This window comes from Pyrus communis, chromosome 2, assembly GCF_041283825.1.
Source record: "Pyrus communis isolate YQ-2024b chromosome 2, ASM4128382v1, whole genome shotgun sequence".
Taxonomy (NCBI): Eukaryota; Viridiplantae; Streptophyta; class Magnoliopsida; order Rosales; family Rosaceae; genus Pyrus; species Pyrus communis.
In genome coordinates, this window is record NC_142566.1 from 14,155,600 (window position 1) to 14,227,688 (window position 72,089).

General features: G+C 37.3%; 1 long non-coding RNA gene and 1 pseudogene across 4 annotated transcripts; both read right to left on the minus strand.

Annotated features, from left to right (window-relative positions):
- Positions 1-32,418: 32,418 nt before the first annotated feature.
- LOC148698609 (uncharacterized) lies at positions 32,419-38,974 on the minus strand. 3 transcript variants are annotated; one of them, XR_015955718.1, is made up of 4 exons: positions 37,917-38,963; positions 33,182-33,993; positions 32,872-33,085; positions 32,419-32,743 (listed from the first exon to the last, which is right to left on the minus strand). It is a non-coding gene; the product is annotated as an uncharacterized LOC148698609 (long non-coding RNA). The 3 variants fall into 3 exon arrangements; XR_015955714.1 differs by having other exon boundaries at positions 32,872-33,095; XR_015955717.1 differs by lacking the exons at positions 32,419-32,743; positions 32,872-33,085; positions 33,182-33,993 and adding exons at positions 36,377-37,481; positions 37,579-37,796 and having other exon boundaries at positions 37,917-38,974.
- An 8,938-nt stretch (positions 38,975-47,912) lies between these two features.
- LOC148698610 (uncharacterized) lies at positions 47,913-48,886 on the minus strand (annotated as a pseudogene). The gene has a single exon (XR_015952594.1). The product of XR_015952594.1 is annotated as an uncharacterized LOC148698610 (transcript).
- Positions 48,887-72,089: the final 23,203 nt, after the last annotated feature.

Below are 72,089 nucleotides of genomic sequence, written 5' to 3' on the forward strand. Positions count from 1 at the left end.
CTGAAACAGATATACAAGATCAGGACCAGGTTCCAATTAAATTGTTGAAAAGAAAATCGTCACCAACCAGCTCAAAAATAGACCTACCCCCGTACAAAAAAAAAAAAAAAACAAAACAAAAAAAAACAAAAAAACTACGTAACTGTGGTTTATTATTGGTTGTTCCATGCAATGAATCTATTCATCTCAAAAATTTATTATAGGTGTATTAACATTTTCTTTCATTTTTAGCTTCCTTTTTTCCTGTTGATCAAAACTGTTTTTTCTGCGGTGACTGCTACAAGCAAAAAACTTTTGCTCATGTGTTAAAGGATGTTGGCATGTGTTATCCAAAACAAACAAGTATTGATTCACAGTTTTTTGTGTGTAAATAGTTGATCCTAACATGAATTCCTCATTCTTTTTGTGTATACAAACAATGTGCTCTTTTGCAATATTTTTTGTTCAAGTAGTCATGCCAATGAAGGACTAGGATGACTGTGAAGGGGGAATACTAGGTTAACCATTTTTGTATACTGATGATAAGGCATTTGATAATGTTTTCTTTTCCTGTAAATTATATAAACTTAGATAGCTTTGTAAATATATTTGCTCTGTTTTATGTTTAGTATTTATAACACTCTTTCAATATTTACATGTTAAAAATATAATCGCAACAACGTGTGGCTAAAATTTACTAATCCATTTCTAATCCCATTCCGCAAACCCCACCCAACCGAAGGCCACCTCTCCAGTCTCCACAGATCAAATCAAATAGTCTAATTCCAATTTCGAATAGTTTCAATCATATTCTGGATATTTTTGCTCCAGTTGACAATAAATATATCATGACACATTTTTTAATGTAAAATCTCGCCATGGACATATTTAGACTTTGGAGAATATAATTTATCCTTTAATATTTTTAATCCCAGAAATTATATGTTTTATCTTAAATATCATTAATATAAACAACTGCAACTACAAATTTTAATTTTTAATTTAATAAAATATAGTAATCTACATAAAAATACATTATTACATTAATGTTAGAAATTTTGATCAATAATTGAAAACAACAAAATTTCAATTAATAAATATTGATAACTAAGGACTGCATTTAAACTATTCCAATATGAAATGATCAAATAATTGTTAAGAGGAATGTTTCGAAATTCAGCCACTCGTATTCGTTTGCATAGTGATTTCTGACTGTTGATGTAATGTGAGGGTTATGCATCATCAGCCAGAAATCGAGGACTGACAAGAGCACGTCTCATTGTTAGGATCGTGGCTCAAATTGTGCTAGGGTCAATGCGTGGGCCTGAAGTTAGAATTTTATTTTATTTTTTGTTCAATTGGGTGATTGGTATCGCCTGCATCCTTTTCATATCTGTGGTTCACAGCGAGCAAAATACGGTAACATTTTGGTTTATTAGATTTTGTACTCGTGTGTCGACCCCTACCTCTACGGCTCTACCATGGCGACAACATCCAAGAGAATCATTGAAGCACTCTAGAATTTTTTTTTTTCGGTTGATTGGTATCACTTGCATCCTTTTCATATCTGTGGTTCACAGCGAGCAAAATACGGTAACATTTTGGTTTATTAGATTTTGTACTCGTGTGTCGACCCCTACCTCTACAGCTCTACCATGGCAAAAACATCCAAGAGAAACATTGAAGCACTCGTGATTAGATCTGTTCTTTGCTAATTTGTTCTCTCTCTCTCTCTCTCTCTCTCTCTCTCTCTCTCTCTCTCTCTCTCTCTCTCAAATTTGAAACAATTCTCAAGTGTAATATTGACAAGTTGGCATTGAATATCAATGATGAAATAGACCGGAGAGAAAAAAAAATGAGTGATGAAATTGATAATACTAATATGATCAAATGATGTGGTCGTTAACATACATAATACATATTAACCAGCATATCATGGTTGGACTTATGTATCTAAATATAAACCGTAGTAGTAAAGTGTGAGGTATATATGCAATAATAGAAATTTACAATAAAGGTAAGATTACCCAATAATCGTTCAAATTTACATTTCAAAGTTACATAATAATCATAATGTTGATATTACTATAACAAATGGTCCTTACATTGTTGACGTCATATTACACTATAAAGGTAGGATATTATACTTGAATGTGATTGCACTACACCAACAACATTCAAATTAAATGGTACTGATACCCTTTTACCCTCACTACTACATTTAACAGTTTTCACGACGAAGGACATTTGGTCGTGCAAAGAGAAATTTCGTCGCATATACGTTTAAGCGATGAATTATTCGTCATGCACAAATCGTCGTGCAAAGATCGTGAAAAAAACCATTGCATGACGAAATTTTGAACTTCATCGTGCAAAAAAGGATCGCACAACGAAATTATGCTTCGTCGCACTAAATTTATTCGACCGAAATCCTTCGTAGCGAGAATAAAGGTACAAACCGTTTTCATCGCGATGTACAAATTGGGACGAGACGTTAGCGTTTGTAAAAACATAGCTCGATGAAAATATTTAGTCCAGTAAACATTAATGTAATACAATGAATTAATTTTTAACATATTAAATTGTTAAAACATTGCCTTAAATATGTTCGCATGACAAAAGCCTTCGTTGCATGTAATTTAGTGCGACAAAATCTTTTGTCGCGCAGAGTATTTTATTATTATTATTTTTTTGGTTCTGGTTACATATTTTATTTAAAATAATAGTTTAATTTATTTAATTAAATTGTAACTATAATCAATACAGAAAAAATAGTTTATTTATAATATTGAAGGACAATGTGCACAAGTCAAAAATTTTAAAAGTAAGCGTGAAAAAGAAAATCTACGAAAAAATATACTGAAATTCTATTTAGTCATAAATGGCGGGATGCTGGCTAGGTTGTTGGTCAGGCTACTAGAAGGGTTGTTAGACGGGCTTAGAGGTTGATAGGTCAGGGTGCTGGGTATACAACGGGTGAAGGGGCTTAGAGGTGGATGGGGCAACAACGCCTGGTGGGAAACAGATGCCGAACTAGTTAAGGGCCTTAACGATAAGGGCGAGCTTACTCCTCAAGTCGGCTACTTCATGCGTCAATGATGTGTTAGGCCTTGTGGCTGAATGGATGAAGAAGCCCTAATGTCGCGCTGACGAGCATGCCCCGTCCTCAGTCAGTACTTCCTCAGCCTTCAACCAAGGATCTGATCTAAGGTCTCTGTTCGGATATGAAACCTCGCATCCTCGGGTGAATCTACGTACTCGATCAAAGTGTCTAGGGAAGCTTGGATCTGGACTCCTAAAGAACGGACTGGCTCCTCTCCACCATCATCGCCTATGACAATAAGACAAGAAATTTTAATAATAATTAATATTAAAATAATTTTTATAATGCTTGAAAGCATAAGAGACTAATTAAGAATTCAGTTATACTTACATGCAGTTGCTTTGTGAACTCATCCCCGAGCTGAACATAAATGTCCCTAAAGACGTCGATCTTAGGGAATTTTGAATCCCCTGAAACAGAAAAAGATAAGAACAATGTTAGCACGCAAAAATTAAATTAATATTTGGCGCATTTTAAAATTGGAATATTAAACACTTTATTACCTGTTGTCGCACCTCCATCCCATACGAGAAGGTCCTCGAACTCAAATGGTCAAGAAGAGTCTTCTTGTCCCGATTGATCTTGTTTGCCTTTGCCTTCATTTGTTATACATAAAGTGAATGTATTAGTTGTAATATTTAAAGAAAATATATATAAAAAAAAATTAATAAACATTAGTACGAATTTAAAAAAATTTATAAATAACTAAGTCATATGTATTAACATATGGACTAGATAAGAGTCCTCCTGAAAATGGTCGCAAAGCCATGCCCAGTCCTCTGGGTTTTCCTCTAACTCCTGCAGGCAATCCTCCTAGAGAACAACCTCCGGATCATCAAACAACACAAAACGTTCTTGCTTTTTCATTGCTTGTACCGGTCAACGAACAACCTATTTAGGTAGCTTTCCATTGACACATTGATGTTGTCGAAATTGTAGTTTCTCTACAATTTTACAAATATTATATTAAAATAATATTAAATATCACATAAATTTTATTAATATAAATATATATACTTTACATACAAAAACGAATACTTACCAATAGATAACTGCGCATCTTCTCCTAATCTTTGCCGGCATCATTCACCAAGATTTCCATAGCATAGGGCACTGAGTCTGAACGATGTGTCCAACGTCGTGGACCAATGCTCTATGTTGCTAGTGTAGGTGCAGCCCAATGCCGCTCGTCCTATCCAATCGTGGCCACCCAAATGACCTTCGTCATCTTCAACAGTCGACAAGGACTCCGAGTGTTCTTAGCTGCCAAAAAAATTAAGAATGTCAGTTAACATATACTAAAAGTTCTACCCAAATTTCGGTAGAACCCCCATTACAATTATAACATTTCCCAAACCCTGGAAATAATATTAAACAATATTTTATATCCAACCAACAGTTGCAACAGTTGAATAACACAATTTGGCACCAAAATTGGAGCATGCCACAAATTTTATTGAATTTAAATTATTATTTCAATTAACAAAATAAGGAAATGAACGGAGTTATATTTTTTTACCTGGTTGCCAGTGCTCGGCCTATGATGTGGATGCCGATGTCGTATCATGGGTGCGGGGCACTGGTGAGTACGCTGTGCGCTATGAGGAAGTGCCATTGAAGACTTCGGTGCCGCCGGTGCCTGCACCAGGGCTATGGAGTAGTTGCAGCAATAATAGCAGGTGGGGGAGGCGGCGGAGGTGCAATCGTCAGAGCCCTACGATTAGAAATAAGACGAGACATCTACACAAATGCACAAAATAAAAAATTAATCATTAAATTACAAAAACTAATCCTAATATTCGAAAAATTACTAATTTCAACTATAATTTGGATTTCAACTAAAAATTATAACTGAAATTAATAAATTATCCTAAAGTTACTAAGTTGAACTGAAAATTATAACTTGAATCCTAAAACTACTAATCTCAACAAAAATTATAATTCCAAATATAAATTATAACTAAAAACATAAAATTACTAATTTCAACTAAAAATATAAAATTTGTTGCAATCATATTAGATTAGGACTGTGATTGTGTAAATCCTAACATATATAGGATATCCTTGTGGGATTCTACCATCTCTTAGACTAGATATTATCCTATTAGACATGGAATCCTATTAGGGTAAGGATTTAACCTTCCCTACTACTATAAATAAAAGCACAATGGGGTGATACAACACATACCTCACAATTACACATCTTTCTCTTCTCTCTATATGCTGCACTCCCTCTCTCTAGCCTCCATAATTGTTCAGTAAATTATGCCTATAACACATTATCAGCACGCACTTGACGCTACGCTAAAGGGAGTTTGATCTTCAATAAGGGGAATATTACGTTTTAATCATTCTTTTTATGATTAATTTATTATTTTATTAAATTGATCTACATACTATTGATTCAATTTAATTTTTCTTTGTTGAACATGATAAAATGCATTGGAGATGCAATTTCGGCTTTCCGAGAAGGATCTTCTACAAAATTCAAAGGTTTTTACTATTTTCTGCCAACTAATTACGCTTAAAATGAATGAAGATATTTGAAATGACCATGAAGCATGAAAACATTCGCGATGATGCATGAACCCCCTACATTTATATTTACCTTTTGATATATATATATATATATATATATATATTGTATATTTTCATATATTTGTCAATACACACACACACACACACACACACATGTTTCATGCATTATGCAATTTTTGCTATGTGGAATTTGTCAAACCCAAGAGTTAAAAAAAATAAAAAAAGAAAAAATTTGGGAATTTACGCCAAAGCTATGAGCCAATTTGCGCCTAGCTATTAGAAGCTAAGCCAAGCCGCGCAACAAACTGAACCATAAATAGCAGCCTTCTTTTGGGCTTTGCTATGTACAGAACCTAAAGCCCACACGTTGGGCATCTGTCATCTGACAAGCCAATAGTTGAATAAGCTCGGCCTGCGTTCCAACTGCAAGGTTTCGGCTTGCTGCTCTCGTATTAGACCAGGTCTGATTGTCTGAGTCTTTGGTGTTGGGCTTCACGCCCGCGTTTCATTCCAGAAGCCAGCGTGTCGCTAGGCTTCTCGTGCACCAACCCAATGCCAACAAGCCTAACACTGCTGGGTTCTGCCCATTCCCTTGGCTCACTGACCTATAATCAAGTTGGGTTGCTTTGCAACCATGTTCCAAAGGCCCAACAACTACATGGCCTTGACCCGTGACTTTGCAGCAAGCCCAAGTGTGCTTGGCTGCATCCTTTTATGTTTTTTTTGACCCAATGCCAATTTTTGGCACTTCTACTTCATAACCATACCCATTTAATTTATGGGATGTTTTAGTTAATGCTAATTAATCTATAATTTAATTATCACTTGGCCTATTGCCAACCGAAACTAATATGACTCGTCTATCATTATTTTTTATTCCACGATCGACCTCGTATAGTCCTGATCTATTGATTTAATTAAAAGTGACTAGCAGTCCCTTAGTCTGATAATTAATCCAAAATTATTGGCCTGAAGCTCACTTTTGGACATTAATGATTCAATAATTTATTTTTCATTTTTGAACCGTTGATATCTTTTCGTAGTCCCAAAGCGTTTACACTTGAGTTCTCGAAGCAACTCAAATCCACTACACTTCAATCAGCATATTGCATTCTGTGTTCTTATCGGAACCTCTCTTTTATGAACAAACCGTTCATAAACTAAATTGAACCTGTAGTTTCGAATTTAGTGCCTTTGAAACTTGAAGTTTTCATAAAACAATACACCCATGAAAACCCGAATTTTTCATGTATACCATGTCGTAGAACCCAAATGTTCTAACTTTGATGCTTATGGATGGTTCATTCCAAAAGCACCAATAACAATTTTGTTCCCTTTAATTCAGTGGACTGTTGAACCGTCACAAGTTCAATTTCCCTTATTTGGACGTTTTTAACAGAAACCACATTATGTGGGTACAAGACATGAATATCCACTTGACTATCAAGAAGTTGAGAAACCATTGAAGCCAATAATGGCATAGAAGAGTTGAATAAGCCTCTACAATGATCTCCATTCAAAGACCTATGCTCGAAGCATTACAAATGGAAGCACCTTCCCAACGACGATTCCATGGCTCTTTGGCTCACTCCTATGGACCATCTAATCATGCAAGACATTGCCTGAAGCACACCATGATTACGTCCATGAATGAGTATGATTCAGAAGTTATAAATCTGATAAAATTTCAACTCGAGAATACTTTTTCTCGTCCTTCCATGTTTCTAACTCATTATTGAAGTAGCAATGTAAAGAGCAGAAGTTTACCAAATTCTTGAATTTGATTACTACCATACTTGCGAGACAAAGGTACCCGAGCAATTTGACTGGGAGATACTGAAAGGTATAGACCCAGTTCTGCTAGAGTTTATCGAATAGCTCAACCAGTTCAGTCAAAGCCTACCGAATATGATGCTCTATTTCGGCAATGATGCACCGAAGAGCATGCTTTGCTTCGGTAGAGATACACCAAATGATATTGCTCTGCTTCAGCAGAGGCCCACCGAACAAACCCCTCCAGCTTCAGCTAGAGCCTACTGAACCCAAGTCTGGATTTGTCTCTCTCACAATCCAATTTCGAGTTTGTTTTTACAACCTATGGTAGAATCATGGCATGCCAAGGTCTGGCATCATGCCCGAAGTGTGATTTTTGGCACCTAATACCTAAAACTTCAAGAATAAGGATATTCCCAAACCTTAACCCTGAAGAATCTACTTCTGTCTTGATGGAATATATCATTAGTTATGCATCTGTTCGTTCCTTACCAATGTCGTTGAGGAGTACCATTCTAGTAGTCAATATGTGAAAGTAATTTTGCTCCACCAAACACCGTTGGAAAAGCAGAATTTTGACATGGATGACCTTGTTGGCCGAATTCCCTTAGTAATTTTGGTTTACTTTGTGAACATTTTTTTATGTTCCTAGATTCACATTTGGTGTTTGTTTTAGTTATGGATAATCTTATCGATCTTATCCTAAAAAATGAGTTAATTGAATCATGTTTCTTGTATACATATGACCGAATTCAATTAAACACATGATTAGGTACAAATGTGGGACAATTAGTTGTCTGGATGAATGCGATACTACACACACTAACTTTACACCTAAATGACAACTCTAGCAATGACTTCAGGTCTATCCAACCTGATTAAGAGCATTGGCATACTCCTATTTGTATGAATGGTACTACATTACCATTTCAAAGACCTTATATTCTCCCCGTTCTGGAAGAAAGTCGTTGAGTCTTAAGGATATTCAAGAGAACAATGATCATAAATGAAACCACTAAAGAAAATAGAGTTGAATATTTTGCACCACCTCCAAAAGTGAGCCTGAAGCTTTGCTTTGGGGCCAATGAGCTATCTCCCAACTGGGAACACACCACATGTGGCTGGCCTGAAGCCGGGTGATTCAAGCAGTTTACTTGCTTTAGCATGACCGTTTGGAACACTTAGGTTGAACAATGATGCCATGATGCATGTCCTTACCCAAAGTAAAGATCTTGTACTTTCAAGCACACTTTGCCAAGCCTGGTCATTTAGGAAATTGATTTTTTAAATCATCCCTAGCAAAGATACGAAACAACCCTCTTATCACTGTGGATTCAAAAGAATATATGTGGACTAATCCAACGAAAATGCGGACCATATAAATACTTATGGTTTTGGTTGATGAATTGACAAATTGGTCACATGTTTGCCCACACACATTGTTGCTAAACCTCCTGGCCGATTTTAAAGATTCACCACCCTACTTATCTCGAAAGTTTGGGAGACTGGATAATGTCGGAGAGTTTATATCAACAGTTTTCGATAAAGTATTGCATGTCTTTTTGGGTTTATAATTGGACATTAAATTCCCATGTTTACCCCATAATAGCCTCGCATGGTGATCATAAAGCGAAATTTAATTAATCGCTTGGACCTTGGTGAACGCACCAAATTTTCAGTTTCTGCCGAGCGCTATTGAATCTTGCACATAGCTATGTTGGTCTTCCTTGAGGTCCATTGCCACACAACCATTTGGACGTTATAGTTGGTTATTGGGTACGAGCTTGACGTTTTTTGTATTTACGCGTTTGAGTGTGCATTCCATGTGCGAAGTTGTGCTGCTACAACATACCAATATGGGTCTTCAAAGAAGAATGTGAATCTTCGTCGATTATGAAATTCCTTCAAGCTTTCTTAGAGCCCTTGTAATTGATCTCTTTATCGCTTATTTGCGGATTGTCACTTCAATGAGCTAGTCTTCCCATCATTATGGGGAGAACGTCAAAGTTCCAGTAGAATAACACGAATTTGCGTAGCCGTTGCCCACTATGTCTTATCTCGATCCTCGTACCGCACAAGTGTGATAAGCAAGTGCGATGTATTTTAGCTTTCATAATGTTGTCCCAAACACATTCCTTTGATCTAGCTAAAGTGACGAGATCATATACCAGTTACAAACATGCTTTCAAGGATAGACGTACGCAACGAATGTCGAGTCAACATCCCTGAAGGGTGTGCCACCACTGTTGGATGGTTTGGCCACCCCTATTGGACAGTCTGGTACATCGACGGATAGCCAATCAATCTGTCTTCGGCTGGAGCATGACAGATCACTCGGTTCATAGGATTCACTTCCCTAGAAAAGGAAGGTCTCAACACAAAATGAATCTATACTCGATTGTTGTCTCAAATCATTTCCATCTCATGAGATTAATTCGGATTACTCCCGAGACTTGAAGTTCTTGGTTCAGTATACTAGTTTGGACGAGTTAATGGAATTGAAATGAGATTACCATCGATGATATTTTCATTTATATGGTAACTACTGACATAAGTGAAAAATGACGATATCAAACCATGTTCCGTTGATTATTGGGTTTGGACTTATCGTTCCTATACTGCCCAAGGTAACCCTGTTGTGTTACAAGTAAGAAATGAAGCATAATGAGATGAATGAAATAGTGCGATATGTCTCTCAAACACCTTGTGATTGACTGTAGCATTATGAAATGTGGTTAGTATTTCTTCATGGGGATATAGATATGGAGATTTATAAGTATGTTCCTGAAGAATTACATGGACTAGTTCAAATAGTTCAAAACCACGGAACACCCTCTCAACTTGTTTGAGGCATTCACTTATGGATTAAAGCAATCTGGTGGATGTTGTATACCCGTCTAAGTGAATATTTGATCAGTTAAGGATATGAATTATGCCCTTGCATGTTAAACTATGAAGTCTTATTCCGAATTGCTAGAGTTACAGTGTATGTAATTGACATGAATGGAAGAGCTTGAGAAAACTGCCTCACACATGAAGACAGAATTTGAGATGAAAGATATTGGGAAAACTCGTTTATACCTTGACCTGAAATTCAAGTGTTGTTCTAAAGGTACTTTGGTCTACCAGTCGAACTACACCTTAAAGGTGTTACCTTTGAGTATACCTGTAATCTTCCATAAGCTATATGCTAACAAGACCCTTGAAGAGGATATGATCTTCCATAAGTTATATGCTAACAAGACCCTTGAAGAGGATATGGGATCTGAAGTTCTATATCTGAGTTCAACTTTGCGCTTGTTGTACATAGCTCATTGCAATTAGAAAGGATATCTTCTTCGATGTTGATCTATTGGTAAAAATGCAGCATCGTGCCTACATGCAACCACTGAATTGGTATTAAAAATGTTTTTCCACTACCCTGACAGTATTACGGATTTGGGCAAATCCCAATGCATCTCAAGCAGATCCAACCCCCTGATTCTCAGAATGATGCTTGCCTTGTTTGTTATGCTAATGTTGGTTACTTATTAAACCCGCACAAGGAAAATCCTTGAATAGTTATGTCTTTACCGTTAGCGATATCGCAATATCTTGGAGGTCCACGATATGAACTTAGTTACGAAATCTTCAAATTGTTCCAAGACTCACCTTACTTCCCTACGCCACATATGAGACATGGTTGATAGCTCTTGTTGAGCATATTCAAAATACTTGCTGGTTTCATCCATCGTTGAGTCTTGACGACGATCCATGAAGACTCTGCCACATGTATCCACCCGACCAAGACATGATACATCAATGAAGTCAACACGAAGACATATTGCGCCTACATCACATTAGCAAAACATCAGGAAATTGAAGTCATGTGATAGAAGCATATTTATGCGACTTAATTAGCTTGTTTCCTTGCATTTACTTAATTGGTTTTTAGTTATTTTAGTAGTTTAAGCTATTTTCGTGTTTTTGTAGGTCCATAGGCCTCATGTAGCAATAAGGTGCATTTTGGAGCGTTTTGAGAGCAAAATTGGGCTTGGAATGGATAACATATGCTTGAAGCAAAAGGAATGGAAGAAATTGAAGACTTGAAGATGTTAGGAGTCCTAATCAAAGAAGGATTCTTACTCAAATGAGGATTCTTACTTGAAGTATGAAAGCTAAGCCAAGGTTTCCTATTTTGGTTTGACCTTTCCTAATCCTAAATGTCCCTAAGTTCCAGCAACATTGAAGGTTTTCTATGCATTCTAGGACAAAAACCAAAGGTTCCTTGCACCATTCTAGCCTTGCTGCACCACCTTTCCCTTTCCCTTTCCATTCTCCTTCCTTGCCGCACAAGGGAGACCTTCCCTTTCTTATTTTCTGCACCAAATCACATTCCCTTTTTAACTCACCACCTTCCTCTTTCCCTTTGCTTTTGCCACACCCTATATTCCATTTCCTTTTAATTTCTGATTTTGACTTAGTCTTTTCCCTAGTAGTTTTAGAATAACAATCCTTTGACATTAATAAAACTTTATTTCCTTTTCTCATTGGATTTCTGCTGCACCTTTACCTTATTTCCCTAGGGTTTTAGATACTTGGCTATATTAATAAACCTTTGCCGCACCCTTTGGAGATTATTCATCACGCCATACACCATCTCTACACACCCCTAATTCATCCCATTACTCTGCCGTATCCTCCATTCATTCTCCACCATTCCCATACATTCATACCTTCAACCACACATCCATACACCATCCTTCTACTTTGCCGCACCCCCTTACCAACCTAAATCCATTCCTAACCCAGAAACACAACCTAAATCATCCCTTAACCTCTGTGCCGCAGCAAGGAGAAGAGGAGACAGGAGCTCGAACGTGCAGGGCATCCAAGTTGATTCGTTGGGCGTTAGGTGTAATCAATCTTTGGTTTTCAATGTTTAAATTCAATTTTGTTTCTTTTGCTATGAAAATGAGAGGCTAAACTTGTTTTAGCTAGGGGAGACTTTGAAGCCATAATTTTATATGCAATATGAATTGATTAAATCCAGTTATGAATTTGTGAATCGTTAATGCAATTTGCTTAATTGTTTTATTCAGAACTTATTCTTGTATGTTGATTAAGGGTGCACACTTAGTTTGCATGCATGAATTTGATGCTAGAATATAAGGGAATTTCACATAATCGTTAGGAACTTATATTTACAAGTAGTGAAGGTTGCTAGTCACAATCGCGTTAAGTTAAATTCCTGGCATGAGAATCATGATGTCATAGTTACGAATGCTTTGTCAATGCTTATGATTTTCATAGAATGTAATGATCTTTGATTGTATCTCTATTATGATGTCATGTAGGGAACTTTTGAAGAATGCTTTGGGTTGTCGAATGATGTCATCCAATTTTGAAGATTAATTAGTGATTGACACGGTTAATCTAGGGCATTATCGTTCATAATTCAACAAAAGAGTAACTGGAAATCGATTCATGTTCATATAAGTTATGTATGGATAAGGAACCTCTAGCTAAGCCCATAAACCATCCAGAAATCCAAATTCGCACTAAACTTTGTCTAGTTTAGTTTCTGTCTTGTTTTAGTTCAAATTCATCAAAACCAAAACCGCCCTTTGTTTTAAGTGTCAATTAGGTTAGAATTTGAGTTATTTTGTGTTTTTGAGTGTCTTGAGTCATAATCAAATCAATTTTCGTTCAAAGTCATTCCTAGTGTCTAATTTGAGTCAATTTGATTGTTTGAAGCTGTTTTGAGTCTTTTAAGGTTGTTTGAGTCATATAACCTTAGTTAGAGTCTTAGAGTCTAGTTTTTATGTTTTTAGGTCAGTTTAGTTTAGATTAGCAATCCTTCATAATCCCTGGTTTAGAACAATCCCTACTTATACACACACTACAATTGTCAAAAGAGGGTTTTAATTTGTGTGCTTGTTTTACATTGCATCATCTTGCAAGCCGATCCCAGACAACCTTGCCGACCTCTACACGATGTCACCACCGAAGTCAACCTTCCAGAAGCTTGTCTGAGGAATAGGTATGCCAAACAATTCATATGCAATGCTTATAGTTCTTATTTAGAAGTTTTGTCAAACTCAGGGAGAGTATCCAGAAGTATACTCACTTAATCTTAAAGTACGCTTTTTCCCTACGATTAGGAACATTTTTCCCACTGGGTTTTTGCTACCTAACTAGGTTTTGATGACGCACCCGTCTTGGGTTGGTCATACCCATGTGAGCTCTTCTACTTGCGTTCAGAAGACGTATAATTTTGACTTAATGCAACTTCTCACTTTTCTCCTTAGTCTATGGGGTTTCTCACACCTTGGTTTTTACCATAGTGAGGTTTTGTGAGTTTTACCTTTTATGCATTCTTCCATTAATTTAAGACTCGTATTCGCACATTGTACCGACGACTTCACCAAACTGAACTTACTTCATCGCTGAAGACATGATGTGCCATTTGTTTAAGTATTTACACACTCAAGGGGGAGTGTTGCAATCCTATTAGATTAGGAATGTGATTATGTAAATCCTAACATATCTAGGATATCCTTATGGGATTCTAACATCTTAGACTAGATATTATCCTATTAGAGTTCTAATCCTATTAGGGTAAGGATTTAACCTTCCCTACTACTATAAATAAAGGCACAATAGGGTGATACAACACACATCTCACAATTACACATCTCTCTCTTCTCTCTCTATGTGATGCACCCCCTCTCTCTGGCCTCCATAATTGTTCAGTAAATTATGCCTACAACAAAATTAATAATTTCAACAACAATTATAATTACAACTAAAATTCTAACATTACTAAATTCAACTCAAAAAATAATTTGAACTCCCTTGCCCCGTGTCCCTCTCCACGTGTCCATCTTCCACCCACAACCCACTTGCACTACCTTGCCCCATGTCCCTCTCCTCCCAACACTCTTAGACTCTCTTGAACTCTCTCCTCCTGTCTGTAAAGTGGAGGTTCAAAACACTACCACTCACCACTTCCTCCGACGATCCTTACCAAGCTACCACCCAACCACCACTACTCTACCCTCATCCCCGAAACACATAATCGAGGGGGGGGGGGAACCCCAGGTCCCTTCAACTCTCTTTCTCTCTGCTTGTGACAACTCGTCCCTAATTTTAAGTTTTATAAATTTTAAAGTAGTAATTTTACGAAAATGCCCTTAGATTTATGTTTGACTTTCGTTGACCGTTCGAAGTCACAATTAATGTCTCTGAATAGATCTCGAAGCAGCGAAATCATAGTCGAAATCCATTTGTGAGTCCGAGTTTTAACGATAAAGTTACAGACATTTGAAGTCGTTTTACTTAGCTATGAATTTTAGATTGATTAAAACTCCCACCATGTGGGAATTGTAACCAATTAAGGTTGAGGACTGGCCCAATCATATTAGTTTTTTAGGACCAATCAGAGATTAAGGGGGGGGAACTGAGGGACCAATCAATAAGGGTGAGAAAGAACCACCCTTTCTCGTCGACCCGTCCATGCTCCGCAACCCGGTTTCGAACTGGTGTGAATTCTGGCCAATCTCATCCATTTTTTAGGTGAAACTCAACCATCCATCACCTGCAATCTCTTCTACAACCTCCCCTCTACCATCTCCACCCACATTCAAAGGGTTTTAGGTCCAAAACCGTATAGAACCTCACCGGAGCACCGGAGGTGCTCGACAGTGATTCCTTCAATCCGGCGAGTTCTACCACCCACAATTACCCTTAATCAACTTCCATTGGACCTAGGAACAGGACCCAACTAGTGGTAGAGACGTTGGAACACCGAGGAAGGAGAATCGAAGTTCACCAATTTTAGGGTTCCGGTGGGTTTGAGTGAAATTGGAGCCTTTCCCGGCCAAATTCGACTTGGTCATAGGTATAAAACTTGCTTTAATTCTTGAGATCCTCATTTCTATAAAATTTGAGAATTTTTGGAGATAGTTGATTTTTCAGGCGAATCAGGGCGGCCGACCGCCGTGTGCGGCAACATGTGAGCCGAGTCACCCCCTGACCTTCCTAGGCTAAGTTTGACACCCCAATTTCATAGGTGAAGTCCAATTGATGAAATCTCATCGTTTGAACATAGTTTTGATAAAGACCGCTACTTGAACATTATGTGAAATTGACGATCCGACCGTTGGATCGTCATCAAACCTTAATACATTATAGTACGTAATATTTGAGGATATTAGAAACTTACGGATTGGGAATCTGACATACGGATCTTCCCAAATTGGATTTGTAAGTTCGTAAAATAAAACGTTGACCGCGACTTGAATTTTGCAATTGGCAGAGATCCAATCGTTGGATTGTAATAAAACTTTAGTATAATGTGGATCTTTAGAAGTTATGGATCAGAAATTCGAGATGTGGATTTCCGGATTGAGTTACGTAGCGTTGTGAACCCTACCGTTGATCTTTAACTGACAATTGATTTTTGGTCAATGGGTCTCAAATCATTCTAGAACGTCCTTAGGGATGTGTTTTATGTAAGTTACATGTTTTGTCGATAATAATTCTGAGACGTGACTAAATATTTGTTCTAGGCAACGATCGTTCGTGAAGCCTCGATATTCGTGCTAGGGAGTTGTTGTGCGAACCTCAGGTGAGTGGACCTTTTTATTTTTATTGTATATATATGATTGATAGTTCCACAAATGCTTTTAAATTGATTTATGCATTTTATGCCATGTCATATATATATATATATATATACATATAATGACATATAAATTATAAAGTAATAGAACATACTGAAAACATGGGGAATAAGCATATAATGAGTGTTCATCCAAGTACTCAACAAGTCTACCACAATTTAGTGAAAAAAATAAAATGCAAGACGTCTAAATGAAAGTAGTGATATAGGCGGGTGCCTAAGCGGACCTTGGTGCGTGCCTAAGTGGACCTAGGCAGGTGCCTAACCGAATCTAGGAAGGCTTTTAAGCAAGCCTAGGCCTATTTCTTAATTTTCAAATGCCTAGGGATTAATCAAGGCAATGACCAGCCACCTAGCGCCTAGGCAGGGCGTAGGCAGTGCTAGGCGGGAATTCTTCGAACAATGATGAAGCCCTTGTTGCGCAAAAATAAGCTGCGTCGCTCAAGTTTTTTAATTTTCGTGAAAAATCAAATTACCCCACCATTTTTTTAGGCCGCCAAAAATTCACGCATTTGCACGATGATACGCAAAATAACGTCGCGTAAGTGTGTGAAAAAAAAAAAAAAAAAAAAAGGAATAGTTTAGTTGCGGTCCCTGATCCCTTATTGTTATAGATTCAAACCTTATGCATTTTAGATTTTTGATTGAAGTCCCTCTCCTGCTACATAAATGGCATAATAATAAAAGAGATGCAATAATACCAATAAAGACTCAACCGTGTTTTTTTTCTCTTTTGTTTTTGCTTTCATTTAGACTACCAATCTAATTATTCAAAATTGCTTATGGATGCATTCTAGATTATAAAAAAAGGGGATTTTTATTTTATTTTTATAAAATGAGTACATTTATATAATACAATTTGGCTACATTTTATATATAAAAAATCAGTACATTTACATAAAAACGTGGGTACATTTTATATAGAAAACAATGGATACATTTTATGTCACATCCCAGTCTCGACTCCGCCGTAGCAGAATATTGTCCGCTTTGGGCCACGCCCTCACTGTTTTGTTTCTAGGTACTCACACGAGAACTTTCCAGTGGATCACCCATCCTAGGAATGCTCTCGCCCAAACTCGCTTAATTTCGGAGTTCCAATGGAATCCGAAGCCAATAAGTCCCCAAAAGGCCTCGTGCTATATGGAGGTGGGCATGTACATATAAGGCACATCACCCTCTCTCCGTTGGTCGATGTGGAATGTTACATTTTATATTAAAAAAAAAAAAAAAAAACAATGGTACATCTTAGATTAAAAAAATAAATAGATTTTACATTAAAAAATGGGTACATTTTACATAAAAAATGGTACTTGCAAAACAAATAGGGATACAATTTACATATAACAAAGTGGTACATTTGTAAAAAAAAAAAAAAAAAGGGTACATTATAAATAAATTATGGGTACAAATAAAAGGGAAAAAAAATTATGAGTACAAATAAAATTTTAAAAAATAAGGGACAAAAAGAAATTAATATATGGGCATAAATTAAAATTTAAAAGAAAATTGGTACAATTTAAAAGAGGGTTGCAAATTAAAAATGGGTACAAACTAGAAATAGAAATATATGATAAAAAGTTTAGCCATAAATATAATATACCAACTGTAACATTTCTAACACTAAATGAATATATTTAAAAATAAAACTTCATTATCTTGACATGTAAATATTTTGTTTTTTGAATAATTAAAGGCATTTATTAAAACCGAAAGACCTTGATCAAAATTTGAAAAGGAATAAAGTTTTAATTAATGGAGTAGAAAAAAATAAGGATGGGAATCTAATTTCTGAAAAAAAAACTACGAGAAATTAAAATACTTGCGCGACGAATTTAGGCTATTTGTCGGGCAAATATTTAAAAAATAATAATTAATTTTTTATGTTAAAATTATTTTATAACAAACTTAATCATAAATAAACAAAAAAAATTATTTTATAACAAACTTAATAAATAAAATCTATTTTAAGTATAAGATAATGAAATTACAATAAATATAAATTAAAAAATAAATTACATTAATCCTCATCCAATCTATAATAACTTTCATTATCATCACTATCATCACTTTTAGTGTCTTATTCCTCCTTGTTGATAGATATGTCACTGTCGTCGTTCACACCAATGGTGCATCGTATCACGGAAGATCACCGAGGTCAATTGTAATTGACTCCATCGGTATTTCGATTTCAGCAACTCTTGGTATCTGAAATAGTTCTTGGACAAGATTAGTATCCTAAAGTGTAGCTGCACCAATTTTCATCGAAGATTCTAGATGTTGGTGAGTGACATTGTCTTCGTCGTCGTCACTAGGATCTTGGTCCGGTATAACATACACGTTCCTATGCTCAATCTTCTGAACAATTTTCCAACCTTTCCCAGCCTTATGGCCATCTACATACAAAATTTGTTTTGCCATACTTGCCAAAATGTAAGGGTCGTCATCGTACCAAGTTCAGTTAGTGTACACAGATAGTAAGCCATGGTCTCTCTTAACACTTTCCTGCCTATGTGGGTTTGTATCAAATCATTGACACATAAATAGGATCACTTGGCAATGGTCTTTATAAAGTAATTGTACGACACTTTTTAGTTTGCCATAAAACTCCTTGTCTGTACTTTCTCCCCACCCAGGACATAGACATCGCTGTTTTTCATACACAACTTGTCATCGCGCTCAGCCCCTAAGAACTTGACATCGTGAAGATGGCAACCCGAGAACAATTCAGCACAAATAGGTCTGAACACCAAGTTAAGTAACTCTTCAATGTAAACAAGCGAATTGGATGCTTTCAATTAATTCACCTAACATCATACAAAAACATAACTCGTTAGTTTGAGAAAATTGGAAGATACTGATGAAATTAGTACAATAACTTAAATACAAACACATTAAAACTTCCATATACGAGAAACCACCGAGGTAACATTTCATGGTGCTTCTTGGTATATAAATTTGATGGACATTCCTGCTTCATCATCTCTTCATGCTTATCTAGGTATGTCATTATCTCATCACAATTATTCAGTACGAACCAATGCGCAACCTACATGTCCTTGTTGGAAAATGACTTGCCTCGTACATGATCGCCAAAGAGTCATGCGATTTGGGAAAAAACATGTCATTGTCTCATCACAATTGTTCAGTACGAACCAATGCGCAACCTACATGTCCTTGTTGGAAAACGACTCGCCTCGTACATGATCGCCAAAGAGTCATGCGATTTGGGGAAAAAAATAAAGTTTCTCCTTTTTCACACCCAGTCTTTATTACACTATGGACGATTGAAAACCATCTCAACATCTTTTAGATACATTCCCCAAAACGTAAGGGACTCATATGCAACCCAAGTCTCTATAATTGATCATTCGGGCTACGCCATGTTACGTACAATTTTTTTAGCTCTCTGAAAATCTTTAAAAAACATTATCATATAAATGAGTTAAAATTGTTAAAATCGTCCATTGATGGCGAATAAAAAATTTATGGACAAGTCTGGATCTTTCTATTGGATACATCCATTGATAGTTAAGTGGTCCATCAAACAATGCCTCATCTGGCAAGTGAACAATCACGTGGATCATACTTGTGAAGAAAACTGGAGGAAATATTTGTTCGAACATGCATAAAACTTGGACAATGTTGTGACGCAACTGATTAATGTCCGACAACAACACGATTGGCTTGACCACATCATCGAGCAACATGTATCGAATACCAACCAGAAGTAAGCATTGTAGAATCACATGGCATTCATGACTGTTTAGTCCAGAAAATTTACCACTGTCAACATTCACGCAACACACAATATTTGAAACATACCCATCTGGAAACTTGACAAAAAGAAAATTTAAAAACTCTTTTTTCTCTTCCAAGTTAAGTGAAAAAAATGCAAGGAACCTTCTGACTTTTTAACCGTCCTTATTCATCCATAAATTAGGCCTTATGCCCATTCGTTCCAGATCGAGATGAGCTTTGGTCGTGTCCTTCATCTTTCCCTTGACATCTAGAATTGTGCCCATCAATGTGTCGAACACATTGAGGCTATGTCTAAGTTTTAATTTCGACATGCTTAACATCGAGGCTATGTCTAAGTTTTAATTTCGACCAATACAAGAGCTCAAAAAATAGACTGGTACGTGGTGCGAGATTTACTTGACACTCAAATTAAACCCTCGTTTGACAATTGTAGTAGAATGGATAAGTGAGGGATCGTTCTAGACCGGGGATTAGGAGGGCTTGCTAAAACCTTCTAAATTGACTTAAAAACATAAAAACTAAATTAAAATACTCTTAACAAGACTACTATGACTCAGAAAGGCTTTGAAAAACTCAAATTGTCTAAAACAATCAAATTGACTCAAAAAGAAGCTAGAACTTGATTTAGACGAATTTGCAATTGTTTATGACTCCACAAGCTTAAAGATACAAAAATAAAACAAATACGAATGATTAAGACTTAACAAAATAGGGGGGGGGAATTGTGGTTGGACGATATTAAATTAAAAAGACAGAATATAATTAAAGGCAAAAATGTAAATATGAATGTGATAAAAAATATGGATGATGGAATAGCCAAGGGGTTCTTCTCCACACATGTTACACTTGCAAACAAAATTGATTCTCAATTGGTCTTTCGATAAGTTGTGAAACTCAATGCTCCAAGTTAATTAGATCCGCTTAGATTAACTTTCAGATTTCCCTAAATTCGTTGGATTGAATGGGATACGCATTACAACCAAATTATTCTTAATCAAAGTCCCTAACTATGGAATACGCATGATAGAGACATTTAACCAAGATCATTAAGTTCAACGGAAATCATAAACATCGACGAGGCATTCGTTACTATGGAATACACATGAAACTTATGCCAAGAATTCGTTTAACGCGATTGTTTATAAGCAACCTCTACTACTTGTGAATATAAGTTCATAACGATTAGGTGAAATTCACTTATATTCTAGCGTCATATTTATGCATGAAAATTAAGCTTGCAATCTCAATGAACATACATAAATAAGTTATCAATCAAACAGTTAAACGAATTGAATCCACAACTTATGAAATTCCAACCAAACGTAATCAATTCAAAATGCAAATATAAACATAGTTTCGAATCACCCCCTAGCTAAAGGGGTTTTAGTTCCTCATAACTTTGAAATTAAAGAAACACCTAAACATTCCAACAACTCAAACGTGAATTGTATGAACGTTTAGGCACTCTTCTCTTCCCTTCTCATACGTACAAAACAAAGAGAATTAAATTTAAACTTTGAAATCAAAGAAACACCTAAACATTCCAACAACTCAAACTTGAATTGTATGAACGTTTAAGCACTCTTTTCTTCCTCGTTGTTGTAGCACAAGGTCTAAGGTGAGCTTTGGGGATTATGTGAAGTGTTTTGGAGGGATGGGAAGTGGTTGGATAGTGGCTGCAATGAAGGAGAAAAACTGCACAGAAAATGGAAGGGGAATTGCGGCAATGGATGTGTATTTGTGTTGTGTGAAGTGTTGTGAATGGAAATATGAGATATGAATTGAATGAATGAATGCAAGGGTATTTATAGGAGTAGTGGAGGGAACATATGGTTGTTTGTTTAAGATGCAAGTGGCTAATTAATGATGGAAAAGTATGTGATTTAAAGGATGCAAAGTGAATGAATCATGAATCATTGTGGATGAAAGGTGGAAGTGCATGTGTTGATGACTAGGTTAGTGGGTGGAAATCTGAAAATGGCATATAGGAATGGGAGCTCATGGTTTGAATGTGTAAAGTGTGTGTGAATGCATGTGAAGATGCAATAAATAATGCATGTAGGGTTAGGAAATAATGAAGAAATGCATGTGAGATGTTTGGAAAGGAAATGGGAACCCATGGCAATGAAGTTGTTTTGTGTTGTGAATTATGATGAATGCATGTGAGTTAAAGAGGGAGAATGTGGTGAAATGATGAAGTAGGAAGGTGGAAATGCATGTGAGATGTTTGGAAAGGAATAAAGAATGAATGGTGGAAATGTGAGTGAATGATGTGCATGTGTGAGAATGCATGTGGAATTAAGAGGAGTATGGAAGTGAAATAAATGAATGATATGTTAAGTGATAAGTGAATGATATGTGGTGAGTGATAAGTGAATGGTTTGATAAGTGATAAATGAATTAGTTTAAAGGGCTAGGGTTTAAGTACATAGAATGGGCCTAAAATAGGTTGGTTTGTATGGCATAATGTGTTTGATTGGGCTAGATCCATTGTTTTGTGTCTTCAAGTGCATACAAGGCCTTCAAATTCGTCCATCCTCTTGGCTCCATGGATAAGCTATCCAATCCATGCCCAAAAATGCTCCAAATGGCCTCAAAATGCACTTTCTTGCTCCCTAGGCCCTTAGAACCTGAAAACACACAAAAGAAGCATAAAGGACTAAAATAACGAGAGAAACATAACGTAAATGCACGAGAACAAGCCATTTAAGTCGCATGAATATGCTCCTATCAGTACGTCCAGTTCAAATGTGTTTATGGTCAGGTCTTAGTTTTGCCATCGAACTCTTTATCCTTCTGAAGCCATTCGTGGTCCCATGGCAAGCATCTCCGATGACCAAGATAACAAACTTTTCCAGTGTGCCAAAAAGATGTTATGTTCTCCTTGCAAATTGGGCATGCCATGTAACCCTTAGTGCTCCACATGGAAACCATTACATATGCGGGAAAATTGTTTTTAGTCCACATCATTATTGCTCGCAAGGTGAACATCTTGCCAGTAGACTTATTGTACATGTAGACACCATTTTCCCATAAATGCTTTAGCTCATTAACCAATGGCCGCAAATAAACACCAGTGGAGCTACCTAGTCCCTCAATTATCAATAAAGTCATCATTATATGTTCTTTCTTCATGCATTTTCAAGGTGGCAAATTATAAGGGAACACGAAGTTGGCCAAGTGTTGTGGTATTGGTTTAGAACCTAGAATGGATTGAATCCGTCAATGGAAAGTGCCAATCTAACATTCTAAGGCTCAACTGCAAACTTAGGATACATCCAACTCTTTGCATGCATCTCCCTTTGGAGGATGCCTCATCACATCATCATCTACCCTTCCTTCCTTATGCCATATCATGTCGCTTGCAGTATGCATTGACATATACAATCGCTACAACATCAACTTTAATGGCCGATAACGCATAACTTTATGTGAAACCTATGTCGTTCTATTCTAAGATGTCATTTGAACCTCGACTCATTACATACAGGGCATCTATCCAACGCTTTATTCTCCTTGTAGAACTATACACAATTATTTTGCAAGTGTGAAATTTTTCATAACCTAATCGGCAAACTATTGTCCTTTGGAGGCATTCTCTTAAGAACCCCCCTTCCCCACAAAAGTAATCAAATTAAACACTTGTTAGATATACGATACTTTGTTTTGCCATGCTTCAACTCCACAATGGCTGTAAGCACCAAAAATTCTTTGCATCCCAAGTATAATTCTTGGTTGGCATTTTTTAATAGTTTATCATATTGTTTGTGTTAGCAAGATTCAATGAATCAATTGTAATTACTCCACAACACTCTAGATTATGTTAAGTTTGGTAAATTGTATTGGGAAATGAATCAATTGTAATTAATGAATTCATCAAATGTATTATATATCTCATGTAACTCTGAAATGAATTAATACAAGGAAATATTCATTCACATGGTGTCATCTTAGGTCCAAGTAATCTCTCCTATAAACCTTAGCCGATCCTCCTCTTCACAACAAATCTCATGAGTACCTTTCCTTCTTCCTCCTCTTCCTCTGCTCTTGTCATCTATTCTGGTCCCAACACCTCTAGCTTTCTCAGGTTAGACGAAACAAACTGTCTACCATGGCTCCGTTAAATGAAGTCGTTCCTCATTGGGCAAGGTCTTTACAAATTTATTTATGGCTCCTAACCGGCTCCACCTTCCACCATCCTCGTTGTCCCAATGGCTAACCCAACGGCTGACCCCGAAACTGTTGCACCCTACTGCCATTTCTTCTCCTAATCCGGAGTTAGCCACTTGGATTCAACAGGATCAACTTGTGGTGAGTTATATCACTACCACCCTCACCAAGAATATCGTCTCTATTACTATGGTTGTGATACTGCCAAAGAAGTTTGGGAATGTTTTCAACGTCTTCCCAAACCTTAGTTACTAGCTCTGCCTGTCTTCAGTTTCAACTGATGGACATGAGAAAAGGCTCCAAATCTGTAGATGAATATCTCCTTCATGCTAAGCAAATTTCAAACGCTCTTGCTGCCATCAACAAACCAGTCGATCCAGAATACTTGGTCACAGCCATCCTACGTGGACTTGGCCCTGAATATCATATGCTTCGCACTGCAATTATTCAGACCCCACCTCTCCCTACCTTCAATGATCTTTACGCTCACATTCTTGCTTTTGAAGCTCAGGACCCTCATCTCACTAATTCCTCTCCTTCTCATACGGCTCGTTTTACCAATCACCTACCACCACCCCTGTCCCATCAATCCTCCAATCCATCTGGTGGAAAACGTCATAATCGGTTTAACAACAATCGAAACAATTTTCACCGTGGCAGCAACCATCGCAACAACAACTAATTTTGAGGCAATAACAAGTGTCGTCAATATTCCTTCTAATTGGTTGCAGCAGCTGCCGGTTCCTTCTAATTGGCAGCAGTAGTGGCGTGCTCTTGCACATTCATCTCTTCGGCCTGCTGCCTGCTTCTGCGCCTGGGCTTTTAGGCTTGTCCCCTTTCTTGTGCCCTACTTTCAGCACTATGTCCACATCGTTACTCTGGCCCATCCATTTATCAGCCATTTGCTGGCGCACATATGGTCCAGCCCGCTGCAGCTGTTGATCTCGTTTGGTATCCAGACACAAGATTCACCCACCATATGACTGGTCCGACTGTGCCGCTGCAAAATCCATCACCTTATAATGGTAATCAAAATGTGTTTATGGGTAATGGTGATTCACTTCCTATTACTCACACCAGTAATTTTCCTCTAACTTTGGGTTCATCCTAATTTACCCTCCGTAATGTCTTTTGTATCCCTCTCCTTCGTAAAAACCTCCTCTCTCTTTCCCGCTTTACTCTGTGTTTTCTTTCTATTTGCCCCTGACTATTATCAAATTTATGATTTAATTGCCCGTGTGTTGTTCTTTCAAGGCCCATGCGAAGATGGTCTTTACCCTCTTCCGTTGTCGACTCTTCCCCACCTCCGCTGCCCCTCGCGCCCCTTGCCGATCTTCATTCCTCGACCTGGCATCGCTGTCTTGGTCACCTTTCCCCCTCCGTCCTCTCTCATCTCGGACCTTTGTTAGGAAAACAATTTACTTTCAATAATTTTTTTTTATAAGGATTGTGCTATAGGCAAATCCATTCAATTACCTTTTTCTAATAATACAAGTTATGCTTCGTCCCCTATTGACATAATTCATTCGGATTATTGGATGTCTCCTATCGACTCTATAAGTGGCTTTCATTACTGTGTTCTATTCACGCATGAATTTTCACGTTATTCTTGAATTTATCCCATGTATCTTAAGTTAGAAGTTTCTACTCATTTGTAAACCTTCGTCACCATGATCCGCAACCTTTTTCACTCCACGATCAAAATCATTCATCTGTACTGCTCACGGCATTCACCAACGATTCTCGTGCCCTCACACTCCTCAACAAAATGTGCTTGCCGAACATAAGCATTGGCATATTGCTGATATGACTCGAACACTACTCCACATTGCCCATGTTCCTTTCGAATATCAGGCTGAAGCCACTCTTATTACAGTTCATATTATTAAACTTCTCCCTACCCCCGTTCTCAAATGGAATTCACCCTACTCCAAACTTTTTGATTATCCGTCTTCTTACTCCCATCTTCTTGTCTTTGGGTGTTCATGTTTTCCGCACTTAGGCCCATCTACATCCCACAAACTTTCTCCCTGATCCCTAGAGTGTGTCTTGTTAGGTTATAGTCAAAATCACAAAGGTTATCATTGTCTCGACCCATTATCTGACCGTGCCTATATCTCCTGTCATATCATTTTCGGGAATATTATTTTCCTTTTATTAACTTGCAGGTGCATCATGATTCTCGCACTGTTCAGATGGAAATCGTACCTATTTTCTCATCTCCGCAGCCCCTACTGCCGAGCCCAAACTCTCTTTCTCTTCCACATGCATCTTCTCCCTTCGGCCTGTAGAGCCCACCACCCTTTTTGCGGGCCCAACCCTCCTCCTCACTTATCCTTAGACCCGGCAGTTTCTAACACGATACGAAAATAACAGGTTTCGGGTCAACACGATAACTAATCGGATCATTATCGGATGACCCGTTAATAACAGGTATACACGCAAGTAACACATGGGTAACCCGTTAACTTGTGATTCATCATTATTCCTCCGCGAGTAGATAATGGTTATACTTACATTATCGTTTAGATTTTTAAAATCCTCCAAACCCTCATGAATAATGTTTTTTCATTTGAGGGCAAAATTAATGAAATTAATAATAATTATTGTAGAAGTGTTAAAAAATGTAATATATATATATATATATATACACACACACACACAATCACTCATAGTGACACTTTACAACTTTCATGAAGAGGTCAGCTTCAAAATCCAACTCTATAATCCATAAACCTTAAATTTATATTTAACCATCGATTGTCATTTATGCTTTATTCTTCTTACTGAATTTCATTTTTTAAATTTTCTTTTTTGAAAACATGATCATCTGGCGGATGTAAGAAGATGAACGGTTCAAATCTTTGATATCACGTTTCGATATTTGCGGTTAACTGAAATATGAGTCGATGTCATATAGTTTGTAGAAACTTTATAAACATCAAGCAATATTTTCACTAACCATAAAACTCTGAATATAATATCAACGATCCAAACCATTCATCTTCTTGCATCTTCTAATAGATCATGTTTTCAAAAAAGAAAATCTGAAAAAACAAAATTTGATGAGAAAAATGAAGTGTATTTGTAAACAACAATCAACGGTTAAATTTTGATCTATGATTTATATGATTATAGTGGCGAATTTCGAAGTTAAGCTCTTCACGAAAGTTGTAAAGCTTGTCGTTACGAGTGTTCATATATTTTTTTTTCTATATTTTGTACACTTCTACATTAATTAAAAAACTAATAAAGACCTTACTTAGATAACAGCCGTAAGATAAATGAGAGTAAATATGCACCGTTGGATTCTATTTCACTTCTATTATTAGAACTTTTTTGGACGAAAAAATCCCTTCTCTATTCCATTATTTTCCAATTTTACCATTTGATCAAAACAAAAGCCCTAATCCCTTTCTCTCTCCCCACTCCCATAACCCTCTCTCTCGATCCCGCCTTTTGTTTTTCCTAGCCCTTTTCTCCCGTTGTATGCTTGGTTCTTTTGGTAGCCTTTCTCAGTCTCTCGTTTCTCCTCCTTTATGCAGTGTACAGAATCATCCTTGTCATCTCTGGTCGTCTCTACATCTCTGCATCTCTGCATCTTCATTCTCCATATTCCACTCTAGGTTCGATTTTGTCTCTACATATCTGCATCTCCTTTCTCCATCTTTTTAAGTTCTTCATTTTTCCCATTTGTTATTAATTCTATGTTTACTATCCGTGTGTTCTTTGTTCAAAGGTTGGTTGGTTGCCTTCTTTTTAATCTTTTAAATTTGTTGTTATCATTCTGTCTGGCCTTTTTGAATCTCTGATTGTGTATCACCTTGGGGTTGATTTTCATACTTTCTCATTACTTTTTGGGAATATTAAGTTACTATCAATTTCTGTCAACATTTATTCATATTAATTGTCCCGTGGCAACTGGCAAGCATTTGTAGTTGGATTGAAGAAACTTGGAACCGTGGAAGTTCAAAACCTTCCCTTCTTCGACACTGTGAAGGTTAAGGTTGTTGACACACATGCAATTTCGGATGCTGCTAACAAGCTTGGATTAAATTTGAGAGTAGTAGACTCGAGCATTGTAAGTTTTTTATTTTTATTTTTGTGAGTCTCTTGCATTAGTTATTTCACTAAATGTATCCTGAGGACGGAGGATGGAGTGCTTTTACTTCATGAGGTTACTGAATGTTAAAACTCCTCTCATATTACTGTTTCGTTTGACGAAACAACTACCTTAGAAGACATTGACAAGCTTTTCAAAGCTTTTGCTTTGAGCAAGCCTGTAAGTGTTTTATATATTTACCATAAAGTTGATATTTACAATTTATTATAATGTTAAGCTTGTTGCTATAGAAGAGTTAATTTCTGGTAGGCAGATGATTATAGTGTTGTTCCATGCATAAAGTCATAGTAATAATATTATGAGATTTTGTGTCTGCATAAATCCAGTAGTGGTTTTGATAATCAGAAAGTAATCTCTCAACTTTTTTGTGATTATAATTGCTTTGATACTGTCATAGGGACTTTTATCATACGTTCAAATTGATTTTCATACATCCATTTTCTATTAGTATTTATAACACTCTTTGCATATTTACATGTTAAAAACATAATCTATAGTTATATTTTCACTCCTGCAACAATGTTTGATTTATCTATGTTTAGTTTATGCAGAAGAGAGAGCTAATGTGGAAAGCCACACTGAAAAGATCATCAATATAACTCTTGAAGACAATATATCAAGCCAAAGTTCCAATACTATTTCCCATGGTGATTGAGGAAAAATGAAGGGTTTGATTGGAAGAAAATGTGGAATCCAATGTTCTAATGTTCCAATGTCCTTAATTTTGCAAATCTTTTGAACATTTGATATTTTGTAATGTTCTAATGTTTTTTTTTATTATGCTCTTATTTTGAGTATGTAAATATATACTTAAAAAGAAAATTGTGTTTTTATGTTTTGGATGTGACTATGGTATGTATATACTTATTTAGTATTATGTTTTTCATTTGATTATGTATTGGTTTAAAAATATATTTTCCTTAACGGGTAACGGGTCGGATCATATTACCTGTTAATATTATCAGGTCGATTTTGGGTCGAGTCATTTTACCCGTTTATTTTTAACGGGTGTTACACGACACGACCCATTAAGATATCGGGTATGACACCAAAACAACACGAACACGGAAAACACGACAAGAATGCCAGGTCTATCCTACCTAAGGCTTCTTCCTTAACATCCCTACTTGCCACGACATCATCTCTAGCCCCGTATGACCTACCATCACTGTCTTCCACAACATCACATAACCTGCCATCACCTTCTACTACAACATCACTCGTGCCAGCGCCATCTCCATCCACACTAACATTGAATTTTATGCTCCCTAGCCTTGCCGCTATTGCTCCCGCAAGATTGCACCTCATGATCACTAAAGCACATGTTGGCATCACCAAACCAATGCAACCCATTAATGGTACAATTCGTTATCCTATCCCAAAGGCTCGCTTCACCACCATCTCGGACCTAGAGCCTACTTACTTCTCTTAAGCCTCCAAACACCCCAAGTGGTGCTCCGCTATGCCTGAAGAGATTAATGCTCTTCTAAAAAATAATACTTGGTCTTTGGTCCCTCCACCTCCTCATTATAATATTGGTCGCTGCAAATGGGTCTTCTGTATTAAACGTATGTTCGACGATTCCATTGAGCGTTACTAAGCTCGCCTAATAGCCAAAGGTTTTCATCAACAACTTGAGATTGACTACGATGAGACCTTAAGTCCAATTGTCAAGCCTACCACCATCCGCACCGTTCTAAGTCTTGCAATATCCCATGGTTGGTCTGTACGGCAACTTAACGTCAAAAATGCCTTTCTTCATGGTTTCTTTCAATAAGATTCTACATGACCCAACCCACATGTTTCATTGATCCTGATTGTCCTTAGCATGTGTGCATGCTCCAGAAGGCGTTATAGGGCCTAAAACAGGCACCTAGAGCATGGTTCCACCATATTAGTTATCTTCTCCTTGTTGCCGATTTTAAACAAAGCCTTGCAGATTCCTCAGTCTTTATTTTTCGTCAAGGCTCTAAGATCATTTTTCTCCTACTATATGTTGATGATATTGTTGTCACTAGCAGTGACTCTCGCTTAATTCAAAGTTTCATTGATGCCTTAGGTCGTGGATTTGATAATAAAGATCTTGGCCCCTTGCACTATTTCTTGGGCTTACAAGTTATCTCTCATGGCGGTTCTTTGCATATAAATAAGTTGAAATATGTTAATGATCTGTTACAAAGGCACAATTTCCTTCACTGCTAACTAGCTTCCACCCCCTTGGCTGCCAAAGTTGTTCTTCACAGTCAACAGGTTCCTTACTTTCCTCTTTTACCGAATCTCGCAAGATTGTTGGGCGTCTACAATATCTCACTTTAACTTGTCCGGACATTGCCTATGTTGTAAGTATTGTTGCCCAATTTATGAGTTCACCTCGGGTTCCTCATCTTGTTGCAACCAAGCGCATTCTTAAGTATGCCAAAGGCACTCTTGATCTCGACCTTATCTTCTGTCCTCAAACTTGTTCTACCCGTCTTTGTGCTTATTCCACTGCGGATTGGGCTGGATGTCTAGGTACTCGCCGTTCTACTAGTGGTTATCTTATATACATAGGTTCAAATCTCATTTCTTGGGGTTCCAAAAAGAAACCAACTATTGCACGGTATAGTGCCGAATACGAATATCGCTCTTTAGCTCACTCATGTGTCGAGACTACATGGTTGTCTTATCTGTTATGTAAGCTTGGAGTCTCACTCCACTTTCTGGTGTTTCTGTACTATGATAATCTCAATGCTATGTACATGGCCACCAATCTAGTCCTTCATGGTCCTACTTACCATATTGAGCTTGATTATTACTGTGTCCGTGAAAAAGTAGCATTGGGTAGTCACCGTGCCCTTTTCTCTCCTTCTATTGACCAGCCAGCTGCAATGAATGAATACAAGGAAATATTCATTCACAGTTCGAAAGCTTCACTGTCCATAGGTGGAGGCACCCCTTCCTAGTTGGTGTTCATTGAGATAAATAGAAAAACATCATTTAGGATATCCATAACCTGTTCATTACGATCCACATTAGGTTCAACATTGTCCACTCTTTTCACATTTGAAGACGAAGCATGTCTAATTGTTCCCCATGATGAATCCAAGCAGTATAGGTCTTTATCTCTTATTTTTTACTAAACGAAATCGAACGTTCTCAAAAGTCTCCCTTAACGTGTTGTTACACCTCTTACATAGGCATTGAATTCTAATTGCTTCCGGGTTGTGTCTAGATCCAAACTCAATAAGCTAATTTATTCCATCCAAGTATTCGTGTGCACATCTGTTTGGATTCTGTATCCATTGTCTGTCCATAAGTTCTACACAATAAAGTACAATGATTACAACAACTTCAACAAGATATTGTCACCTTATACCTCTGGTAAGGACCCTATCCCATTCAGGAATGCACATTTATGTGACGCCCTATACGGCTTCATCGGATTAGATTTCGATGTGGGACAATTCCGACACCATCTCTCTACAGTTCTTCAAGTGCATGCTGTAAAAATTAGTTAACCCATATCATCTTAACTTGGTTCTAATTTCTCTATTTTTTTTTTAAGAATAACGAGTCGGGCTCTTCCCCTACATGTATCGTATAGAACATGCTAGCCAAATCTTTGTCATGTAAAAAGAGTGGGACAACTCAAGAATCAAGAGGACCGCAGTTATGCTTTTGCATCCATGCGTGAAATCCAATTAATTCTTAAACGGGAAACTAAATTTATTTTGAAAAACAACGTACACGAATTTAATTACTATTAACTTCGTACTACAACACAAAACGATTTTGGACATGACCTACACAATTGTTTACATACAAATAAATGAAATGACATCATAATATAAACCTTATTTAAATTATTAAAACAAAAAAAAAAGAAAATACCTCCACAATCTCTTTTCTCTGATCAATAATCATATAGAACAAACCTATACAAAACAAATTTGATGCCGTTAGTATGAATTCAAAATAAAAATATTAAATATAAAACAAATCACTTACCGAATAGAGTGGGATTGATCGATGTAAGGAGAGGCAAAATGAAGATTGAGATGGAGGGAAGATTAGAGGATGAAATTGAGAGAAAATAAAAGAGAGACGCCGAATTGAAAGAGCAGATGGGGGAGGAAGGTGCAAAGGCAGAAGATGAAAAATTCTACACTTTCTGCCTCTGCAGCTGGGCAATCTAGTTATAAGTACAAGGACCATTGCAACGAACAATTTGGCATGCAAATTTTTTACCAGCGATTTTTTGCACGATGAACAAGACATTTATCGCACAACGTTTGTCTTTAAAAAAAAATTTGCGACACTACTTCGTCTCGCAATCTGTTATTTATTTTTTAAATTTAATTTGTGTTCCTTTAAAATTTATCCAAATAAAATTATATTAACCAACTAAATAATTCAACTTAAAATTAGACAAATATTTAAAAATACCGTCCACAAAATACTTAAAATAAAACTATTATTTGTCCATAAAAAAAAAATAATAATAATAACACTTCTACTCCGTTGGCCCTTCAAGATTTCTCTGTTCTACATCTCACTCGACGTCATACTCCCACTGGCGAAAGTTCCCCTTGAAGATGTTATCGATGAATATCAACATCTTTTGATTGGTTTCATCAATATTCCAACCAACCTGTTATGCAAAAAATAATAAATTAGTAATCACTCTGGCACTTTTTGATTTGTTTCATCAACTTTTTATCGGTTTCATCAATATACTATTTAACAAAAACTATTATTAATTCACTAATTCGAACTTACAGATGACTCATGCACCATATACTTCTTCACCTCATCAGACACCTTTTCCCAAGACACACACTCTGTACAACAATTGTTTCGCACTAGTGCTCCAATATTGTGCCGAAGCATGGCATGCAACTCCACCTCCTCAAATCCCCTTATTGCACCATAGTTGATTCGCTTACGGTAGCCTTAAACCGACCCTAATCGAACAACCACCTCAACTTTCTTGCTTTGTTTGCCTAAGAAAACAATTTATAAGTAAATCCAAAAGTTTTATTCAACACAAAAAATAAAACAATTAATTCCACATAAAATTTAGTATTACCCTTCCAAGAGCCTTCTCTCTTGCATCCTTTACTTGGAAGAGGTGTGGAATCGACAATCGTCTCAAAAATTAAAACAAGACCTCGGGATATGAGGGGATTCGGGGAAGAAGAAAATGGTATGACATTTAGGTTTGTGGGAAAACCAATGTGATAAAAAGCTATGCTTTAAAGAACTAGTGGGACTTCGCATGACGAACATTTGGTCGCATAATTTGGTCTCAAAACCTTGTGCGATGAACCCTTCATCGCGTAAAGTACATAGTAAATACAATGACTTCAATCCCTACCAACCATTTCAGAGTCCATTTGCACGACGAAGTATTTGTCGTGCAATCTTCACGCGAGAAATTCTTTGTCGTATGTTCCCTTGGTGCCAAAAAAGCTCCTTACCCGCATTTACTTGAAGGCCTTTATGTGATGAAAGGTTTGGTTTGTCGAGCAAAAACACCTTGGAAGACAAATCGTTCGTCGCCTAATGTCTTCAACATTTGCGCAACGGATTCCTAATTTCAATGCACAAACGTACTTTAAGCAACGAAATTGTCATCATCATGCAAGCTTTTTTTCTACTAATGCCTTTCCCACTTAAGGGACATTGTAAACTAACCCTTCTATTTTTTATTGGATACTACTTGCATCCTTGTAAAGGAGGCACATATCTCATGCAATGTAAATAACCTATCTTCATCATATAAATTTTAGATATTATTCAGAACTGTTCAATTTCTTAACATTCATTTCATAACCATCTTTACATTGTCCATCCAAGTGGGTACCAAATAACATATTCAACCTAAAAACACAAAATTTCCTGCAACGAATGAAACAAGAACATAAGTACAAAGTAATAAATTTTGCATTACATGAATGTCTAGGGTTACAATCTTTGAACTTGATCCTCTAATTTGATCTTCGAAGATGTGTGTGTGTGGTTGATCCATGAGAAATTTTATGTGATGGGTGGTCTTTGGCTTTGATGTGCATGAATCGGCACGTGCATTTGTTATGCTTGTCAACTCTTTATGAGCTTAATGAAGAACACAAGTGTTTGGGTGTTTGACCGTCTCAGGATGCTTGGATGTGTGAGGTCCCCTTCTTTGTCTTGGAGTCTCGTATTTATACGCCTCTCCATGTCTTGATTAAGGCTTGATTTGGTTTTGACTTGATTAATTGATAAAAGAACCAAGACTTGATTTGGACTTCATTTGTTGATGAATGAACCAAGACTAGGTTTGGATTTAATCGTTGACGAATGAACCAAGACTTGATTTGGACTTGATTCGGGATTTGATTTCTTCAAATAATATTAATTTTATCAAATAATCTTTGCTTTAATAAAATAAATCAATCACCTTCATTCTTAGTTTGGCAATCCTTAATTTGGTCAATCTTCCCGATTTGGCATTGATTTTATTTGTTGATTGTCAATGCACCTACAAAACAATCAACACTGTTGGTCAAATATCAAAAGCCTCACGCGCCCACAATGAGTGGGGGATTTATAGGGAGTATGGCCGGCCTTTATGGTACAATTTGGTGAGAATAGTCCTAATATGTTATGTAACTAATATCTTCGAATAATTATGAAGATATCCCAGAACAAATGTGATTGGGATTACTGACTTGATAGGTTTGTCTTCAATTGGGAATGTATTAATGTTAGGATTTAGGGATAATCCTATAATTAAATAATTTTGATATTTTCCACGTGCAGGGGAGCTCTAAGCAGTCGTTGTCTGTTGCTTGCATGTCCAGGGATGCTGAACTGGGCGTGGGGAATATAAATATGCCTTGCTCATTTAATAAGGGCAATCTTCTCTTTCTTGGCTAAAAGTCCATATGTCGCCTCCAGGATTTTTACTCCATAAATGCCTCCACACCTGCAGGGCTGCTCGTAGGAAAGGGTAGTAGGTGTACAAATTCCAAGTTGCTTTGGGAAACATGAAGTTGTTTTCCAATTTGATGTAGAATATCACTTTGACTTGGATTTAAATTCTTCTAGGAAAAGGATTGCCACCAAACTCTATTTAAGTCTGCCTTAAGTAGAGAGTTAAATAAATTAAGAGAACAATTTATATCCCTGCAAGAAAAAGAGAAAACCAGAGGATATTTGTTCCCGCTCCCTTAGCATTCTTCTTTACTTTCCCATGCAAAGAATTGTCTTCCATTGTTTTTCTTTGTCTTCACACTACACCAAGGTCAGAAAACATTAATTTCTCTTCTTCTTGATTTTTTTTTCTGGAACTTTAGGTTTGAAAATTGGAAAAGCAGCCACAGGGTTGCTGCGATGTGTATGAAAGCGCGGGCTGCTGCTGGTACGACAGCAACTGGCTAGGGTCAGGTGCAGCTTGGCTTGGGCCGAGTTGGTTGGCACGCTGGGGCGAAGGGCTGGGCCTTGAGCCTAACTTGCTGAGATGGTGTAAAAGAGGCGCGAGGGCATTTGCCCCTTTTAGTTGGATTGGGTCGAGAGGCCTGCTGGACCGAGAAGGAGAAAGAAAACAAAAGGGTCCTGGTGTGCTGGGCCCACCTCTTAGGTCTAGAGCTCTAGGTCCATGAAGCAACCAGTTAGGCTGCGGCCTGGCGCGCTACTCCATTCAATTTTTTCTTCTTCTTTTTTTCTTATTGTGCAGCTATCCAATATTTTTCCTTTTGGCTTTGTAGAATTTTTCGAGCATGTCTTCTTTAAGTTATAACAGTGATGAGTTTATTCTGCGTTGTGTCGCCAAGGCGGATCTGTGAATAAGGTGGGCTAATCATGTCAAGATTAATTCTAATGAGATGTTTAAGGACTTCCTTAAGGCATACAAACACGCAATTCTGTCTGGAGCCCATGTAAAGCTAGCTAAGGAAGGGAGCAACCAAGAACCGTGCAGTGGGTCTAGGAAAGCCACCAAGTTTTGCCCTTACTACTTTGTGATGGGGTTCACTTTTCCATCCCATATTTCTTCCAGGAGGTAATCTGCTCCATGAGGTGTGCTTCTGCTCAATGTTTTGAGAACACGGTTCGTGTGATGGTGGGATTCCTTAACCTGTGCAAGTTCTTTGACTTGGACCTAACTATCAACAAATTCCTTTACTTCTTCTACATAGGCCATATTGAAGGAGTTGGGCAGCTGCGATCCCACCATAGGTTCTTTGACTATTCAAGCAAAGGGGATCATGATTGGGCCAGGGAAACCCTAGAATACAGCGAAGAGTAGGAATCTAACTACTTTTATTGATGGTAAGTGAACTACTTTGTCTTTAGGTTGCTTTATGCTTTCATTCAGTTGTTTTCTTATTACTGAATATCCTCTTTTGTTTGTGTACATTTGAAATTTGGCCCAACTCCAAAAACTTCACCGAATATGAAGAAAGTGCACTATCTTGGGTGTCTTTGCTGAGTACCGTGAATGGCGCTGGCTGCTTAGTCTTCTTCATTGGGAGAAATGTGGACTGCTCCCGAGGGAAAAGATAAAGCGGATAAAGGATGAAGTGCTAGCTCATTTGATCGCTATCATGGAGCCTCTTACAAATTACAGTGGGAAGAAAATGTCATCACTATCCGTTTAAGATTTGCCAATTGAGAAGAAGCCAAAGATTTCCTCAGCTACCCGTGAGGGTCTGCTTACTGCTGAGAAGCTTATGATTGATTTAACTTCTTCCAAGGGGAAGAGAGAGGTTGCTAAATTTGATTATGAAGCCTGCTACTTCATAGGTGGCTAGAACGATTGCTAACATAATTGCACAACGTAGAAGTTTTCTCGTGCCCCCCGGTATTTGGATCTGTATTGAGGCATTTGTCTGGAGCTAAGTCTGGTTCGACTTCGAAGAGGCTTGTTGCAATGAAGAGTGAAAAGGTGGATTTTGCAAGTAAAGTGGTGCCTAGGTCTATTCCTCCTACTACAGAGACTGATTCGGCTGTTGAGAAGAGTCTGCTCGCATGGGCAGTTGTGAGAAATCCACCAAGCCTGCCTTTGGAGAGTTTGTTGAGATTTGTGCATTGTTGAAGCTTGATCTACTCGAGGACATGGATGCATGCACCAAGTTTGTTGATGGCATTGGGAAGGTCGTCTACGCAAGTTCCTTTACGAAGTGTATGACTTATTATAGGAGGACTTCTCTGCTTGCTATAATGTAAAAGATTACAATTCTGGCAGCTAAGTCCATACATACTGACCAAGATGAAGCCAATGCTGTGAAGGAGATGGAGGTGGCCATAATAGCTGAAGCTTGTTCGGCTACTGAGAAAATTGAAAAGTTAGAGTTTGAACTTTCTTTCTTGAAGGGGTTTGATGTCTCTGCCCCACTTCTCTGCAACTTAAGACCATTCTCCAAGAGATTGATAACTTGAAAGCTAAGCTTGATGCCATCCAAGTAAAGTATGATGCTACACAGAAGATTGGTCACTGCATACCTTAAATTCAAGATCATGAGTTTGGAGCTTTGATCTACCGGCTATGCAAAGGATGAGGAGTTGATCGCCACTTATAATCAGGTGATCCACTTCAAGAAGATTGTCAAAAGGCTTGAACAAAAGTATACCTCCTACCTAGTAAGCTTAAGCTCTTCATCTAGCGGAACAATTTCAGCTTCAATGAGTGGTATTTCATAATCTTTCTGTTCACGTGAACTCTTCAAAGTGTGGGAAGCCAAAATAAACACTTAAAATTGATACCAAAAAACTACAAAAAGTTTTTTCAACACTATCTTAAAACAAAATTTAAGGGGTCATATTGCAAAACAAAAGCATACCTCCTGCCTAGCAATCTTAAACTCCACCTCCACTGGAGCAATGATAGCTTCAATGGGTGGCATTTCATCATCTTTTTGTGCAGCGTGAACTCTTCAAAGTGTGGCTTTTGCTACAATATCTTGATATAAAACAAAACCCTCATAATTAGAAAAACAGCAGCAAAAGGAAAAACCTAACAGACCAAAATTAAATAAACAAAATTACTGCATATTAACATTACTTCAAAATGGATACACTGAATTAGAATTGAAGCTTCAAGTCGATGAGCAAAATTGAGGTTTGGTAAGCAATTTTTTTAAGTTCAAATTCTACCCGAGGGACCAGTAGAACTAAGAAGCTATGTTTTCAACAAATAAAGTACTCTTCAACACAATCCACAGGGTAATACAATATTCCTACCCCATATGCTAATTTCTTTAACATAAAAAAATTATAAAAATATTATGTACCGTAAACTTAACCTCTACCAAAAAATAAAAAAATCGTTTGAACAAAATATAACTAAAGAAAAAAAATTAGGTACAAATATTTTATCTGTAAAAATGTTTGGATATCAGAATAAGGTACAACCCTGAAAACTACAGAGTAAAATTTTTATTTTCTTTATGTGGTAGAATTGAGAAAGAATAAAAAGGCCCAAACTCCAATCAAGAAAAATACAAACTTTGTACGGAAATTTAAGCTTTGCCTGTATATTGGCAACAACAAAAGTAAATTGAATCCAATAGGAGGCACATGAGAGAATTGGATGCCCAGCCTTTTACATGCTATTAAGTGAGTTTAGAGATCTAAATTTTGTGTCTGCCATTGAATTTGGAACGATCTGTAGAAAATTGGTTTTTAGAGTTCTAGGGATTTGAGTTAATCGAAATTGATTTGGATGAGCAATTTTTGGTTTCGATTGGCTGTGGTCCAAGAATGAAGTAGTGGAGAAGGAAGGAATGAAACGGTGAGAAAAATTGGATGAGCAGTTTTCAATTGGCAGCGAAGCAAGAATGAAGCAGTGGAGGAGGAAGCAACGAAACGGTGAGAAAAGAAAAGATGCGTATGGATGAAACGATGTGGAAGCATCCAGACTAAGGGTTGGTTTGGTATTGCTGTGCTTTGAAAAAAAGTTGCTTCTACTGTGTTGTGAGAATAAGCAGTTGTGAAATAAAGCAGTAGAGTGTTTGGTAAACTTTTTTGTAAAAGTGCTTTTGAAAAAAAAAGGCAGTATTATAATGTTTGATAAACTTTTATGTAAAACAGATGTGAAAAAAAGCCGGTTTTTCAAAGCTAGGTTTTGCAGCTTCTTGTTTTTGGTTTTTTTTCACCCAAAACTGTGAAAAAAAGTTAAAGATGAATGTTTACCAAACACAAAAATAGATACCAGCTTTTTTCAGAATCACCTCAGTACCAAACCAGGCCTTAGTCAGCTTAATAGGGCAAAAACGTCCTTTTATGGTGGAGGGCAAGAAAAGTAGGAGCAGATAAATATTAAAATGAGGGCAAAAGAGTAAAAATATTGTCGGAGCAGATAAATATTAAAATGAGGGCAAAAAAGTAAAAATATTGTCGCTTATGAATAGTGTTTTCTTGTTGCGATTTAGTATATATAATTAACAGTTGAGCCCGCGTGATGCCACGAGTTATAAAACTATGTTAAACGTGTAAAATGTATTAAAATCTATTTACATCCATATCAAAATATTTTTAATTACATATTTATGTTCAATAAGGAACAAAAGATAATGTTTGTATAATATATTACATAGCTGTTCTTATAGATATAATACAACGGGATCACGGTGAGAAATTAGATATCAAATGAATCCATTGTGATGCTTTTCAAATACCCTACACTATAGATTCTTATTAGTACGAACCCTACATGACATTAGAAATTGAGATTATGTCCCAAAGCTCTGTGAAAAAACCATAATATGATTACTTCCAAGTACATGTTTTTCAAATACCCTACATGATATGAGAAAATGATATTCTGTCCCAAGGCTTTGTGAATAACTATAATAAGATCTCTTCTAATACAAACATTCAATCATCAAGAGACCAAATATAGGGAACTTTCGAATTATAAGCTCATTGGACATACTATCCCAACTATAGGCATAGGGACATCCTAAATCACACGCGAAGCAAAACAGAAGCAAAAGTAAAAGCATTAGAATCCACTCATCCTAGGTGAATATGCTCGTCTAAGTTTCCAAAAATCAGTCCGTCACAGCTGCTAAATCCTTTTCGACTTTGTGCAAAAAAATTCTTTCTCGTGTTTACTGACTAAGTTCATTTCAGATTGCACAACAACTATTTAACGATGATTAAGAAAGAACGCTATTAACTTAGCAACAAAACTAACAACACACTAAATGGAAGTAATGGTTTGAATCGGGAATCAATGCATACTTGAAGTGCTGATTTCAAATCGGTCATCCCTTTCCCACCTTGGTAACATTTAACAATTGCAATCAGTAAAATTTTACAAATAAGGGAAACGAGGAGCCTAAGTGAAAAGAAAAGTAGACAAACATAACAAATTGACACGTAGAGAGAGACAGAGAGGCTTAATGGTTTTATATGAAACTCAAATTCCTTTAACTCTTAGCCTTCTAATAGTTGCAACAAAGTTGAGGTTCACTCACTATGAACGTGCTATATTGAAGTTTCATTAGAAAAGGCCAGTTTATTTATTTTCTATACTATTACTGAATTTTGAAAGTATGGAACAGTTGGGTTTTCTGATTGCTTCATCAGATTTTTTTTTTCTTGTTTTTTTTGAAAATACAAAAATATAGAGTGCAGGAAAGACAAACCACAAATCTTAATATTCCAAGGACTAAATTAGGCATAAAAGCATTTGGAGTGAGGAAGTGTCCATAGAAGGGACTGCGTGTGTGTTATGTCACACTGTGTTCAGGGATTTGGATTTATCGTTGAAGATGGAACAAAATTGGGTTTGTCGTTCATGAGCTGGAACGGAAGTTTTTGGTTCGAGCATGAGCTTTTTGGTTGGAATCATGAAGCAGGAAGGAAGAGGTGGAAGAAGGAATCATGAAGCAGGAAGACGTGGAGATGAAAGCGCGAACCCATGTCAAAAATGGTAGAAATGAAATATAAGAAACTAAGCAGGGGTTAATCCGGAAAAACACTGTGCTTATAAACAGTGATTCAGTTCAAATTGAGTTTTAATTGAGTTTTAGTATATATAAAATTTAATTGCTTCAAGTCATTGACCCTTGAAATAGGGGCATGTCAATCGTCGAATGCCATATGGGGAGTTGTCAATTGAATCGAAAGTTCATGATATCCAAACAACAAAACTTTTAATCAATAAAAGAAGGGAATTTTAACGAAAAACTCTTGGAATTGTTCATTTTAACAAAAAAACCATATTTTTACACTAAAAAGTCAACCCTAGTACTATTCACTTTACCCTTTATTTTGTCCTTATTGTTAAAACTTAAAATTTTCAAATCATTTTCATTAGTTATTTTATAAAAGAAAGATGCAAACAAAGACTTGTCTAGCACTCAAAATTTTCAAATCATCATATGCCATATGGGGAGTCATCAATTGGATCTTACGTATTTTGACCAATAAAAGAAAAATCCAAACAAAAACTTGTGCAGCACTCAAAATTTCAAGGGACACGCAAATCATCATATGCCATATGAGGCGTCATCAATTGGATCTTACGTATTTTGACCGATAAAAGAAAAATCCAAACAATGACTTGTCCAAACACTCAAAATATCCCACTCTTTGAACCCATAAAAAACTCATTGAACTCTTCCATTCCAGCCACACTTCCGATCTCATAAACTTCACTATACTAAATTGAGAAGAAAAATGAGCCAACCAGCGAGTATGCTAAGGAAGCCTGGTTTGACTTTTGTGTTTGGGACCATGTTTGGAGCTTTCATCACCAGAGCTAGTCTGCACCGTTTCCACCACCGTTGTCACGACCACGAAGGTAATCGCAAGCATCAGCCTTGTCCTCTCCAAGCTCAGGATGAAAAGATTGGTTCAAAGCCAGGAAGGCTTGAAACTACAAGCACTAGAAACATGGAAAACTAGGCCTATGCATGCACGAACGACTTGCACAACAAGATTATATTGTTATGGTGGTTTTCTGTTCCAATGAAATAAAGATTTGTGTAAACTTCTGTTCACATGTTCTTATTCTATTGACACAGAATACTACGTACTAGTGTACCTATGTCATCTATGTTGTTCTCCATGCCATGCATGCATCATGCATGGTCCAAGTTCAAATTTTATATGCTTCTGTTTGTTGTCGTATTACATGAGTATTAGCGAATAAGTAATATGTATTTGGGATTTCATCACAAATGGTTTCTGAAATTGACCCATTGGCAAGATGATCCTTGAAATAAAAAATCGATCTATGTAGTTCGTGAAAATGGATGTTGCAAATCAATGTTGCACTTTCGTCACAATTCTGTAAAAAAATCTTAAAAAATAAAAAAAGAAAAAAGAAAAAGAAGATTATGATCTGTTAATCTTCTTTTCTCCCCTCTCACCCGAGCAAAACCACGTCTGCACAACAACACCTGCTGCCCAATCTCAAATTCCATTCTTTTTGAATTATGCTGGCACCTTCTTCCTGCTCTATGCAATTAATTTCAATACCCAAGAGAGCTGTGCCAAAACCCTTCCTCATCTACAAGGATAGCAATAGCTATGATATGATCAATGAAGTGACGAAAGAATGTGGTTTTGTTCTTTCTTCTGCTTGTGAACTGAAAGCTGAAGATAATCGAATTTATAGCATAAAACCTGAGCTGTTTTTGTCAATGGGGACTGGAGGCAGGAGGTGGGTAATGCCCCAATCATCCCATTTGATGACGGAGAAATTCAAATGAGGTTGGTAGAGGAGATTAATCGTACATCATCGAACTTGGTTTCGTTTTGCGTTATGGATGTTGATCGTGCCCATCAATCCAAGAAGTCAGTGAGTGTTGATGGGGTCATGACTTTTGCAATTGGAATTCGAGATTTTGCAGGCGTGAGGATGGGTTTTTTTTTGGTTGTGCACGCGTGATTTTGCACGGGTGGGAGGGAAAGAAGAAGATGAACAGATCATCATCTTCTTCTTTTTTTTTTTTCTTTTTTTTTTCATTTTTAAGTTTCTAATTATACAACAATATAAGTTATTTTTATTATTTATGATTTTTAATCCACATGACAATGTGCTGGTTTGAGAAGTGCTTTTAAATGATTGAAAGTGCTTTCAGAAAATATATTTTTTGGTTCCATAAGCACTTTAAGTGAAGTGATTCCTGCTAGAAGTATATAACTATTGCTTCTTATAGGAAGCACATAACTGGTGCTTTCATAATCACATAACTGGTGCTTTTTGCAAAAGCACATAACTAGTGCTTCTTATAGGAAGCACTTGAAGAGCTTTTCCAAGATTAATTTGCATTTTTACTAAGAACTTGTTTCAAAAACAAATTATCTACAAGCGCTTTCAGTCATTAAAAAGCATTTCCCAAACGACCTCAATATTTATGTGTACTTGTTGTGACACACTCCAACTCGGAATGTCCACTAGGACTTCGAATCGAGCTGTGCTGGCTGACACCTGAAAGGTGACGAAGCCATAAAATATAGTGATGTGGAAAATGTGAATAGATTTAAACCTAAAAGTGCCTAAAGACAATAGTGGGTGAGCGGGAATGAACTCATTTCACACGCAACATCAGAGCATAAGTAAAGTACAATAGTGTGGGTAGGGATCATAAGGATCATACCCTTAGAGGTAGCCACCTATGCTTAGATTCGCCAAGAATCCTCGTCGACACGAACTTTTAGCAGCTAAAACTTGGAGTGGGCCTGAAAATTAAGTTTTAATAAAAACCTTTTGAAAACGTTACAACCCCTTACTATAAAACCCGTATAGTTTCCAAAAAATAATATTACGTATATACATATGAAAACCAAATGCCCAGGGCCAGTAAAAACTAAAGTATGCCATGTCATAACGTTACAACACTAAAAGATGTAAGCCAGGTGTGAAATATAAAATAATATGCCAGTCAGAGTTAACTAACGTGACCTATACAACTGGACCCATAGCTCATCAACATATGTCTGCACACGAGTCGGAGTCACCTACTATGATGACCTGTATGACAGGGCTGGATGTAAATAAGTACGCTCAAGTGCTACGATCACGTGAAGGCTGTGCGAATAGTCGCAGGTCACCTACGAGTCGGAACCACCTATTGTGGTCTATACGACAAGGCTGTGCACCAAACTTGGATCCAAGGTGAACGTGCAGTGCGGAAAGTGAACATCACGTGGAGGACTGTGCCTTGGCCACGGGCAGGAGCACTAACAACAGGGTGCATGATAATGAGCTCAAAATGCATCAACGTATAACCATACAAAATACAACTAATACCATCATGATGTACTCACTTGAAGCTTACCTGGGCCTCTGCAGCCTTATCCAATACTATGCATAATTATACTAATGCCACACGTAATGCATACATGACATGGCATTTAAAACATACGTTCCTTTTAAACAATTCTAGGAATCGTAAGCATATACACATATATAGAAAACAAAAGCCCACTACCTAGAGTCCACACTACAACTCCCTAGCACTAATATCGAGGCATCGCAAACGATTGGCGCCTAGAATAATTATCAAACCACATCTCAGAATTCTTATCAATAGAACACGTTACTAACATAAAACGCATCCCCAAGGATGTTCTAGAATGATTTGAGACCCATTGACCAAAAGTCAACCGTCGGTCAAAGGTCGACGGTTGGGTCCATAACCCTACATAACTCAATCTGGAAGATCCACTTCTTAGATTTCTGATCCATAACTTCCAAAGATACACATTATGCTTCTAGAATAACATACTAAAATCTTACCACGATCCAACGGTCGAATCTCCACCACCCACAAGTTCATGTGGCGGTCAATTAGCCGATCAACTATGAAACTACATTAAAACATTTAACTAAATGGATCCAGAACGTCGAATTACCCTACGTTCAATCCTGGATCAAAATTTGAAAAGAGTCAACAAAAGTCAACAGTCAATGCTGGGAATATTCCAAAAAATATTCCTTTTCTTCAACTTCTCCGACCGATGGATTCTGCAGATTTTGCAGATTTTCTGGCAATATTTAGAACTTCATATCTCACTCGTTTCTAAACCAATTCGATCTATAATATACCAAAACGAAGTTAGAGAAGTGTAGAACAAGATTATACCTGATTGGAGTCCAAATGGTGGCTGGGAAATGGTCTGAAAGACGGCTATCCGCGAAAAAATTGGGTTCTCACTGGAATTTCTGGGCAACTTTTAAACGTTCATAACTTTGTCAATACTCAACGAAATTGAGTGATTCAAAAAATGAAATCATAGCTTGGAACGAGACGAACAGATTGATACCCTCATGATGGCTAACTCGCCGTTTTTTGACCTGAAAATGGTTTGGAAGGTCACGAGTTCGCCTGAAACTGGGCAAACCTTAAATCGTTATAACTTTCTCATTTTTCAACCAAATCACACGTTCCAAACATGAAAATTTATCTAATCGACGACAAGAATCGATTTATACCTATTTTGAGTTCAAAAGATGGTTGAAAATTGTCTAACTCATGCCTAGAATTCTCGGCCCAAAACCTTGTTCTTCGAACTCGTGTTTCGGGTTCATTTTCAATGAAACAAAAATCACAACAGAGTTTATGGTGGTGAGGACATGCAGATAATAGTGGTTTTGATGGTCAACAAGCCAAAAATTTGGTGGTGGTGGTGGTTTGTTTCACGGGAAAAAAGGGAGAGCCGAGGGAGAGTGAGAGAACTCTTGAGAGAAAGGGAGAACGGAAGAGAAAAGGGAGGAGAGAGAGAGAGTTCTAGAATTTTTGGGTGCCCACGTGGCACTCACCCAATGGTTCAACAAAAATATCACATGCCTAATTAATTATCAATTTTACCAAAATATCTTCGACGTTTAAAACCTCATAAAATTTTTGTTATAATTCCGAATCACATTCTATTTACGCCCACGTGTTCGTAGCTGATAGGGATTTTATCACTTGCAAAAGTAGAGATAAAAACACTTAAAAATACTTGCAAGAGAACAAGGTAGTTGTAATATAAACGGCTCAAGCAATGTCGTTTTCCGCAGGGATTGAATGAATAATTTATGCAAAACCAAATTCTTAGTTAATTATTTAAAACCGAGGATTGGAAAAAGTTGATTTTGAATTTAAAAATAATAAAAACGAATTTAATTAAAAAGGTTAAAGAAATTAGCAACGTAAAGAAAACAAAGGAAAACGTTTTGAAAACCAAATTGTAAAAGCCCAGGGATCCGCTGTCCCCTTAACAATACTATGTAGATTTATCAATTACTTATGAATTACCCATGCAACTTTGAAGGTTAGGTTTTCCTAATGCATATTCTACTCGTGATATTCAAGCTAGAACTTATATCAAACATGCAATCCGTCCGTGGTATTCAGATCAAATATAAACATGCATGACTCATTACGTTTTGTGAAAACCCTTTGAAAAACCATGCAACCCCTAAGACTTGGTGTTCATACTAGGTGAAATTACAACTATCAATCACAAGAAGCAATACTCAATTCCCCGGTGGCATTCCAACCAAATTGCATCCAATTACTTATCTAAACATCATAACGGTAACTAAGCATTAAGATATAGAGACAGTTTAAAGTACAGTGATTAATAATTCAAAGCATGCATGTTTAATATCATAAGCAATTAAATAAAAACCACATATTCATGCTAAGGCTCAAGGCATCTAGCAAACGAAAATTAGCTACGAACAACCATAAAACAAAAGGAATTTATTGAAATAGAAGAAGGATAGAAAACACCTTCAAAATACAAAGCGTCAAAGCCTAGCTAAAGTCTATTTATACTACTAGAAAATAAAACCCTACCTTGAAAAGGTCTTAGAATAAAACTAGATCCACCATTCCCTCATATTATCCCCTCCCCCATTTTTGTCTCCTCAATCGCCCACCCAAACCTTTCCTCTCTCTCTCTCTAAAAACCACAACTTTTTTCTTCCTCTCTCTCTCTCTCTCTCTCTCTAGAAAACCATAACCTCCAAATTTCTTCCTTTCCATCCATCTATATCTCTGAAAAACAAAAAAAGAAAGAAAGAGAAGCCGACAGAGATCCATTTCTCAATTATTCAAAATTTGAATGAAAAAAATGGCACAGAGAGCAGAAAAGGAAGAGGTGGAGTTCAAGGTCCCTGAAACGCTAACTCATTGCGTCAACAACTGTGGTGTCACCGGCAATCCCTCCAACATGTGCCAGAAGTGCTTCAACGCTGCATCGACCGTCACCATTGCCACTTCATTATCGTCGTCAGTGGCGATTGTTTGACACAAAATAGAGGAAGATGGAGAAGCAAATGGAGACAAAGAAAGAAGAGATGGAGGGACGCCAACGTTGGTGAGAAGATCAGAACTGGTGGCGTCAAGGTCGATGGGTGCCTTAATAACGTGGCTGATGTCATCCCACGTCAGATAGCCTTTGGGCGCTCGAGCCGACACGAATCCACGGGCCTCTCTCTTGGGCCTGCTCGGGCTCGCTCGCCAGCACATGTTGGGCTTCATCACTCGAGCATTCAAGCCCTCTTCCTCAGGCTGTCCCTTGGGCTAGAGCTCCCGCTGAAGCTGCTCTTAGACCGAATGAGTTCCGAATGCAGCCTACAATCACAAATAAAAATCTAATTAGAATTAAATATTGATTACCAAAGAAAATTTGTTGTTTTTGTGTTTTTCAGTTTTTTTTTTTTTTTTTTTTTTTTTTTTTTTTTAATTTTTGATAAAGACTACTAAAATGTAGAAAATAAACTAAATGAAAATAAAAATAAGAGTTTTAGAAAAATTGGGTTGCCTCCCAATTAGCGCTTTAGTTAACGTCTATAGCTAGACGGATTAGAATGAGGTTTGTGATCACGTCACTTGTTCTCTTAGAGTTAACCACTTCTTCATAGCATCATACGGCAATAGTAGATATGGAATGAGTTGTTTATCAGTGGTTGAATTCTTCATAATTTCCCTTCTATGTGAATGAATCTTTGTGATCAAATAGGATCCCCTCCATTGATGCTTGTGTTTCCCTTGAACTGACTTCAATCTTGTATTTAATACCCATAATTTTTGCTTTGGCCGAATTTCTGGACGAATAATTGGGCTGCCATTAAGCTGCCTCTTCTGTCCCTTGTAAAATGTAGTCTGCTTGATGGACTTGCACTTAATTTCTACAATTATGACTAGCTTTGCTGGTGCACTGTTATGTGATTTTGCAGATCCTAACTCGATGTGAACAACCCTGTCTAACCTATTAGTTTCAACATAGTCCTGTAGTTTTTGTGGGAAAAGTTCGTGTGGCATATAAACATGGGTAGCACTCGGTTCTGGGAGGATTTCAGGATCAGCATGTGTTGTTTCCTCACTTGGGTGTGAACAACAGGCAGATGGCTCCTCAGTTTCTACACCAACTTCTCGATTATCATAACTTGTCCCACAATTTAATGCTTGAATCAGAAATCCTTCATTGGTTATTTCAATGTACAATTCAGTTGATTCCAACAATTTAGAGAGCTTGTCCTCTACCGGAAGCTCCTGTGGCACGTTAAACTGCTCAAAATAATGCTCAAGATGCTTTTGCAAACTTGGGGTGTAGAACTTTGAATATGGATTGTTCCAATTTCTTTTTGAATTGTTTCTCATATTGATATGCTCCTGGACATAATCTGGAAAATATTCCTTCTAAAGACATTGTAAAATATTGTGAGTCTTCAAACAGCAAAGTGCACAAATTGTAGGTTTAAATCCATAAAAACCCCATTCTGCAGAGTTGACCCATAACGGCAGTCTTCCTGGTTGTATATTGAATTTAGGAGGAGGAACAAATTCCATTGTTGCACAAATTGTAAACTAAAAAAAATAAAATAAAATCAAGTAAATGAAAGATATATACAAAAATAATTAACTAAGAGTTGATAAACACAAATTATTTAAACCAATTCCCGGCAACGACGTCAATTTCTTGATAGGGATTTTATCACCTGTAAAAGTAGAGATAAAAACACTTAAAAATACTTAGAAAAGAATAAGGCAGTTGTAGTATAAACAACTCAAGCAATGTCATTTTCCGCAGGGATTGAATGAATAATTTATGTAAAACCAAATTCTTACTTAATTATTTAAAAATAAGGATTGGAAAAAGTTGATTTTGAATTTAAAAATAATGAAAACGAATTTAATTAAAAAGGTTAAAGAAATTAGCAAAGTAAAGAAAACGAAAGAAAACGTTTTGCAAAACCAAATTGTAAAAGCCTAGGGTTCAACCGTCCCCTTAACAATCCTATGCAAATTTATCAATTACTTATGTTACCCATGCAACTTTGAAGGTTAGGTTTTCCTAATGCATATTCTACTCATGGTATTCAAGCTAGAACGTATATGAAACATGCAATCTGTCCGTGGTATTCAGATCAAATATAAACATGCATGATTCATTACGCTTTGTGAAAACCTTTTGAAAAACCATGCAACCCCTAAGACTTGGTGTTCATCCTAGGTGAAATTACAACTATCAATCACAAGAAGCAATAATGAATTCCCCGGTGGCATTCCGACCAAATTGCATCCAATTACTTATCTAAACATCATAATGGTAGCTAAGCATTATATATAGAGACAGTTTAAAGCACAGTGATTAATAATTCAAAGCATGCATGCATAATATCATAAGCAATTAAATAAAAACTACATATTCATGCTAAGGCTCAAGACATCACCCTAGCAAACGAAAATTAGCTACGAACAACCATAAAACAAAGGGAATTATTGAAATAAAAAAAGGATAGAAAACACCTTTAAAATACAAAGCATCAAAGCCTAGCTAAATTCTCCACGTACATTCCCCACTCCTACCTTGAAAAGGTCTTAGAATAAAACTAGGAAACATAATTAAATGATAAAGCAGAAAATAAAAGGTTTCGTATTTGAACTAGAATTCGGAGTTCTCAGAAAATCACACTTTTGACCGACCAAATCAACTCCGATTTGGTCCCAAAATGTCTCTTTTGAAAGCTGAAGACGTCCCCTACAAATCCTCAGAAGGAATCTTCCTCAAAATATGCCATCTTGACCTCCAACATACTCAAAACGTCCAAAAACGTCAATCTGGGAAAACTGCGCGCTGGGCCTTTATTTCATCGCTACGGTCAAACGGTTTGGTAAAAAAATCTGGAATTTTGATTCAATCATCTTGAAATAGTCACGAACAACCTCCGATTGAAATCACTCCAAAATTCATCTATTTGAATACTTTTTGCTCAAGAGGAAGTCGAATGTCCTACATTGAAAATATATAACAAAGTATCAAAATTCTACCAAAATAACTAATAAATTAATACTAAGATTAGGATAAAATATATGGTATAATATGGACTCATCAATATTGATGAATAATACGAGGATACGCCGAGAACATAGATCTTACATGACACGACAAGAGGGTCAAACAAAGTCAACGCAGTTGCCTCGAAGGGCATTTTCATAAATTCACTTATTAAAATTATAGAAACCGTAAAATTGGGAACGGGTCGTTACTTGTGGGACTCAATTATGTACCACATGAGTACTTAACATAATGTCAAATCCCGACCCAAGGCAGATCACTTCCCGGGCCCGCTCCACCACCGTAGCACGATATTGTCCACTTTGGGCTTACCATTCCCTCACGGTTTTGTATTTGGGAACTCACGAGCAACTTCCCAGTAGGTCACCCATCATGGGATTGCTCTATCCCCCTTCTCGCTTAACTTCGGAGTTCCTGCGGAACCCAAAGCCAGTGAGCTTCCAAAAGGCCTCGTGCTAGGTAGGGATGAGAATATACATTTAAGGATCACTCCCCTGGGCGATGTGGGATGTTACAATCCACCTCTTTGGGGCCCGACGTCCTCGTTGGCATACATGCAACTAGGGTTAGGCTCTGATACCAAATTGTCAAATCCCGACCAGGAACGGATCACTTCCCGGGCCTGCTCCACCACCGTAGCACGATATTGTCCGCTTTGGGCTTACCATTCCCTCACGGTTTTGTTTTTGGGAACTCACGAGCAACTTCCCAGTGGGTCACCCATCATGGGATTGCTCTAGCCCCCTTCTCGCTTAACTTCGGAGTTCCTACGGAACCCGAAGCCAGTGAGCTCCCAAAAGGCCTCGTGCTAGGTAAGGGATGGGAATATACATTTAAGGATTAGTCCCCTGGGCGATATGGGATGTTACATAAGTTTTGACAGAATTGTGACAGAATGATTGCATTGATTTGCGATACGCATTTTTATAAACTACATTGATAATTTTTAATATCAGATATCATCTTAATAAGGTGGGTCAATTTCAGAGATTATTTGTTATGAAAACACTATGTACTTAACAAGGTTCTGAAAGACCATTAACGCTAATCGAGCTGCTGGCTAGAACCTAGGCACCTAGGCGAGTTAAGTGAATTTAAGTAAATTTATTATAATATATATAATTATATATTAATTAAATTTATTATAATACACACACACACATACATATACATATACACACACACACACACACACACATACATACATAAATATATATATATATATATATATATAATTATATATTAATTAAATTTATTATAATACACACACACACACACACATACATATACATATATATATATATATACACACACACACATACATACATATATATATATATATACACACACACACACATACATTCATACATACATACATACATACACACATATATATATATATGCATACATATATATATACATATACATACATACACACATACATACATACGTACATACATATATATAAGGGAGCTTTATATATAGAGACAAAAACTTTCCTTATATTTTAAGGAACTCCACTAGTTTTTAAACATGTCAAGGAGAGACAAAAACATAAAAACAACTAAAGCCCAACCCAAAAAAGGAAACAATGTTTTAAAATACCAGTCATACCCTTAAGGTTTTAGGGCTATTAATAGAACTCAGCCCTCATAACTTTAACCAAATTAATGTGTCATAAACTCAACACATCCTCGATTATTTATGCAGAATCAGTTTAATCAGTCTATGACCGTTGTGGAATCAGTTCTACCCATCATTGACTATTTTTGTAGAATCAATTCAACTTGTCTTCGACTAATTTGCAGAATCAGTTCAACTTGTCTTTGATAATTTTTGCAGAATCAGTTCAACCCGTCCTCGACTATTTCTGCAGAATCAGTTCAACCCGTCTTCGACTAATTTGCAGAATCAATTCAACTTGTTTTTGATCATTTTTACAAAATCAGTTCAACCCGTCCTCGACCATTTTTGCAGAATCAGTTCAACTCGTCCTTGACTAATTTGCAGATTAGTTCAACCCGTCTTCGACCATTTTTGCAAAATCAGTTCAACAAGTGATTGACCATTTTTGGAGAATCAATTAAACCTGTCTTCGACCAATTTGCAGAATCAGTTCAACCTATCTTTAGCCATTTTTGCAGAATCAATTTAACCCATTATCAATCATTTTTGGAATATTAGTTCAACCCATCTTCGACCATTATTGGATAATCAGTTCAACCGATCCTTGACCATTTTTGCAGAATTTGTTCAACCCTCCTCGATCATTTTTGCAGAATCGGTTCAACCAGTTCTTAACCATTTTTGCATAATCAGTTCAACTCACTCTCAACCATGTTGGTAGAATAAGTTCAACCCGTCATCGATCATTTTTACAGAAATGTTATTTTTAATACGAAAATAAGTATTTTACCATCAAAATAAAAAAATTACGACGCTACGAATAAGAATATGAGTAATATTGATTAATAACTAGTTGCTTAGTAACATACCCGCGTGCCATGTGATGTGATGTGTATAAGTATGGTTTCAATACGTACATAATGTTGGTGGTGGGATGATAATTTTTTTACAGTGATAACTTTTTTTTTCTAGGTTAGGGCATGTCAATGTAACATTGACATGTTTTTGGTTCTCCAAATTCGGCCATTCCATGACCTGAATGGAATCTTCATCTTCTTTCATATTTCTCACATCCTTCGCACGTTGGCTTGATTCTTTCTTTTCTAAAAAGGAATTAGAAACAGTGAACTTTGGGGATTCTTTCCAATATCTAGCTTCAAGCTTCAAGCTTCAAGCATCTGCTACTCTTCCTGATGTAATTTTTTCAAATTTTCTCTGCGATATTACATTGATATTCAAGAAATAGAAATTAAAAGATAAATAATATATGCCCAATTTGTCTGGCAATCTAATTTTTTGTGAGATTGGATCTGTTTCGATTCATAATTCTTGAGCAGAGTGTTCAGTTTTTTTTTTATTTTTTTTTATTGGATGTTGGTGTTCCAACACATTCCAGTTCACAATTTTTTGCAAAGCAAGGAATCTGCGATGAAGGGGATTGGCTAATGTTTGCGAATCTGGCGATGAAGGAGAAAGGCTGAGATTAAAGTGAAAGGCAACATGAAAGGCTGAGATTAATTGGCATGCAGGTTCCGCACCACAAGGATCCGAGTCCGTAGCGAGGGACGTAGACGGAGCCGTACGAAGGGGGTCGGTCCTTCATAGCCAGGAGTGAGGGTGTGGAGAAGGCGGCAATGGGTTCTAGATGTGAAGGTGACGACGGGTGAGGATATTGCAGAGAGAGAAGAGAGAAGGACCAAGCGAAGGAGTTAAGAAGTGTGAAAATACTTCTATTATACATGGTATTTTTGTAACTTACACTTCAGATAAAAAAGTCAATGATGCCATGTATTAACTTTTATTTCTCTTTAAAATGTTTAAAAAATATTGTCTCAATATAAAATTAAATATTAAATTTATGCTCTAAGTCTAATTTTTTCTATATATAAATTGAATAATATGTTATTTTTTCAAAAAGAAGAATATATGTATATATATATATATATATATATAGTGAGGGTTTTTAAGTTAATTCTTATGTGAGAGGTTAAAGTAAATATTTTGGTATGATACAAAAATATGGCGGGGATAAAACCATAGAAAAGAAAGAAGAAGGCTTTTTAGCCATAATGGTTCTTGAAAATTAAATATTAAATTTATGCTCTAAGTCTAATTTTTTCTATATATAAATTGAATAATATGTTATTTTTTCAAAAAGAAGAATATATGTATATATATATATATATATATATATAGTGAGGGTTTTTAAGTTAATTCTTATGTGAGAGGTTAAAGTAAATATTTTGGTATGATACAAAAATATGGCGGGGATAAAACCATAGAAAAGAAAGAAGAAGGCTTTTTAGCCATAATGGTTCTTGAGATTTGCATAACACATCACTTTGGTCTCTAAGATTTGAAATCAATAGAAGTGATTCTTAAGATTGTCCACCATCAATAATTTTGGTCATTCCGTGCAAAATTATGTTAAATATGGATCAAAATAACAAATATACTCTCAATTTAATAAATAATTAGCCAAAATGATTTGACAAAAATTAAGGGTATTTTGTCATTCTATTCTTATTTAATGAAGATTTTTCAAGGAATGACCAAAATAATTGATGGTGGACAAACTCAAAGACCAATTATATTGATTTCAAATCTCAGAGACCAGAGTAATGAGTTAAACAAATCTCAGAAACTATTTTGACTAAAAAATCAAAAAAGAATTATAAAATATGGTCGGTCTTAAATATTGTGGGCAAAAAAACATTAAAAAAATTAAAGAATTGATAATCAAGGGGTGCAAAAGTGGAGGATGTGGGTTTAGAGAAAATATAACAATAAAAAAAGCGAAAGATTCGAAATTGTAGCAAAAGAAGAAAATGGTGGGTCCGGATAGAGAGAGAGAAAACGGCAAACCGATGAAAAGTCAGAATAAACCAAAACGAGACATCGTGTTGGTGTCAAACAAACTTCATCTTCCTCGTGAGTTTCCACTTTCCACTTTGCTAATGAGACCAAGAGAGGGAATGACGTCATCATGGTTTGTAATATTCAAAGAGGTAATGACGTCATCATCAAGGTAATCGGATCAAGTAATCTGGACCCTTGAAATTTGATCCAATGGCTAAAAATAGGGGGTTCCTTTAAAAGTTATAATAACTTTAGTCATGGGATCAAATTTCAAGGGCCCAAATCGCTTCATCCAGTGACCTTGGTGAAAGAGATTCGGAGATGATCTTTTTTTGTAATATTTAAGGTAATCTGATAGGATTATGTGTAATTCTATGTTCGACTGTCACCGCAGGGTGGACTCTGTTGGAAATGTGCCCTAAAACCAATCATATGATGATACTTTACGGACATTTCACAAAGTTAAACTAATGTAGTTTAAATGTAAAGGGCAAAGATTATTGTTTGAGCTGTCTCATATAAATGTTATATGCTTAAACGATAAATCCAAGGAATATGTGATTGGAAGAATGTGATCTAAAGAAGTTAGATTCATGAGACCATTCTTTCGTTGACACATCCTAAACGTTCCTGATCATAGGATTGTCAATTGGGCATTGACAGTCCGTTAAGATCAGTACGTGCTATGTCTTCTCTCAGGGAGAGTGACTAGTCTCGAGTCATTGGTGTGTGTGACATCAAGACAAGTACGTAGGTGCTCAATAGAGAATGAGTTCACTGAACACGATCAACGAAGAGTTCTCATATTCATGTCACATGAGAACTCATGGTTGGGATAATGCAAATTAGTCTTTTGACCTAAGGCATCACAGTTGTCTTGTGGTTAGGTCCTTAATCTTTGATTATGTCAAATTCACTCCATCAGGAGGGTGTCCACGGCATCGTTGGGGCTAAGCCACTTAGCCATGGAGGCAAGTGAATGCGCAACAAGGGATCTCTAACCTTCAAACTGTTTGAGGGAGAATACTCTATGATATGATTAAGAATCTTTGGCCAAAGTATGAATGAGATTTAGGAATGTGTTCCAAATCACATTCAAGGTAATCATATAAGCACAAGACTCACATTGGATAGTAGACATGAATAAACTATCAAACCAAACAATGTGGTCAAGAGTATTGTATTAGAGAAATACCGTATTGCATTTGTAATCCTAAAACTGAATAGGTTCTCCACCTCTTCTGATTAGCTTGGGCAACCATGACATGCTGCTAGGCGTCAACCATGGTTTGTGGAAGCCCTAAAAGTGTATTATCACTAACGGGAGAATTGAAAGTAAGTTTCAATTCACAATCGATTAGAAAGAGTTTTAATCGCCCACTGCCTCGCTAAAAGGAACCTAATGGATTGTTCACCGAGTAAGGTAGAGTTTGAAGAAACAACGGAGATGAGTAAGAATAATTAAATGGTTTAATTATTTATCTAAGGCTAGGATTAATTAATATGTTAATTAATCAAACGAATAAGTTTGTTAAAGACCTCGGGTTAGTTTTGGGCCGCAAGGCCCAATGGGATTTGAATGTCAAGCCTATTAACTCAAGTTCTATGACAACTTGAATAAACAAAGGGCTTGAAAGCCCAATAAACCCTATAGGCCGGCCATGTTAGAAGAATAGGGCTTTTGGTCCATTAGGTCACTTATTTGAAGGGACTATATAAAGGACTTTATAGCCTAAAATTCATTAAGGGTTGTTTTTGGGGAGAGGATGAGAACACAAGCTCTCCTTTCTCTCTAAAATTTCGGCCACCTTGGAGGGATCATCTAGCAATCAAACTCCTCCAAGGTCACTCATTTCTTCTTCATTATGCCTTGGTGATGAATCATTAGAGGTTCTCAATTTTGGGAACTTTGGAGAAACCTTTTTCATCCATCCAAATCCATAGATCTAAGAGGCAAGGAATGAAGGCCCTCTCTTTGGGTGATTAGCCTTTGTTTAAATACAAAGAGGAATCTACAAAGGTAAATATTTCAACTCACTTTGTTTTGAGTTGATTATTGGTTCACCATTTTACTAGGCTTTGAACATTCATGGGTAATGTTTTGTTTTTAAGTGCATGCTAGCATGATTCCGCCTTTAATTTGTTAATTGCATGCTAATGATGTTGCTTAAATGAACATGTCATCTTCCAAAATAATCCTTCAGACTCATCTATTGGACAATCTCAAGGGATTCTTACATAGTGATGTGGATTGAACGAAGGGTAATTCAATTTGAACACAAGTTTGCTCCACACACCCATTCCATTCATAATTAAATTAGCTGCCTTTAGGAGTCGGGGAGTTTACTTGCTAACTCACCTATAGCTTCTTTTAGGTATAAGGGCTAATTCAGTCTCTTGGCCCCTATAGGATCTCTAGACTTTATTGAGTCAGTGTTGTGGATGCGAATTTCCGTCTTCTCCTTCTTCGACGAAAATGCACCTGCAAAACAATTAACACCTAAGATTATTGTCAATAGCCTCATGCTCCCACTATGAATTGGGGGGGGGGGGGGTGTTTGGCCAAAGAATCTTCGATGCCAAAGTTAGAATTTGAGAGAGAAAGTGTTTAGAGAATTTTAGAAGAGAATTGGACTTAGGTTTTGGAGAAAATGAAGGGCTATATATAGGGGTGTGGCTAGCCCTATTAGGAGAATTGGGACTAGTCACATGTGGTTGATTTGTGGGATTGATTGCAAGATATTATGTGAGATAATATCTTGCAATTATTTGATGATTAATCAATTAATTTAGTAATTAATCCCAATTTGAAAAGAATAATTGGGAATTACCTTGTGGGTGAGGATTTGATGAGGAGTGATGAGAGGGTTTTAGAAGAATACCATTTTGATCACCTTTGACCTTGATTGAGCCGTTATTGTCCGTTGCATGCGCATGGGAATCTCAGTGTACCTTAAGGGTAATTTTATCTTTTTCACCCAAAAGTCCACGTGTTGCCTTCATATTTTTCTTGATTATTTTTTGCTCCACAAATACCCCCACATATAGGATTGCTTCCTATCTCGATGTAGATTCCCTCTTTAATTGGAAATTAGATCCTTCTAGGAAAGGGAAATAAATTACTTTTAAAGTCTATTTAATTTTACCTTAAGTAGATTATTAAATCAATTTCAGAGAGCAATTTACTCTACCCTACAAGAGAGAGAACGCTAGAGGATATTTGTTCCTCCTCCTCTAGCAATCTTTTACACTTGCCCGTGCAAAGGACCGTCTTTCGTTGCTTTCTTCGTCTTCATGCCGCACAAAGGTAAGAAAAGTTAATTTTTCCTTGTTTTCTTAATTTTTAGAAGCCTTAGGGCTTGAAATTTGGCTCGATGTGGGTCGAGAATGTGTCAAAAATTGGTTGGGGAGCCACGACATGGTTGTTACAGTGGGGCTGCTTAGCACGATGACGGCTGGGCTGGGCCAGGTGCGACTCAGCTTAGGCCGAGCTGATGGGCACTGGGGCACTAGGCTAGACCTAGCACATGTTAGGCTGGTAGACTAAGCTGAGGAAGCTCGGGCCTTTTTTTTTTTTTTTTTTTTTTTTGCTGGGTTCAGGCTCGTACATGAGAGGTGAGAGAGAGAGGCCGATAGTTGCTGGGCCTGTGGGCTGCTGGGCTTGGCCCTTTGAATGGGCTAAATGGCATGCTAGGACGCATACCCCATTCCTTGTGATTTGGGCCGAAAGGCCTATTGGGCTAAAAGGAGTGGGGTCCAGGCTGTGGGGCCTGGTGCTGCTTATGGGTTATGCGGTCATGGGCCATAGGGCCTAATGCGCCGATCCTATGCATCATTTTTTTTTTTGTGCAGCCATCTAACGAACTTTTCATGCATCTTTGTAGAATTTCTTTGAGCATGTCTTCTTCAAGTCACAAGGGTGATAATGGTGTGCCGCCATTGTATCATCAAGGCGAGTATTTGAGTAAGGTAGGCTACTTCAAGGCTGCTCACTTCAAGATTAGCTCCGATGACTCATTTAGAGATTTTCTCAAGGCATATAGGCATGTCATTCCGTCGGGGGTATGTGTGAAGCGCGTCAAGGAAGGTAGCAGTCGTGAGTTATGTAGTGAGGCTCGGAGAGCCATCAAACTTCACTTCTAATACTTTGTGTTGGGATTTACTTTTCATGTCACGTTTCTTCCAAGAGGTGCTTTGTTCCATGATATGTGCCCCCGCTCAATGTTCTCCAAATGCAGTCAGTTTGATGGTGGGGTTCCTCAATCTAATCCAATTCTTTAACTTAGATTTAACTGTCAATCTAAGCCAATTCTTTGAGGGAGTTAGGCAGCTGTGATCCAGCCATAGGCTCTTTGACCATTCGAGCAAGGGAGATCATGACTAGGCAAATGAGACTTTGGAGATAAGTGAAGAGTGGGAGTCTGATTCTTCCCCTGAGCTGCGTGTTCCAATAGTTTTCATCATGGGTAAGTAGACTGCTTGGTCTCTAGGCTTCTTTGTATTTTTACTGAGCTGTTTTTTGATTTACTGATTGTTCTCTTCTACTCTTGTAGATTCAGAATTTGGCTCAACTCCTAACACTTCTCTAAATATGAAGAAGGTGCATATTGCACTAGGTATCCATTCTGAGTACTACAAGTGGCTTTGGTTGCTTAGTCCTCTTTACCGGGAAAAAGGCGGGCTGCCCCCGAAAAAAAAAAGATAAAACAGATCAAGGCAGAAGCACTAGCTCGTTCGATCGCAGTGGTGGAGCCAGTTGCAAGTGAAGGTGGGAAAAAGATATCTTCCTCACCTGTTCAAAAGATGCTGGCTGAGAAAAAGCCAAAGACTTCTTTCGCTGCTCGTGAGGGTTCACTGACTGCTTCCAAGCTTGTGATTGACTTGACTTCTTTTAAGGGCAATAAAGATAAGGCTGCTAGATCTGAGCCAGTAATGCCTGCCATTCCAAATGTGGCTAATTCGATTGCTGATAGAATTGCTCATCGTAGAAGTTCTAACGTGACCTCAATGCCGAAATTTATGCCAAAATGTCCATCAAGGGCTAAGTCTAGTTTACCTTTGGAGAGACTTGCTACTATGAAGAGCAATAAGTTGGACTTTGTTGCTAAAATGGCACCAAAACCCATTCCCTTCGATGCTGAAGCTAATTCGCCTGCTGAGAAAAGGGAGACTGCCTATGTGGGCAATTGTGGGAAATCCATCAAGCTTGTTTCTGGGGAGGCTGCTGAGATTTATTCGCTCTTGAAACCAAATCTGCTTGAAGACATGGATGCATGTGCCAAGTTTGTTGATGGCAAGGGGTTGTCTGCCTAAGTTCCTTTGCGAAGCATACGACCGAGTATAGGAGGATTACTCTTCTTGCTATGATGCAGAAAACTGCGATTCTGGCAACCAAGTTTATGCTCTTTGACCAAGAGGATACCAAGGTTGCCAAGAGGGTGGCAAAAACTATAGCAACCGAAGCCTATTCCTCGGCCGAGAAGATTAAAAGGTTAGAATATGAGCTCACTACTTTGATGGGGTTTAATATCTCTGCTCCCACTTCTTTGCAGCTTGAGACCGCTTACCAAGAGATCGTGGATTTGAAGTCTAGGCTTGACGCGATCCAAGTTAAGTATGAAAGTTCAAAGAAGGAGATTGAATGTTACATACCTTATATTCAAGACCTTGAGCGTGCCATCTCCAAGCTTCGCTCCTCTGCTTCCAATTAAGTGATACACTTCAAGAAGGTCGTTGATAGGCTTGAACCCCAAGTGTTGGAACTCTAAGGTGCTTTGAAGATCAATAAAAGTCTGAAAAAAAGAAATGGATAAGCTGCAGCGCGTCTGTGTTGGTCTACTTGAGGAGAACGAGCAGTTGAAGGGTGAAAAAGCTGGGTTTGAGGCTTCGTTTTCTTATAGTCAAGCTGATTTCTACAGGCTGGGTTATGTAGATCATCTCTTTGGCAAGCCGTCTGAATTTAAGTTTGATGAGAAAGACTTCGAGGCCTTCTCTATTTCTCTAGAAGACTTGCTTACCTTTACTTTTGAGGCTTCCATTGGTGAAGTAGTCAGAGAAGTTGGTGCCCAGGTTGGGGCAGCCAGGGATGAAGCATCGGATGATGCCGCTGCTGCGAGTGTCGCGGCTGGTAAAGGTGTGGCGATGATAAGAGCATATTTATGTGACTTTGATATCTTATTTCTTTGCATTTACTTAGTTAATTTCCATTTAGTATAGTGTTTTAAGTTATTTTCGTATTATTGTAGGTTCAATTGGTGAAGATGACAATAAATGGCCAAAATGAGCAATTTGAAGCAGTTTTGGACTTGGATTGGATAACATGTGTATGGAGCATAATGGATGGACGTTTTTTGCTGACAAATGATGCTAAAAATGTGCTACAAATCTGGAAGAATTAAATCAAGGCTTGGAAGACAAGGAATCAGCTGAAAACAAGGAGATCTTATCCAGTCTTATGTTATCTTATCCCATATTATCCAAACACTATCCTATTTAATCCAACATTTTCTAAACTCATCTCCAGCTGCAAAATGAGTCCTTATCCTATTCTAAATCTTTCCCATTTGAATTTACAAGTCCTTATCATGTTTTAACAATGCATATCTGATTTTATAAGTCCTGAAATCATGCAAACAATTTAATTCCTTTTCTCCTAGAATTGTGCGGTGCCCTAATCCTTTTCCTCCACAAACAATGTCGTGTGTCTGCCCTATAAATGCACACCCTTGCCGCATAACAGGGAAGGAGAGGAGGAGCCAAACTGCCATTGCTAGAGTGTCTCAAAGTTATTTCTTACCTTACTTGATTTCAATGTTTAATTTAGATTGCTTTTATTTAGTTATGACGAACATGTGTAACTAAATTTCTTTTTAGCTAGAGGTGAATTCAAAGCCATGGACATATGTTTTATATGAATTGATTTCCTCCAGTTATTGTTTCATAAAGCATTCATGCGATTTACTTATCTGTTTTATAGAGAACTTTTTCTTGTAAGTTTACTAAGGAGGCCTACTTAGTATGTATGTAGGGATTTGATGCTAGGATATGAGGGAATTTCACCTAATCATTATGAACTTATATTCACAAGTAGTAAAGGTCACTAATCATGATTGTGTTAAGTAAATTCCTAGTAGGAGTATCATGCAGTTCCTAGTTACGAATGCCTTGTCAATGCTTATGATTTTTACAAAACTTAATGATCTTTGATATGTATCTCTGTCATGTTGTCCATATAGCGAACTTGATAAGAATAATTTGATTGCGTCGCTGAGTCCAGTTCAATGAAATTAGGAAAATCTGAGAGTTAATTAGTGTTGTTCACGATTAATTTGGGGCATTGTCATTCATGGTTTATAGGAATAATAACTGGAAATCGATTTGTATGCATATGGTTCATGTGTGGAGAAGAATCATCTAGCTAGCCTTTCACCTAATTTTTGTACCAAACTATATTTGTTTCTTCAATTTACTTGTTTTAAGTCAGAATTCATCCAAAAACCTCCCCCCCCCCCAACCCTCATTGTTTTAATATTAGTTTAACTTAGTTTTCATTTTTTAAGTTTAATTTGTGTTGTTTAGCATCCCTTCTAATCCCTAGAATAGAACGATTCCTACTTGCTCATTCTACGATTGCATAATTTATAAGGTTTAGTTTGTGTGTTAGTTTTTACCACATCAGGCGACCGAGTAGTTGTGGGATGTCCAAGCTACTGAAAAGTAATCTTCTAGGTAGTCTTTAGGATTTTCTTTGTTTTCCTTGTTGCTTTTTGCTTTGCTTGAACTCCTTCGGTCTTTGTTACTTGTTTATCAATTTTGATAGAAAATTTAAAAAACTTGCTTCTTTTGTTTTTCTTCATCTTTGCTACTTTTGTTCTCACCCAACCTTAGACTTTCTAAACCAGCGGTAGGCGTGCTACTTTTCTATAAGCAAATAAGCCTGCGTAGCCTATGCAGCCGTAGGTGTTGGTGTAAAGCTTTTGCGAAGTTGGAACCCATAGGGCCGACAGTCAAACACCTTACTTACAGAAGCGGACGAGTTTGCTCTACCACTTGGCTCTTAACCTTGGCTTTCTTCTATCCTTTGAGCTATGTGGCCTTCATCACAACATACTTTATGTAACCAATTATGTAGGTTGTGTAGCAAGTATCAAAACACTTTAGGAATTAATGTAAATTGTTCCACGCTTTGGCAGAAATAAAGCTTATCGACTGTGTGGCAATGGATGAAGCTTTGTGTATGCTCGCTAGCCTGTTTAACCTTTCATAAAAATGTGCGGTTGTATAAGTTTAGCATTGCTTACTGCTCGAAGGGCAAGTCGTAAGCAATCTTTTGGAAATCGTAGGCTACGTTAATACACTCAGTAGCAGCTTTAGGGTTCCAGGGCAGCCGTCTATAGGGTGTACTACGTAATGTGCCTCCTTCGTCTCTGAGGCCCGGTTCCCCACGGATTAGGCCAAAAGACCCAAAATCCTTCAGCTAGCTAAGCCTTGAAAAAGACCATTGTGGCTACTTCTAGGAATGTCGGTGTAAGGCATCGTGCACCTAGTTATACCAAGGCAGCCTGACTCATCCACGTTTGGATATTCGAAGTGTAAAGTTTATCCTCTTATATTAGAGAGCAGACCCATGTGGTTGTCGGGGAATTGGTTTACCCTCTCGCACTAAAGAGCATGGTTAGTCCCCAAGGGGCGTAGTTCTTGCGATAAGTCCCTAAAAAGGGCGCGGTCTTCCTTTGAAGTGTAAGAGTAATTCAGTTGTTGTAAACATGCAGTCGGGCCAAGTTGTAAACTACTTTTGAATTCCTCATTGAAAAACAAGTAAACGAACGAAAACTTAGATGTAAAGTAAAAACTTCATAATAACTTAATAGTCCTCGGCTTGTGAAGTGGTGCCCGTTAAGCTGCTTGAGTCTTCAAGCTTTGATGTAACAGGAGGTCACGCATGGTACTTCCTCAGATTGTAGGTGTTCCACTGTTTTTCAATCTTTTTGTCATTCATGGTGGTGAGGGTGTAGCTACCTTTGCCACCTACTCTGCTGATCTTGTACAGACCTTCCCAGATAGGATCCATCTTTTTTTAGCCTTCTTTTCGAGCAGTGATGAAGGCTTTTCTTAGGACTAGATCTCTAGGTTGGAATTGCCAGATCTTGCCCCTTTTGTTGTAGCTAGAGAGGAGCTGCTGCTGGTAGGCTATGATGCAAATGATCACCTTCTCGCATTTCTCTTCTGTCAGATCTAGATTTATGCCCATCTCCTTTCCATTTTGCTCGATGTTTGGTAGTGGAGTGTTGATACCTGCACGATGACATTGAAAAGAATCCTCTAGCTAGCCTTTCACGCAATTTTCGTACCAAACTTAATTTGTTTCTTCAATTTACTTGTTTTAAGCCAGAATTCGTCCAAAAACCTCCCCCCTCGTTGTTTTAATGTTAGTTTAACTTAGTTTTCAGTTTTAAGTTTAATTTGTGTTGATTAGCATCCCTTCTAATCTCTAGAATAGAACGATCCTTACTTGCTCATATTACGATTGAATAATTTATAGGGTTTAATTTGTGTGTTAGTTTTTACCACAACAAATTTTGGCGCCGTTACCAGGGATTAGCAAAATTGCTAATCTTCCCCTTAGTTTATGTTTGTGTTTCTTTTGTATTTCTGATTTTGTTTTGTTTTGTTTTCTTTGTTTTAGGTACTAGTTTATGACTCGAAGTTCTCAACCTGTTCGTGAGCATATATTGGAGTTTGACCACGATTTTGAACGAACTTTAAGAAGGAAGAGGAAGCAGCCAGAATTCAATTCACCTAGTTCTAGTTCCGAAATCTAAAGTTGAAATTGAAGAGGAATTAGAAGAGGAACAAAACATGGCTGTGGACAATCTAACAATCAAGGAACTTTCAGCCTCGAGATTGGACAATGTCGTGCATATCGGCATTCAATATCCTAGGGCAGCTCAAGGCAAGATCGTTGAGTTCAAATTGAAGTCTAGTTTGCTACATCACATTCCCTAATACCATGGGCTGTTCATGGAAGATCCAAACAAGCATCTTAAGGAATTTAAAGTAGTATGCTTGAGTATGACACCAATCAACGTGGATGGCAATATTTTGAAGATGAAAGCCTTTCCATTCTCTCTTTTGGAAAAGGCTAAGGATTGGCTCTTTGAATTGGCACCTAGAACCGTCACTTCTTAGGAAAGCATGAAGAGAGCGTTCTTAGAGAAATTCTTCCCAACTTCGAGAGTCATTCTTTTAGGAAGAAGATTAGTGGAATTCTACAAGACCAAGGAGAATCCTTTCCAACGTATTATAAGTGTTTCAAGACTCTTGTTGCATCATGCCCTCAACATCAAATGAAAGAAGAGCTTCTAATTCAATATTTCTACGAATGACTTCTTCCAATTGAGAGACAAATGCTAGATGCCTCGGCAGGAGGTGCTTTGGTTGACAAAACACCAGTTGATGCAAATATCTTAATTGCAAATCGAGCCTTGAATGCACAACAATACGAAGGAATTGGACAAAAAGACCCTCCACGGCAACAACAAGTTAATAAGGTAAGTTCAATTTCAGAACTTCAATCTCAAATAGCTAATCTTTCTATTCTTTTGTCACAGGTTGTGGAAGGATCAAAAGTGCAAGGAAATAGTACTTCGGGTGTGTTCTATACAAGGACACCCTCTGATCAATGCCCTCAATTGATAGAGAATGGGGGATGGGAAAGTGCCAACGTCATTGGGTATCAAGGCCACAAGCAGCCAAAGTACGATCTATACTCCAACACTTACAATACGGGCTGGAAAGATCACCCAAATATGAAGTGGATGGAGCATCAACAAACTTAACAACAAGGCGGATTTAGACAGCCACCCCCGGGGATATTTCAAAGGCCATTCGCACCAACACAACCTCAACCACAATCTGCCCAACCAAATTCAAGTTCGTCAATGGACAACGATAAAATTCTTCAAATACTAACTTCATTGACGCAGGGATTACAAAATCAAGCCAAAGAGGTGGGTGAATTGAAGAATCAAATGGGTCAAGTGGTGGAATTCATGGGACAGTTTAGAGAATAAAGCAAACTACCTAGTTCAACCGTTGTAAATCTAAAGGGAGGATTGGAAACCGCCAAGGCAATCACGTTAAGAAGTGGCAAGGAGGTTGGAACTGACCCACAAACATCTAAATCAAGCCAAAAGGAGGATGAGAAGCTGCTACTCGAGGAGCAGGAAGAAGACAAGGCCACAGCAAGTGTAGAACAACCCTTGCTGTAGCCCCCTAAAGCTTCTAAGCCGTCCAATACAGGTAACTTAGGTTCGAATTCAGTTAACCACTTGATATTTCCAACAAATTTTTATGTGCTTGACATGGAAGATTCGACTCATTGTACACCATTGCCAATCTTATTTGGAAGACCTTTCCTGAAAACAGCCCAAACCAAGATTGATGTGTCCAAGGGAGCGTTGGCAATGTGATTAATTTTAATGTTTCTGAATCTGTTAAGTATCCTAATGATGTTCGTTCTTGTTTTGCCATTAATGTGATTGAAAATATAGGGCAGGAACACTCAACAACTATCAAGAATGATATATTGAGCACCATTATTGAAAATGGAATTGGAGTGGATCACACGGGACAAGTCACTGCCCTCAAAGAACCCAACGCTAAGAGAACTACCTCTGAAATTGTTGACTGTGCTGTTACTTTTGAGTCTTCATCGCAATACATTGGTAAGCCACCTATTCCAATTCCAATACCCATTTCAACTAATAGGTTGTTACCTTCTTTGGTTCAAGTGCCCAATCGAATCCAAGCTGGTGGGAGAGTTTACATTAACTTTAGGAAGCTTAACACCACAATCAAGAAGGATCACTATCCCCTTCCGTTCAGGATCCAATGCATGGAAGTTTTGAGGAGCATGTCGTGGATGACATACCCCTCTATGCCGTTGGCCCTAGTGAAGCTTAATTGAAGGTATCGTCCGACTGGAAGACGTTAAAGCAAGTGCTTCTTGGAAGGCAACCCATGTGTTCTAATAGGAAGACGATGGACTCTCTGTCTCCTACAACCAGATTTGCTCTCTTTTACCCTTCTCTTTATTGCTTTTACTTTGCCATGATTGTCCTGTTTGCTATTTGTTATTTTTTATTGCTTTCTTGTTTCAGTTTAGTTTGAAACATTGAGGACAATGTTTGGTTTAGGTGTTGGGGGGGGTAAATAGATGCTTTTCATGACGTATTTTCGAAATTCACCACCTATCACTACTAATGTTGTTATTCACTGTTTTAAAGTGTTTTAATGTGTGTCATATTACAAAAAATTTGAAAAAAAATCGAGAAAAAGTTTGAGAAAAGAAAAAAACCAAAAAGAGTCGTTTTTGTTGCTTGTTTATGTCTTAGGGTACCTTCCAACACAATGATGAGGATTTGGTTTTTAATTGCATGACTGTTAAAGAAAGTTACAAACATGGGTGGAAGTTTGATTTGCTCTTTGGTTTATGCTTAGTTGTAGTTTTCATTTACGAATTCACATGTAATAACAAAAAGGACAAATCAGTTTTGTAACATGCTTGAAGGAAGAAACTCAAACTAACGCTACAACCCTGAGAGACTTGAGCCTATTCTTTGTTTGGAGAGTTATTAATCTTTATATTCTTGTTTTCTAAAGTTGTTGCATGATCTCATTATTTCTTTAATTGGTTGCTACTTACAATGCGTTTTCATCATTTTTGTTTCAAATACTAGAACTCATGCCCGTTTCATTCAAAGCATAAAATTGATTGCCTAACAAATAACAAGATGAAGTTGTTTAGTTACCACCCGAGCCAAAAAGCCTTATCCCTTACATATGTATTGTAGGTTTAACCCTGTTGAGCCTTATTTAGCCTATTTTCTTTGTTAGCCTGCATTATCCCTACCTAGCCTAGTATAGGACTATCCATACCCTTGTTCTTAAAGAATAATGGAGCATGACTTGTTGGGAATTCCTTTTGATCTACAAAATAAAGAAAAACAAGTATGGGGGAAGAATTTGTCTTTGTGAATTGGTGAAGAAGTACGTTTTGTGTTTCAAAAGAAAGAAAGAAAAAAAAAACGTGGAAAAAGAAAGAGAAAAGAAAAAGTTATGTAGAAAAAGAAAAAAGAGGTTGAAAATAAGTGAGAATAAGCTCACAAGTGTTGGTTGTTGAAGAAGGGTCCAAAAATGTGAATCTGACCCTAAAAGTTTTATAAATCTTCCCTTTATGTTTAAAGTTGGTTCCTATAATCAAAAGTTGAATTCTAAGTGTTGATTTCATTATGTTGCTTACTATCACTTTAAGAACCTTTGTTTCTCCTTAACCTTTCTTTGTTAGCCAATACCTTAGCCCCGTTACAACCCTTAGACTTCTATCTTGATTGTTATGTGTTTCAATATGTGGAGTTTGAAATTGGTACGAGCATATGGTATCCCTGGTTCTCACTTCTAAGTAGTGGCATTCCATTCATGAGATCATATACATGTTGTATTAATCATTCCAGAAAGTGCCTTCTTTGCTATAACATATGTGAGTGCTAGTCTACATGTTTACATCAATCTTCTCACATATACTTAGTATAGGGAGTGTAGTCAGAAAATCTGTGTGAAAATAAAGAGTATATCCGGTGAGGAATTGAGTGAATTCTCTAAGGCATGTTACTACATTCAAAATATTGTTTTAATTGATTAAATGCGAGCTAGTGAGTGGTGACTGTGGTTAAGTATATATTCAAGAGTAAGGATGGCTAAAATCTATGCGAGTAGTGATTTTTAAAATGTCATGTTCCATTGGAAATCCTTGAGGCAATTGTTGGAAGGTTTAGGTTTTATTTTGTTTTCTTTGTTTTGCTCGGGGACTAGCAAAAGCTAAGTGTGAGGGAATTTGATAGGAGCATATTTATGCGACTTTGTTATCTTATTTCTTTGTATTTACTTAGTTAATTTCCATTTATTATAGTGATTTAAGTTATTTTCGTATTATTGTAGGTTCAATTGGTGAAGATGACAATAAATGGCCAAAATGAGCAATTTGGAGCAGTTTTGGACTTGGATTGGATAGCACGTGTATGAAGCATAATGGATGGACGTTTTTGGTGACAAATGATGCTAAAAATGTGCTACAAATCTGGAAGAATTAAATTAAGGCTTGGAAGACAAGGAATCAGCTGAAAACAAGGAGATCTTATCCAGTCTTATCTTATCTTATCCCATATTATCCAAACATTATCATATTTAATCCAACATTTTCTAAGCTCATCTCCAACTGCAAAAAGAGTCCTTATCCTATTCTAAATCCTGCCCATCTGAATTTACAAGTCCTTATCATGTTTTAACAATGCATATATGATTCTAGAAGTTCTGAAATCGAGCAAACAATTTAATTCCTTTTCTCCTAGAATTGGGTGGTGCCCTAATCCTTTTCCTCCACAAACAATGCCATGTGTCTGCCCTATAAATGCACACCCTTGCCGCAGAATAAGGGAGAGTTTTTTAGAGAGAAAAATATAGAGAAATAAACAGAAGTGTGCCGCAGCTTTGGAAGGAGAGGAGGAGCCAATTCTGCCATTGCTGGAGTGTCTCAGAGTTCTTTCTTGCCTTACTTGATTTCAATGTTTAATTTAGATTGTTTTGACGAACATGTGTAACTGAATTTCTTTTTAGCTAAAGGTGAATTCAAAGCCATGGACATATGTTTTATATGAATTGATTTCCTCCAGTTATTGTTTCATAAAGCATGTATGCAATTTACTTATCTGTTTTATAGAGAACTTATTCTTGTATGTTTATTAAGGAGGCCTATTTAGTATGCATGCAGGGATTTGATGCTAGGATATAAGGGAATTTCACCTAATCGTTATGATCTTATATTCACAAGTAGTAAAGGTCACTAGTCATGATTATGTTAAGTAAATTCCTGGCAAGGGTATCATGCAGTTCATAGTTACGAATGCCCTGTCAATGCTTATGATTTTCACAGAACTTAATGATCTTTGATATGTATCTCTATCATGTTGTTCATATAGGGAACTTGATAAGAATAATTTGATTGCGTTGCTGAGTCTAATTCAATGAAATTCGGAAAATCTGAGAGTTAATTAGTGTTGTTCATAATTAATGTGGGGCATTGTTATTCATGGTTTATAGGAATAATAACTGGAAATCGATTTGTATGCATATGGTTCATGTGTGGAGAAGAATCATCTAGCTAGCCTTTCACCCAATTTTCGTACCAAACTTAATTTGTTTCTTTAATTTACTTGTTTTAAGTCAAAATTCGTCCAAAAACCTCCCTCCCCTCATTGTTAAAATGTTCGTTTAACATAGTTTTCAGTTTTTAAGTTTAATTTGTGTTGTTTACCATCCCTTCTAATCCCCAGAATAGAACGATCCCTACTTGCTCATACTACAATTGCATGATTTATAAGGTTTAATTTGTGTGTTAGTTTTTACCACATCAAGCGACCAAGTAGTTGTGGGATGTCCAAGCTTTTGAAAAGTAATCTTCTAGGTAGTCTTTAGGATTTTCTTTGTTTTCCTTGTTGCTTTTTGCTTTGCTTGAGCTCCTTCGGTCTTTGCTATTTGTTTATCAATTTTGCTAGAAAATTTAAAAAACTTGCTTCCTTTGTTTTTCTTCATCTTCCCTTCTTTTGTTCTCACCCAACCTTAGACTTTCTAAACTAGTGGCAGGTGTGCTACTTTTCTATATGCAGACAAGCCCGCGTAGCCTATACAGCCGTAGATGTTGGTGTAAAGCTTTTGCAAAGTTGGAACCCATTGGGCCGGCAGCTAGACGCCTTACTTACAGAGCATATGAGTCTGCTTGACCACTTGGCTATTAACCTTGGCTTTCTTCTATCCTTTGAGCTGTGTGGCCTTCATCACAACATATTTTATGTAACCAATTCTATAGGTTGCGTAGCAAGTATCAGAACACTTTAGGAATTAGTGTAAATCGTTCCACGCTTTGGCAGAAATGAAGCTTATCGACTATGTAGCATGTCGACAATGGATGAAGCTTTGTGTATGCGTGTTAACCTGTTTAACCTTTCATAAAAATGTGTGGTTGTATAAGTTTAGCGTTACTTACTGCTCGAAGGGCAAGTCGTAGGCAATCTTTTGGAAATCGTAGGCTACCTTAATACACTCAGTAGCAGCTTTAAGGTTCCAGGGTAGCCGTCTATAGGGTGTACTCTGTAATGTGCCTCCTTCGTCTCTGAGGCCCGGTTTCCCACGGATTAGGCCAAGAGACCCAAAATCCTTCAGTTAGCTAAGCCTTGAAAAAGGCCATTGTGGATACTTCTAGGAATCCCAGCGTAAGGCATCGTACACCTAGTTATACCAAGGCAACCCGACTCATCCACGTTTGGATATTCGAAGTGTAAAGTTTATCCTCCCGTATTGGAGAGTAGACGCATGTGGTTGTCAGGGAATTAGTTTACCCTCTCGCACTGAAGAACATGGTTAGTCCCCAAGAGGCGTAGTTCTTGTGACAAATCCCTAAAAAGGGCGCAGTCTTCCTTTGAAGTGCATGAGTGATTCAGTTGTTGTAAACATGTAGTCGAGCCAAGTTGTAAATTACTTTTGAATTCCTCATTGAAAAATGAGTAAACGAAGGAAAACTTAGCTATAAAGTAAAAACTGAATAACAACTTAATAGTCATCGGCTTCTGAGGTGGTGCCCGTTAAGCTGCTTGAGTCTTCAAGCTTTGATGTAACGGAAGGTCACGCATGGTACTTCCTCAGATTGTAGGCATTCCACTATTTTTCGATCTTTTTGTCATTCATGGTGGTGAGGGTGTAGCTACCTTTACCGCCTACTTTGCTGAACTTGTACAGACCTTCCCAGATGGGATCCATCTTTTTGGAGCCTTCTCTTCGAGCACTGATGAAGGCCTTTCTTAAGACTAGATCTCTAGGCTAGAACTGCCAGATCTTGCATCTTTTGTTGTAGCTGGAGAGGAGCTGCTGCTGATAGGCTACGATTCAGGTGATGACCTTCTCGCGTTTCTCTTCTATCAGATCTAGATTTGTGGCCATCTTCTTTCCATTTTTCTCGATGTTTGGCAGTAGAGTGTTGATACTTGGCACAATGACATTAGGATGAATGATTACTTCTGAACCAAATGCTAAAGAGAAATGAGTCTTACCGGTTACTCGTCATTTAGTGGTACGATACGCCCATAGACATCCAGGAAATTTGT